Genomic DNA, 72089 nt, shown 5'->3' with positions numbered 1-72089 from the left:
TCGAACTCCTGACCTCAAGTGACCCACCCACCTTGGCCTACCAAAGTGCTGACATTACAGGCATGAGCCACTGTGCCTGGCCCCAGGAATATTACTTTTTATGGAGTATAGTTTAAAAACAAGCCTTTGGACATTATTAAATCTTTTTTTTTTAAAGCAGGATATAAAATGATTTTCTTTCCCACACAACTCATGTTAACTTGACAGCTTTCACAATTAGCATTAACATTGTAATTTACTTGTTAAGCCTAAAATGAGTCAGTATTTAAGATTTCTATCACTAAAGCACTTAGAGTAACCTAGAATGTAAAATAGCACATGTGATATTTCAAAATCTTCAGATATTTGACAAACAACTATTTAGTGAACATTTATCATGCAACTACTTTGTGCAATACATTGTTTGGACATGAGCTTATGAGATGGATAACACACAACCTCAAGCAACAAGTTATTGGGAGACAGTCATCAAATCATATTAGGGCTTACTATTTGCCTAACACTGTTCTAAAGATTTTCATTTATTAACTCATTTAATACTCACAGCCTGGTGAGTTAGCTACTATATAATTTTCCTCATTTTATTGTGCATTTTGTGAGCTAGACACTGATTGTCCTTTGTTCCAGTCTATCATTTCAAGACATCTGTGTAGCAAAACAGCCTTGAAAAATAGATTGTCTCCCTTTGGGGCAAACAGCAGTTCCTCTAAGCTCAGGATTTCTTTCCAGTAACCATACTGCATGTGTGGGTGCCATCTGGCCCTTTTTGCATTATCCTGTGGAAGTTAGGGTGCAGGGAACCACAGCAAAATGTATTGGTACTCTGGTTACTGCAGTTGTTGTCAGTAACAAACCGTTCTTTGCTTCTAACCCAGGAGTTTTGTGTCTTCTGCCAGCATCCATGAAACAGTGGCAGACTACCTTCTAGTTAGTAAGATAACATTGCAAACACTTTGCAGTGCTTGATGCTCACCAAAGAGGAAATTGAAACACAAAAAGTTTCCCAACTTTTTCACAGTCACTTGGCCTATAAGTGCTAGAGATGGGATCCAAACTGTGATAGCTTGGGGAAATCGATGAGTTCAATTTCAGGCATATGAAGTTTTAAGGGTCTTGGGCCATTGACTTGGTGATGTATCCAGTATGGGTTTGATCACATAGTGAGGAATCCAGGACAGAGATTTGATTTATATTTAGAAACCATTTAGATAGAGGTTGATGCTGAGATAATAAAGTGAGGATAGAAAGTATAGATTTTCCTTTCTGGAACTTGGCTATGGTGAGACACAGATAAGTTGGATGCTAGAGAAAGACTTAGGAAAGCAGCCATTTTTTTTGAGATGGGATCTCACTCTGTTGCCCAGTCTGGACTGCAATGGTGCAATCACTACAGCCTCAACCTCCTGGGCTCAAGTGAGCCTCCCACCTCGCAAGTAGCTGGGACTAGAGGTGCACTCCACCATGCCTAGCTAATTTTTAAATTTTTTTGTAGAGATGAGGTCTCACTACATTGTCATACAATCACTTGAGCCCAGTGGTCTCGAACTTCCAGGCTTAAGTGATCCTCCTCCCTTGGCCTCCCAAAGTGTTTGGATCACAGGCATGAGCCACCACGCCTAGCCACAGAAACCATTTATTTATGAGTTTCTAATTTGGGATAGACCTGAACATTTAAATATTGCTGGGAGAGAACAATTAACAAGAAAGGTTGAGGGTAGAGAAGAGAGAGGGGGGAAATTAATGGAGTGAAACTCCTGAGAAAATAAGTGATGGGACCCAAGTCATACCTTTTCCATGGAAGTGAGGCAAGAGGAATAAAGTGCTGATATGTGTGTAGGTGTGAGGATGGTATAAAAGATTGAGGGAGTCAGTGGGCACGGTGGCTCATGCCTGTAATCCTAGCAGTTTGGGAGGCTGAGGCAGGTGGATCGTGAGGTCAGGAGATCGAGACTATCCTGGCTAACATGGTGAAACCCCATCTCTACTAAAAATACAACACCAAAAAATTAGCCGGGTATGGTGGTGGGTGCCTGTAGTCCCAGGTACTCGGGAGGCTGAGGTGGGAGAATGGCGTGAACCCAGGAGGCAGAGCTTGCAGTGAGCCAAGCTCATGCCACTGCACCACTCCAGCCTGGGAAACAGAGTGAGACTCCGTCTCAAACAAACAAACAAAAAAAGGGGGTTGAAGGAGTCTTTCTCTAAAATAGGCTAGGTCATTGTTAAGAGAAATAAAGGAGGTGTTGGAGTTGGGGGCTTCAGAACAGCTGGGTTAGAAACAGGTGTAGGAGGAATAGGAGATAGAGCTATTTGCAGACCATGAACCCTCTATGTCTGACACAATGCCTTACATGGAGTAGCTGCTCAGTAAAATGAATTGAATTAATTAGTAGTGTATTAGTCCATTTATGAGAAATACCTGAGACTGGGTGATTTATAAGGAAAGAGAGGTTTAATGGAATCACAGTTTCACATGACTGGGGAGGCCTCACAATCATGGTGGAAGGTGAAGGAGGACCAAAAGCATGTCTTACATGGCAGCAGGCAAGAGAGCATGTGCAGGCTTTATAAAACCATCAGATCTCGTGAGACTTAGTTACTATCCCAAGAACAGCATGGGAAAAACCAACCCCCATGATTCAATTACCTCCCACTGGGTCCTTCCCATGACACCTGGGGATTATGGGAGCTACAGTTCAAGATGAGATTTGGGTGGGGACACAGCCAAACCATATCAAATAGGGACATGTGGAAGGATTCGTGGGTAGCACTAAGATGTCATTGAAGGTTGGAGACTACCTTTCTGCAAAGACCAGTTTCTGAGATGTTGAGTTAGATGGTGTCATGGGCAGGAAGCAGTATCACACTTGGTCATTACTTGTTATCCAGTCCAACTGCAGAGAGATGGCAGGACAATCTATCCTAGAAAACAGGTAGGGCCAAAGCAGCAATCAGCTGGGATGGCGGAAGGAGTAGTACAGCTTGAGAGCTCTACTTTGACCACTATGGAAACCAAGAGTTTGAAGCTTGGCCACACTTGAATTCTAATCATATCATAGAGTGAACAAGAATTGTTTCAATCGTGATGTAATCTAAGAATAAATTAACCAACATGACCTCATTGCAAATGGGGTCAGTTTTTATTTTTAACATGTTTATGAAATTGAGGTTCAGGCTTCCAACAGAATGAGATAAAGGGACAGAGGTCAATAAAGAGGGTGAGAAAAATAGCTCAAGACCATTCCATTTTAAAAGAAATGTGTTTGTGGCCAGCCAGAAAATGGTCATTTAAAATGTAAATAGGGAATAGTTATAAGAGAAAGGTTTAAATAACTTTCCATTACTTGGCAGTGTTTTTAATTTGGCTACATCTGACATAACAGGCGAGGGAGAAAGCCAGCCCATAATTCTAAAACCAAATTAAAACAGCTCTTGAGGCATCTGAAGATTTTGATCTTAGAAGTAATTGGTTTTTGTTTCAGCTTACCAAGTCAGCAGGCAGGGTAAAAAGAAAAAAAAAGAAATCACTGACAGCAGCAAAGCATTAGCCCTTCAAGTGGTGCGTCTTGGTTTCCGTAAGTGTGGTTTAGGAAAAAACTCTTCCAACCTTCTGCCTCTAAACTGAACGGCGCTGTACAATTTAAATGTACACAATCCCCCACCCATGTGCATTTGGCTGGTGTCCAGGGATACCATGGCTCATAGTCCTGACATACAGTGAAGGGCACAGCATGATAGGACATCCCAAGAGAGCTATGTATAGGACACTAGTGCATGCCATTTTCCTTAACTATCCTCTAATTGGTCTTGATGTTTTTGAACTCTGCCATTTATTTCAACATTAAATTATAGGCTTTTAAAATCAAACCATTATGTCTGGTGAACCAGCAGTTTCCTATTCCTCACCTGCCACTGCCTGGGAAAGTCATCTGAGGAAATGTAATGGGATCACTGGGGAAACCCCTTTTCAAGGCTAATTATTCAGGTACACTCTGTATTGCATTGTTATTTTTAACTTACTAATGTTAGCTTTTTTCTTTCCAAGGCGACTTTGTTCCACTCAATTTCCTTGACTGTCAAAAACGCAAATTGCAATTTACTTTTTTTTTTTTCCTTTTTTCCTTGGAAACTGTAACCCTTATGTCTAGCCCCATTTTCTCTTTTCGATTTTTTTATTTTCTTGTAGAGCAGGGATTAAATATGATCGCTGTGAGATGACATTGCAAGAGCAGGCTGGATACATTTTCAAGTGGCCCAACCTTTGGAGGTGAATGCTGTTGGGAGAGGTGGCTTCTACTCCTGGAGGGCAACAAAAGCTTCCTGACTCATCTTCCTGCCTGGCCCCTCTCCAGTCTATTCTCAGTCCAGTGGGTTAGATGGTTCTGCTAAGATACCAATGGATCATGTAAGTCCTTTACCCCAAACCCTCCATGGCTTCCGTCTCAGTACAATAACTTGCAGGCACCACCCAATCTGTCCTCCCCTACCTCTCTGACCTCATCTCTTAGCACGCCCTCCCCTCTTTCCACTTCCACTCAGGAATTCCTTATTACGTTCCTTAAACACACCAGGCTTGCTCCTGCCCCCGACATGGTCCTTGCTGATTCTGTAACAGTGAAACAGCCAAAGAACTAACTAACAAAGCCTTTTATTTTTTTCGTTTTTATTTTTGAGACAGTCCCACTCTATCACCCAGGATGGAGTGCAGTGGCACGATCTCGGCTCACTGCAGCCTTGCCTCCTGGGTTTAAGCGATTCTCCTGCCTCAGCCTCCTAAGTAGCTAGGATTACAGGTGCCCACCACCACGCCCAGCTAATTTTTGTAGTTTTAGTACAGATGGGGTTTCACCATGTTGGCCACGTTGGTCTTAAACTCCTGACCTCCAGGGATCTGCCTGCCTCGGCCTCCCAAAGTGCTGGGATTACATGCATGAGCCACCATGCCTGGCAACGAGGCCCTTTAGTTAGCTGCACGGTTTAGTTTGAGGAGCTATTCCTGCATATACGCTAGGATAATTTTAGAGCACTGAGGTAATATGCTAAAACAGTAATCATGTAGTTTTAAAAACTAATTCTGGGATGAAGGGGGAAGTATGTAAACAACTATGTTTTGTTAAAGATTTATAGGAGCATTGTGACCTGACCAAGGACAAGGAGGTTCTCAGACGCACGCTGGTGCCCAGATGTCTGCGGCTGTGGATCAGCCCTGCGGTCATTGATCCCAGCCTCTCTCTCTTCTCCCTGCCCTGAACATAAAAAGAACCTGAAATTTGTACTGACTTAAGATGGTACCTTAGGATGCTAATCTACCATCTTCTTTGTTTGTTATTATTTAAGAAACCTTAAGTTATTTGAGGGAAGAGATAGGATTTCCAAACTCTCATACAACTTAGTTCTGGTTACACAGTAGGCACTTAAAAATACATGAAATAATGATGTAAATTTATTTGAAAAATGTAAAAAAAACTGTAAGTGATAGGAATCCTATGGTGAACTACCTTATCAAGTGATAATTATTTTCTGTTTGGATTTTGGTCCAGGTCTAGGTGGTCTACACCGGTGGTTTGTAAACTTGGGTGTGGGTCAGAATCACTCCAGGAATTTGGTAAATAGACAGAGGCCAGGGCCCTATCCTACTTGAAAGAGCCCTGGGGTCTGTGTTCTTTATTGGTGCTCCAGGTGGTTCTGATACAGGGGCCCATACATTAGGCGTTCTTAAAATGTGTTCACCTGTAGGTAATTCTTTGCGTGTTCCAGAGATGAAGAGATACAGGCATGAAAACTGGGGAAGAGCCCCATGACTGTGAGGAAGGAAGGGATTTCTTGGGACCCTCTTAGTTGAGTTTGTTTTTCTCCCCATTTCTTTGGCTTGTATGTGGGAACTTCATCACATAGCTGCTTTCTCACTTTTTCTTCATTCTCCTTGCCCCACCCTACCCCAGGTGTTCTCACTGTTACCCTTTCCACAAATGGAAACAGAAATAGCCAGAACCACCCTAAAAGAGAAACAGAGAAGAGTAAAATGGGTTTTTAAACTATGCCTCCATTTTTGAACACTTGAAAAACAGGCCATTCATAGTCTTTCTTGTATGATTAAGAACTCCATTAGTACCATTAGCACGTTATAAGTAGTGACTTGGAACAAAGTAGGTGTATCATAATCCTTCCTCGAATAAAGGAAATAACTTTAACAGCCCCGAAAGATGCCTTCGATTGAATAGGATCAACTTGGTTTTATTCTTTGCAGAAGTGATTTCTCTATATTGGGAGGCACTTTGTTGATTCATTCAATATTTATTAAGCACTTTCTGTATTCCAAGCAACAATAAATAAAACAAATTATTTCATTTATTAAGTTCTATTATTAGCAGTCTATTAGCAATCTTGTGTTTGGGTACTTGGTTCTTATTGGCTCACACCTATGGTAAATGTGTTAATTATTTTCTCTTGTAAGAATTCCCTGTTTTTGTAGTGGGAAGTGAAAAAAATTCCCGGGAGGTTACACCCTTTGAAGGACACACAGTTTCCCCTCCTAGGGGCTGCCTGGCTCTTTGGTAAGTCCCAATCTTGGTCTTCAAGGTCTGTCTCGCTTCCTGTCTAACTCTCAAAGCAACCAGCAGACAGGAAGCTTCTGCTGTTCTGTGCCTTTGTGGGGAGTTAATGTATAGATAAATCTCCCTTCCCCTTCCCCTTTCCTCTTCCTCTTCCCTTCCCTTCCTTTCTTTTTGACAGAGTCTTGCCGTGTTACCCAGGCTGCAGTGCAGTGGCTTGATAACGGTTCACTGCAGCCTCCATATCCTGGATTCAAGTGATTCTTGAGCCTCAGCCTCTCGAGTAGCTGGTGCCACAGGAGTGCACCACCACACCCAGCCAATTTTTAAATTTTTTATAGAGATGGGGTTTCACCATGTTGCCCAGGCTAATCTCAAACTCCTGGCCTCAAGTGATCCACCTATCTCGGCCTCCCAAAGTGCTGAAATTACAGGCATGGATAAACAATTATTTTTTGCACAATTTACTCATAACTTTTTAGAGACTGGTGGGTTTCAGTTGTGGTTTGCACTCCCTTCTTAGACATGATCAACACATATTTTCTGATTCAACACTCATCCATTCATTCATTGTAGTACAGTGGTTAAGCATGTGGGTTTTAGTGTGCCAAATAAAACATTTAAAACGTTAAAAATATACTGCTCTCAGCTGGGCATGGTGGCTCATGCCTGTAACCCCAGCACTTTGGGTAGCTAAGGTGGATGTATCACTTGAGCTCAGGAGTTTGAGACCAGCTGGGCAACAAAGTGAGACTCTTGTCTCTACAAACAATAAAATAATTAGCCTGGCATGGTGACATGGGCCCATAGTCCCAGCTACTTGGGAGGCTGAGGCAGCAAGATCACTTGAGCCATGGAGATCGAGGCTGCAGTCAGCTGTGATTGTGCCACTGCACTCCAACCTGGACCACAGAGTGAGAACCTGTATCTAAAAAACAAAACAAAACAACAAAACAAAGCAAAACAAAAGATTGTTCTGGCAGCTGGTTAGTCTGGGAAGCCCACAGAAGTGTGGCAGTGGAGCTTATGAATACGTTAGGAGAGCTATAGGGATTGGTGAGTGTGACGGGTTGAATTGTGTCCCCCAAGAGATACGTTGAAGTCTTTTTTCTTTTTTCATTTATTTCATTTCATTTTATTTATTTATTTTTCTTTTTTCTTTTACAAACCCTTGTGTCAAGGGCTGACTTTCTATACATCTCAGCAGGGAGCTTCTCTGCTATATACGAACCCCCCACCCAGAAGCAGGTGGGCTACGAATGGTTTAGCGCCAGGTTCCCCATATGAGGGTCGAGGGTGCGGCTGCCTTTCCAGTGGCACCCAGTTTCCCAGGATGTGGGGCTCTCTGCGCCGCACCTCTGTCCCAGCCATGTGAGGACAGAATAACAGCATGTGAGGACAGAGGCAAACATTCTGCTGCCACAAGCCAAGGAAGGCCAGAGGCTGCCAGAAACTGGAAGAGGCTAGGAAGGGCTTTCCATGAGAGGCTCTGGAGGGAGCATGACCCTGCTGACGCCTTGGATGAGAGCTGGGAAAGAGCCTGGTGGCTGTAGCCAGACTTCTAGCCCCAAGAACTGGGGCAGAAGAAATTTCTGTTGTTCTAAGCCAAGTTTGTGGTACTTTGTTATGGTAGCCACAAGAAACTAGGGGATTTAGTTCTTTAGAACCTGAGATGTAAAGGTAGCTTTTCTTGAAAGGGATATTATTTATACTTATTTCAAAGTTTGCATTAAAAACATTTGCAGTCTGGGCACAGTGGCTCAAACCTGTAATTCCAGCACTTTGGGAGGCTGAGGCAGGCAGATTGCTTGAGTGCTGGAGTTCAAGACCAGCCTGGGCAACGTGGCGAAACCCCGTCTCTAAAAATTACAAAAATTCACAGGGTGTGGTGGCAGACACCTGTAGTCTCAGGTACTCAGGAGGTTTAGGTGGGAGGATCACCTGAGCCCAGGAGGTTGAGGCTGCAGTGAGCTGTGATTGTGCCACTGCGCTCTAGCCTTGGTGACAAAGTGGGATCCTGTCTCAAAAACCATTTTGCAGAATAGGGAAACACTGATAGAAGATTTACAAAGCAGAGTGGATAGTGGACATGGTTCAATTCTGGAATGGTCTGGTCAAAGAGGAAGACCTATGAGGCCACGTGAGGAAAGAACACTGGGTAACATTCACTGAAGGCTGAAGTGAATATTGAGGAGATGGTCTACACTATCCCAAGTGATTTATATGAAAGAATGTATTTAACCCTTTTAAACAATCCTTAGTTATGTATTATTATTCTCTCCATGTTACAGATGAAGAAACGAGCTATGGACAGGTTAAGCAACTTGCCCAAGGTTACTGTTAATAAGTAATAGGATGGGGATTTAAAATCAGGCAGTCTGGTTCCAGAGCTTCTGCTCCAAACCATGCCAGTGCTGGAGTCCTTTACCTGCACTTCAGCGTGGGGAGAGGGGCAGAACGTCTCCCGCAGCGTCCTCCCCTTCCACTGCACTTGTACCTGCAGTCGCTCTTTCCACAGCCACGGCCCCCAAACACTCTCTCTGCAAACATTCCCTGGTGCCATCTCTTTTTCTTTTTGCTCAACTGATTTTTAAAAAATTGAGATCAAATTCACAAAACCTAAAATTAACCATTTTAAAGTGAAAAATTCAGTGTCATTTAATACATTCTTAGTATTGTACAACCATCACCTTTATCTAGTTCTAAAACATTTTATTCTCCCCAAATACAACCCCATGCCCACTAAGCAGTTACACCTCATTCTCCCCTCCCCGAGCCCTTGGCAACCGCCAGTTTGCTGCCTGTCTCTTTGGATTTAACTGTTCTGGACATTTCCTATAAATGGAACCATACGATATGTGGCCTTTCACGTCTTGTTTCTTTCAAGCAGTTTAATGTTTTTGAGGCTCATCCAGCATGTATCAGTATTTCCTTCCTTTTGATGACTGAATAATATTCCACGGTATGTAAAATATCACAATTCGTTTATCCACTCATCTGTCGGTGGGCTTTTGGGTTGTTTCTTGTTTTTGGCTATCATGGATAGCGCTGCTATAAACATGTGTGTACAAGTGTTTGTTTGAGTCTCTGTTTCCTGTTCTTTTTGCTGTTTATGTGGGTATGGAATTGCTAAGTCACGCATTATTTTTCTGCTTAATTTTTGAGCTGGTGACTCTTGTGTTTCTCATCTTTCCACACTGATTCCTTATCACACATACAGAAAACCCTGCTTGCAGGGTGGGGAAGCTGAAGGGCTTGAAGTAGCCCTGATAGTAGGATCAGGGTCAAAAAAAGGCTGCAACACACCCACATTAATCATCATTAACTTCACCTGTCACACTTTGTATGCGTGACTGTTCTCGAGTCTGGGAATTAGGCCGTGTTTGCTCCTTAACACTGAATTGTAGAACTTTCAAGCTAGAAGATACTGCAGAGATTTCCCAGTTTGGTGAGTTTTCAAACTTTCCTTGGCAGACTTCTCTCAGGCCTCTGGGGGAGGGCCCTGGGGTCCTCTCATCTCCCATTCTTTCCACCCCTTAACCATACTCTGGTTTTTATGTTTTACATTTTGAGTTTCTGGGTAATATTTCACATGAAGAGCAGAGGAATGATACTTTAAAATCTCTTTTTCTCTTTTTTCTTTTCTTTTTCTAGGCAGGGTCTCACCCTGTTGCCTAGGCTGGAGTGCAGAGGTGTGATCGCAGCTCACTGCAGCCTCAACCTCCCCAGGCTCAGGTGATCCTCCTACATCAGCTCCTGAGTGACTGTCACTACTGGTGTGTGCCACCACGCCTGGCTAATTTTTGTATTTTTTTGTAGAGACGGGGTTTCACTATGTTGCCCAGGGTGGTCTTGAACTCCTGGGCTCAGGTGATCTGCTTGCCTCGGCCTCCCAAAGTGCTAGGATTACAGGTGAGAGCCATCAAGCTGCCACTGGCCTAAATCTAATTTGTTGTTGTTGTTGATCCTGTAACTTCCTTATACCTCTGGTTCCTTTATGTGTTCAGTGAGCATGGCATTCTGTGTTCATTGCCTTAGAGAAAGGTGACAGAGAAAACAGAGGGACAAAGAAAGAAGGGTATTCTTGGGTTCTATGTTTCAGAAGCTCAGACTTCAGAAAGCAGATTCCTGTGCGCAGACTAGAGGTTTGGGAAGTGAGGAAGGGCAAAGGACTCTCAGAGCTGGAGGAGAGGCCAAGATGGAGAGGAAGAGAATAGGGAGGGAGGTGAGAGGGGCTGGGATGAGGGACCAGACTCCAGCAGTGCAGAATTGGCACCTAGAGGGTGCAACGCTCCACTGGCTCAGCAGCCATTGATGAATGGCTCACCAATGCAGGCTGTCAAAGGAAGTCAAGACTCCCTTGCAGCGAGTGCTGCGTCCACCATAAGGAGGAGGTTGGTTAGCAGATTTCTTGTTGCTGTCTGGTGAGGACTTCCTCGTAGACAGCCATCTGCTGCATGCCCCAGCATGAGGACCTCCGAATCTGCGTCCTAATACTTTTCTCCTTCTTTTGACATATGCAGCCAGTGGCCTTGTCAATTTCCATTCGCCTCGTTTCCCTTGCTTGTTATAGCTCCAATTTGCTTCAGGATGGCGTTGGGCCCATCAGCAATTCAAGGTCATGTGGATAGTCTGGCCAATGACATGTGAATGAAAGATGTATCTTCCACTTCATGAGGCTCCAGGAAAGCTACTGTTTTCCTAGGAAAATTGGGCAGACTCAGCTGGCGTGAACCCTTTGCCTTCCCCTTTCTCCTCCTTCCTGCCTGAAATGGTGACATGATGCCTAAAGATGCCCCAGCCGTCTTGTGACCACTTGCAAAGATGACAGGAGATAGCAGGAGCCTGTTCCGTGAGCAGTCCCATTAGGGCTGGCTTATCCAGTACTTGGTTTCCTGGTTACATGAGAGAAATAAACTCCTCACTTAATCCAATATTTTTGCTTCTGAAACATGTACCTGAGCACAATTATGTAGGCCCCATGTCTCCTTTATTTTTTTGGTACAGGGTCTTGCTCTTGTCTCCCAGGCTGGAGGGCAGTGGCACGATCTTGACTCGCTGCAACCTCTGCCTCCTGGGTTCAAGCGATTCTCCTGCCTCAGCCTCTCAGGTAGCCAGGATTACAGGTGCCCACCACCATACCCAGCTAATTTTTGTATATATATATATATTTTTTTTAAAATAAAAATAAAAATAAAAAAATATATTTTTAGAAGAGACAGGGTTTCACCCCATTGCCCAGGTGGTCTTCAACTCTTGACCTCAGGTGATCCGCCTGCCTTGACCTCCCAAAGTGCTGGGATTATAGGCGTGAACCACCACGCCCAACTCCATGACTCTTACTTTGTGTAGACAACCCGCATTGGGATGTCTGTCCTGCACTTATGAGCCCTGTCCATGTGATTTTGGGAGCTAGCCTCTAGAGACCTGGAGAGGTGGTGTAGAATGAAAGGCAAAACATTAGAAACTTGAGTGAAGCCAAATGTAACCTGTTTACTATCTCTTTAGAGCCAGGACATTGGTGGAATATACCCCTTCCATTACAGAAGAAGGGGTTCACTTGAAAAGGTAAAAGCCTCTGCTCTAGTCCAACCCTCTCTCTGAGGTCGAGAAGTACAGAGTACCTGTGACCTCACGGTCCCACAGGTAATTGGTGGCTAACGTGATGGGAGAGCAGGTATCTCTCCACCCACGCCCCCTTCGCTTTCTTCATGACCACATTGATTCAAGTGTTGAGCTTATGCGTATTTTGTTTTCTGCTAAGATGATTAGCTGAGTATCTGGTATGTCAAATTAGTGAAATCTGAGGGCTTTTCAATGAGAATAAACAAGGCTTAAACAAATCAAATAATCGACAAGAAATCCAGATGGCATTTAAGAGGATGAATCCTGGTGTTCCTAAATGACAAATAGGTCTCTTAATCTTAGTTATTAATTATGAAATTAAATGTAACAGTCTCATAGGTTCTCATATTGTCCTGATTTATTAATCACCAGTGTACTTAAGGGAAGTGGCAGACATGAATTAACCATATGTAAATTACTATATTCATGAGCAGATGCAAGAATAGAAAAGGGACTGTTAGTGTAAGGGTTGTAGGTGATAGAGCTGGGTTGTAGGTGATAGAGCTCTCCCAGTGAGGGCAGTGTTGGTCCCATGTGACTCTGCTTCTAAGAAGGGGTGTTCTGCTCTGGAAGTCTAGAGCAGAAGTCAGGGTGCTTTTCCAGGAAGCACAGTTTATGGAGAACTGATTGGGAAAACACCAGGAAAGCCTTGAGACTGGCCCATGGTAGGTCTTTAACATGCGAGCACTCTGTAAGGAATTTGCAGGAATTCCATTGGATTTTGGTACAGCACCCTCTGGTGGCCAATTTTTTTCATGCATGTTTTTCCCAAGGAAAACTGAACTAAGCCCTTCAGAATGAAGCAATTTTGGAACCGCAGTATGTGCCATTTTTGTAGTGATTCCATACCTCTTAGGAAAGCATTTTCCTGCTTCATATATTTTATGTTCAACACAGTTTTCCCGAGGCTTAACCTGGATTCCTTTCAATGCTGTTTAACTTCTCTACTTCTTGGTTTTCCTACAGTTGAAGAAGGTAGTCATGTTTCTCCTGGCATTTGAAATGCATATTTTCAAATCTTGCCATTAAAGGATTTGAATGAAGGAAGAACCCATTGAAAGGAAAAAGACAACTCCTCCTAACTTCATTCAGTGTAAAAGGGATACTTGCTACCACTCCCATGGTCGAGGCATATTTTCTAGGTTAATTTATTTTTAAATTATTAAAAAATGTATGTGAAAAGCTCTTAGAAAATTTTGAAGTCCTGCACACAAGAAAGCATCATCCTCATCTCTGTCATCTGTCTCAAGAGAACAGGAAACAGTCACTAAGCTCAGTTTTAAAGGCAGGGAGTCCTCAACCAGAAGGTTGAAAGATCATTCTTTTATTCCCTCATGGAACATTTATTAAGTGCCTGCAGTTAGCAAACACAAAGTTCTTAAGGAGTTATAGTCTATTTATTGGAGGAGAGAAACATAAACAAATATAACAATGGATGGCTGCTTTTATAAGATGTAAATTCCCTTTACATTAGTAACGTACAAAACAACTTTAAGCCATACCACTTGGGAAAAGATACCATTCAAAGACATATACTACTTGCTAACAGTTACATATGTGTGCCATGTAAAGGAAAGTCAACTCACATAATTAATCATGGAATAATTGAATGGTTTAGATGATACCTTAAAAGCTTTCTTCTATCCCACTGTTTTCTGAAATGACAACAACAACAAAAAGACACATCAAAAGAAAAAAAAAAAAGAAAAAGAAAAAAAGAAAGAGAGGGTTGCAGTGGCAAGCACAGTGTCTGGAACACAGGAGAGGCTCACAAATATTTGAAAAATGAACAAAAACATTAATAGTGAGACAGGGAAGAGGTTTTCCATTTTTTTCTGGTGAGCCTTGTTCACAATGTTCATTTTGGAACTCAATTAGAGGATCTCATATCCTAGCTATGAGCATGCTAGCATCTATACGCGCTTCTGTGGTTCTGTGGGAAAAAAATGGGAAGGGTTTATGAGCAGGGTGCTGTGGAAGACTAAATCTCCATTTTCCCCGTAGGTAGAGGTGGCCAATGAGTTGCAAATGGAGGTTTTAGAGTGGGAGTTCCAGGTCATGTTCTTAAAGGGAATTGACTTGGATAAAAGGTAGATTTTTTTTTGCTTCCTTTTTCACTGTTTATCTGGAACACAGATGTAATTACGGGAGCTCCAGCAGCTATACTGGGCCATGAGACAAACTGGAGGAAGGAAAACTCCTGCTAAGAATGACAGGGAGCAGAAAGATAAAAGGAATTTTGGTCCCTGGTGACCATGAAGCCACCAAACCCAAACTTAGGCTGTCCACCTCTTGACGTCTTTCACGTAGGAGACATAAAACCTTTATTTTGTTTAAGCCTAGAATTGAGTTTTCTGTTATGCACAGCTGAGCCAAATGCCAACTTATACACTGTCATTTTATCGTTCTTCTTGGGGGCTCGACTGTCAGGGATTTCTTTCCTTTTACCTTCTTTCATAGCTTTCCCTGCCACCAGCCCTCTACCTATCCTTAAGTCTGGAAGTCGACGAACTTTTTCCATACAGGAACTATTTTAGGCTTTGGGAGCTGTATGATCTCTATTGTGTACTCAGAGCAAACCCGACTCGCTACTGTAGTGCAAAAGCAGCTACATATTGTAGTGCAAAAGCAGCTACAGACAATACATAAACAAATGTGTGTGGTTATGTTCCAGCAAAACCTTATTTATAAGAACATGCAGCCAGGCACGGTGACTCACGCCTGTAATTCCAGCACTTTGGGAGCCCGAAGTGGGCAGATCACGAGGTCAGGAGTTCAAGACTATCCTGGCCAACATAGTGAAACCCCATCTCTACTAAAAATACAAAAATTAGCCCCGTGTGGTGGCGCATACCTATAATCCCAGACACTCAGTTGGCTGAGGCGGGAGAATCACTTGAACCTGGGAGGCAGAGGTTGCAGTGAGCCAAGACCATGCCATGCCACTGGACTCCAACCTGGGTGACAGAGTGAGACTCTGTCCCAAAAAAAAAAAGAACATCCAGCTGGCTTGCAGGCCCGTTTGCTGACCTTTGTTTTTTTTTTTTTTTTTTGACAGAGTCTTGCTCTGTTGTCCAGGCTGGAGTGTGGTGACATGATCTCCATTCACTGCAACCTCCGCCTCTTGGGTTCAAGTGATTCTCCTGCCTCAGCCTCCCAAGTAGCTGGGATTACAGGCACGAGCCACCACACCTGGCTAATTTTTTTGAAGTTTTAGTAGAGACGGGGTTTCGTCATGTTGGCCAGGCCAGTCTTGAACTCCTGGACTCAAGTAATCCACCTGCCTCGGTGTTCCAAAATGCTGCGATTACAGGTGTGAGCCACTGCACCCTGCCCTGACCTCTGCTTTTAGCCACAAACTTAGTGTAAAAGAAAAGTAGCTTTTGCTCATAAAGTGATTGGAGACAGCCTGTTGTCCAACAGTGTCTCCCTTATTGGACCATGACTTTTCCCAGGCAGGGGCCATGTCTTATTCGTGTGTATATTTCCATCACCCAGCAAAGCATTTGGCATGTGATACAGGTTCAGTATATACTTTCAAACAAATAAACTGAAGTGAAGAATTGAGTCAGGGAGACAACAAGATCTTTAAAGGCCAAAAGATTGAAGTTGGTGGTAATGAGAGATTGAGCTCTGGTTTGAGCTAAAATCCTTTGAAGTGAAAACCTCTTGAGTGGTTGTGAAACTCGAACTTACCATAAATATCTCTTCTTATTTTTTTGGGCCGATTAATCCATGGCTCCCGTAAAATCTTCTGCATATTAAACAACAGGGCAAGAGCACCACCCCTTCCTCTCCCTCCACCGCCAACTTGGCGGAGACCTAGACCCAAGGATGCAGGAGCTGTTCCTCTCCGTCTGAGCCTGCTGGGCTGAATGGGCATTAAGAAAGTTGGAGAACAGAACAGGCAAACTGGGTGAGCTGAAGTGGGTCCCTGCTCGCTGGAACTGGAGAGAAGTGTCATTTCCAGCAGGAGGGCTGCTTCTGGTACCTGGGGCTACAGAGGGGGACTGGGCCACGTCTGTGATTAAGTTTTGCTCCTTTCCTTTCTGGGAGATGGATGTGAACAGTAACTGGTTTCTTTGGACAGAGGCTACCTGTGCTGTTGAAGGACAAAATCCACATGCCCTACATGCAAACTCACACTCCCATCTTTCCCTATTTACCTCGTGAGCTCACGGTTTGCTGGGCACGGTACAAGATGCAAATGAGGAATAATGAATACTTATAGTGTGAAGGTGTTAGCTCCAGTTTTGCTCAGTTCCCTGAGATTTTACATATTCTGGTCCACGATACCTTATCCAAAACCCTCAGGGCCATATATGTTTTGGAATTCAGATTATTTTGGGTTTCAGAAAGGCAAAACAGGGCACATGTTATATATTATGTAACACCCCCAGCACAGTCTGAGCAAGCACCCTTTGACCAAACACATTCATATTTGTTAGAAAAGCAGGAATATTCACACTCAGCAGGACCAATGAAGTAATGAAGACTGTCAGTGGTGTCATTCACTTCAGGTCAGGTTTTGCCACCAAATAAATTTTGATGGCAAATACATTAAAAGAAAAAAGGTTTTCAGAATTTTTTGGATTTCAGAAATGTGAATGAGAGGTTCTGGGCCTGTATTCACTCTTCCTTTCTGTTTTTTTGAAGACAGAGTTTTGTTCCGTCACCCAGGCTGGAGTGCAGTGGCCCTCATAGCTCACTGCAACCTTGACCTTCTGGGCTCAAGTGGTCCTTTCACCTCAGCCTCCCAAAGTGCTGGGATTACCGGTGTGAGCCACTGTACCTGGTCAATATTGTCTTTCTTAAAGTGCTATCTCCCAATGATTCATTATTAATTTTCCTACAGAAGCACGTCTGTATAGTGCATCAGGCTCTGCATAGTAATATTTTCAAACTTGAAACTGTTCCTCATGGAATCATCAGCACACTGCCTTACACATAGTAGGTGCTTAGTAAGTATTTGTTAACTAAACACAGAACAGTCTTTCAAAATAAAAGTAATGATATATATATATAGGTATACATATTTGAAGTTGATGAAACCAAGGCCAGGAGGCTCCGGGATGTGGCACAGGGAAACACAGGGTCTTTAACTTCTTTTTTTGGGGGGGAGATGGAGTTTCGTTCTTGTCACTCAGGCTGGAGTGCAATGGTGCCATCTCGGCTCACTGCAACCTTTGCCTCCTGGGTTCAAGCGATTCTCTTTCCTCAGCCTCCCAAGTAGCTGGGATTATAGGCGTGCACCACCATGCCCGTCTAATTTTTGTATATTTAGTAGAGACTGGGTTTCACCATGTTGGTCAGGCTGGTCTCGAACTCCTGACCTCAGGTGATCTGCCCACCTCGGTCTCCTAAAGTGCTGGGATTACAGGTGTGAGCCACCATGCCCGGTCAGGGTCTTTAACGTCTAGTTATTTGTCCTTGTCATTGCTGCTTGTTTACATACAATGAGAGTGATAGTTTGTATATATGCCAGGGCTTAAAAGGAAAAGAAGCTGGATCTCAAGAAGTGATTCTCAGCGGGGGGCCATTCCCCCTACCCAGCTTTCCCCATCCTCCCTCCAGGTAGGAAGGAGGGGAAGTTGACAATGTCTCGAGATATTTTTGGTTGTCACAACCGAGGGCAGGGTGCCATGGCATGTAGTGGGTAGAAGCCAGGGATGCTGCCAAACATCCTCTAATGCACAGGACAGCCCCCACTGTCCTCTATGTAATAACCAAGAATGAGCCTGTCCTGAAAGTCAATAGTGTTGAGGCTGAGAATGTAGCCCAATTCAGAAAAAACCCCACTCAAAGGTGTTGAGTTAGGAGAAACAGCTGATTCCTTTCTGCATCGTGACTGTCCGTGTCACTTTAGGCAGACCCTCCAGCCAACCCCAAGCACTGGGGTACTGAGCCCAACCCCTGCCCCCTACCCCCTACCCCCTACAAACCAGAGAATACCTGCCCTCTGCCAACTGAAACCATATGCCTCTGACTCAGATGGTGGTCTGGAGTCCCAGACGAGGGTGGGCTGTGCTACCGGCCTTCGAGGGAAAGAGAACAAAGGGCTTTCCTCTCTGATGTGGGAGTATGCTTATAGAAATGGGAAACCTGGTCCAAGTAATAAAACGAATGCCTTCAAGATCAGTATGGTGATTTTACCTTTCTTGTCTCTTGATCACTTTGTCTTGCCACATGGGAAAGGCAAAGTGTTGTCTTTGGTAAATTTTAAATGCCCAGCAGAGGGCAGACATTGCTTACCTAAAGGAAAACATCCAAGTTCTACTCTGCCTTCAAGTGGAGGCTAAAATGCCTGTATCTGCAGGAACCAGCTGATTGATCAGCTAGTTCTCATGGCCGTTTCCTTCCTCTGTGTCATAATGGACATGATGATAGTTGTCTCACTCAGTAAACATTCTGTGTCTGGAAAGATTCAATTTGTCCTTTTTTTGAGTCAAAAATTTTGAGATGATTTGAAAAATCTGTCTTGAAAAATTAAAAAAAAAATTTCTAATTAAAAATAAAGCAAGCTCATTAGAAAAAATTTGAAAAATAAATAAAAGCACAATTTTTCTTAACCACTCAAAGATGACCATTGTTAGTTTTTTTTGTTTTTTGTTTTTTGTTTTTTTTTGGTGCTTTTTTTCCCCTTCCAATCTCTTTTCTATTAAAACTTCTGAAATGAAATGTGTTTGTAGCAATGACGCATAAGGGGCCCTTGACACATTGAGAAATTTATAAATACACTGGTTTCTCATCTCTATGCTTTTGCTCCCAGCTTAACTGGGAACTCTTTTTCTATATCTCTGAAACTCCAAATCCTAGATAATTCTTCAAGGTCAAGCTCCAATGTCTTGCTGGATTCTTCTCAGCAGGAATTGATCTATTTCTCTGTATTTTTGTGCCACCATATCTGGGACTCTCTTATGCCAACTACCACCTTCTGCCTTATATTATGACTTTTGAATCTTCTAACAAAGTCTCTCTTTTTTTTTTTTTTTTTCCTGGGATGAGGTCTCTCTCTGTTGCCCAGGTTGGAGTGGCTATTCACAGGTACCTTCATAGCACATTGCAGCTTCAAACTCCCGGGCTCAAGCGATCTTCCTGCCTCCACCTCCCAAGTAGCTGGGACTAGGGCTACTGTCACCGCACCCAGCCCTAATTCTGAATTTTCAATGTGGGACTGTCACTTCATCTTTCTATCATCCAAAGCAGAAATACTGGGTTATCTCATAGTAAATACAAGTATTTGTGAAAAGGAAGGAAAGAAAGGAAGAAGAAAGGAAGGAAAAGAAGAAGGAGAGAGGAAAATGAGGAAATAAAGGAAGGAAAGAGTGAAGGAAAGAAGGAGGAAGGAAGGAAATTGTTTCATTATAACTTGTGACAAACTTTTGAAGAAGATGAGAAGGATTATGCCAGTTTCTCAGAGAAGGCCCAGAGAGTCCAAGTGCTACGTCATGTTTATAATGCTATTTGGTGGAATTTTCTCAGATTAGAAGGCTCACAGTTTGGGCATTGTCGTGAGTTGAACTGTGTCCTCCTAAATAAGCTGAAGTCCTAAGCCCTGGTACCTGTGAATGTGACCTTATTTGGAAACAGGTTCTTTGCAGACGTAATCCAGTTAAGATGAGGTCGTACTGGATTAAAATGGGTCCTAAAGCCAGTGACTGATGTCTGTATAAGAAGAGGGAGATTTGGACAGAAAGATACACACAGGGCGGGGTGTGGTGGCTGATGCCTGTAATCCCAGCACTTCGGGAGGCCGAGGTGGGCAGATCACTTGAGCCCGAGTTTGAGACCAGCCTGGGGCAACATGGTGAAACCCCATCTCTTCAAAAAATACAAAAATTAGCGGGGTGTGGTGGTGCACTGGAGTCTCAGCTACTCGGTGGGGCTGAGGCAGGAGGATCGCTTGCGTCCAGGAAGTCAAGGCTGCAGTGATCTGTGGTTGTGCCACTTGCACTCCAGTCTGGGTGACAGAGCGAGACCCTGTTTCAAAAGAAAAAGCAAATAAAGACACACATAGGGGGAGGATGGCCATGTAAAGACAGATGCAGAAATTGAAGTGATGCAGTTACAAACCAGGAAATGCCAGAGATTGCTCTGACAACCTGGAATAGAAGAAGCTGTAAAAGGCAAGGAAGATTTTTTTTCCTGGAGCCTTCAGAGAGAGGATGGCCCTGCTGACACCTTGATTTCATACTCCTAGACTTTGGAACTGTAAGAGAATAAATTTCTGCTTGTTTAAGCCACCCAGTTTGGGGTAATTTGTTACAGCAGCCCGAGGAGGTTAATGCATCTTGTTAAAAACTCTTAGTGACAACAGGCCCACCTGGGGAATGCAGAGAAGTCCTATCTATATTGGAAGGAAGTCAATATTCCAAGGAGATAAAGAGAGCTCTTGGTAAGGGTCAGACAGAAGAGGATTGTTTGATGGGTTCGAAGATAGGTTTCTGTTGTTTCTTTGCCAAAATTTTAGGACAGGCAAATCTTTCTCTCCCCTAATTCATATTTCAAGGTATTAAGCCTTACTGGAGGTCTTTGAAACATGTTGCAGAAGTTTAACCATCTGATTTCTCTTCTGGTCAACTGACCATTTCTAAATGCATGCGACAGCAGTTAGCATCTTACTTGCTTCTAAATAGTTTCTGTTGTATCATGATATGTTGCAATAGATGATTGAAGAGCTGAAAAACTGGTAACCACCAAGATCAAGCTCTTAGGATGAAAATAAGGATTTAATGTACTGCAGTCATTCATTTATTCATTACCATCCTAAGGGTCTTACAGGATTCTGAGGATTAAATTACTACTGGGAAAATACCATCAAAGTAGGGGAACGGAATTTCGCTTCTGAAATAAGATCAAACGCTTCTCCTCATCCTTATGACTCAGGTAACTTAGATAATATGGTCCCAAGATAGAGACATAAGTTCTTAGGATACAACAACTTGTCGGTGAGACTGCTTGATAAATGTCATCATCACTCCCCATGGTAGGCAAAATAAGTAAAGGACACCGAGATGCCTTTCTTTAGTTTCCCATGGTAACTTTTATATGCCTCCAGCTGTGCATGAATAAGATGATGGTGACAGAGATAAGACTGCAACAAGAACAATAGCAAACACTATTCCAGATAGGATTTTAGTCTTTGCACTTAGATGTGTTACACACATAGTATCCACTCAATGAAAGTTTGCTGAATGAATAGAATAAATGAATATATAAGTTAGTGGAATTGGATCCTTCAGAGCAGTGTCCTTTATTGCTTTGTAACTGAGTTTGTTTCTATAATTTCCTGGCAGGATGTCTAGAAGTGAGAAAGGCTCAGTGGATATTGACAATATATGGCCAAAGTCATTAATTTAGGGTAGTAGTAAGTTTTGATTTTGCCATATTACCTCCTGTCGTATCAGTGTCACTTGCTTCTGAGCATATTAATAGGCTGGTATTTGATCCTAGACACAGATTTCAGAGGTACTGTGACTATCATTGTCTTTTAAAATTTATTTTAGATGGAATCTCACTCTGTCACCCAGGCTGGCATGCAGTGGCACGATCTTGGCTTACTGCAACCGCCACCTCCTGGGTTCAAACAATTCTCTGCCTCAGCCTCCCAAGTAGCTGGGATTACAGGCGTGTGCCATTATGCCCAGGTGATTTTTGTATTTTTAGTAAAGACCGGGTTTCACTATGTTGGCCAGGCTGGTCTTGAACCCCTGACCTCAATTGGTCCACTTGCCTCGGCCTCCCAAAGTGCTGGGATTACAGGTGTGAGCCACTACGCCCGGCCTCATTGTTTTTAAAATCAAAGGCAACTACGTGGCCTATAGCAATGACTGTGACATTTCTGCTTTCAGTTTCTGGTAAGTCCCTACATTAAGTTCCCATTTAACTAAAAATAATATTGCCATAAGTGTTTCCTGACCACAGGATTTAATACTAATGGATTCATTCAACATATATTTTTTGGGCGCCTACTATGTGCCAGCCACTTTTAAAGCAGTGAAGAGTTTTCTCCGAACAAAATGGCACCATGGAGCTTACATTTCAGTGGGAAAGGAGCAATAAATAAGCAGATAAAAATCTAAAACAACATCAGATATTGGTAAATGCTATGATGGTGAGGGAGAGAGCCATCAAGAAAGGTTTCTGGGTGTAGGTGAGTGTACCCTTTATAGTTATAGGGGAGGTGAGGAGAGATCTATTTTCAGGAACAACATCAAGAGATCTGTTTTAGCTATGTTAAACTGGAGATGCCTATTAAACTACTGAACATCAGTTTCTCCTGATATTAGATTTATACCTGTGTGTGTGTGTGTGTGTGTGTGTGTGTGTGTGTAAAATCATGTGAAGAAATGTGAATGAGTTAAAAGAGTTCTGGACAAGAAGCAGTGAGTCAGAAAGCCAGGACCCAATCATAGCAAAAAAAAAAAAAAAAATGACCTTGAGCAAATAGTTTAATATTACTGGGTCTTCTTTTATCTTTAAGAAGATTCATCAAGATTATCTCTTCTTATGATTTTTGAATCCTGTGATTATCGGTTTGGGACTTCCTGACCTAGAACCTAGAACCATAGAGTAGCTACTAAGCAATATGCCCTGAGAAGTTCATCAATAACCTAAGCTTTTCATGAAGGCAAAGTTGTTTGCTTGGGAAGAAGAAATGGTTCTTTCTCTGACCCATTCATGCTCCATCCGCAATAGACAGCGCATAATAGACCCATGATAAAAAGAGTTTTCCATTGCTGTATGGACTAGTTCTTACATCATGGGTGGGCTGTGGTTGTTCTGTACTCAAGGTGTTATACTGTGGGCCTGTTTTGAGGGAAGCCACCTCTATTGCATGAAAGGAAGAGTTTAATCTCAACGGTGAAATTATGAATTTAGGTGAGAAATACCATCCCACCTCCACTGAGATACTTACATATGGCCACCCACTGTATCTCTGAAATACAATGGGCTTGTCTCAGTTTTCACATTGCTTGACTGCTTTATGTCATGTGACATTGCTGCTGAAACTCACATAACTGTCCACCATAGTCTCCCGATCCAGACAATACCCATCTTCTGATTACTTCCCTGAGTCCTGCTGCCCTGTGCCATTTACTGACTTTTCCTCTTTCCCTCTTTCCTTAAAAATATACGAATCTCTTCATAAGGATCCATTCCTGGTGTTTTGTTTCGTTTCTTCCCTCTTTTTTCTGGACACACTTCCTGGGCCATATTATTTTCTGCCTTTGCTCCTCCCACCACTTAGATAATATTCAGTCCTAAGTTATCAGCCCTCTCTTAGGAGCTGCTTATTTAACAATTAGGCATCTCTGTTTGCATGTCTTCAAGGCTCCTCCCCATGGCAGTTCCAAAATAGAACTAATGATCTGCTGTCTCCCTTCCCAAACTGGTCCTCCCACCCCCTTTCTGTATCTTGCTTAATTTCACCATTGAATCGTTTAAGCTAGAAGTCTCAGAGTCAGCTTCTTTATTTCCACCTTGCGCATTGTGGTAGTCAGGCTTCAAGCTGGCCCTTCATGATCCTCACCTCGTATATTCACCTCTTTTTAGGGACCCTTCGTACAGTGCATCATGTTTGGTCAGTGTGGCCAAAGAATACGCAAGCAGTCATGTTATGTGACTTCTAAGGCTAGGCCATAAGAGAAATTGCCACTGCACCATATTCTCTTTTGGGTCACTCACTCTGGGGAAAGCCAGCTGCCACATCATGAGGACATTCAAGCAACCTTATGGAAAGATCCATATGATAAGAAACAGAAGCCTCTTGCCAACAGTTAGCATCAACTTCCCAGCTATAGAAGTGAACCATTTTGGAAATGGATCCTCCAGCCCCAGTCAAACCTTCAGATGACTGCAGCCCTGGCCAACATCTTGACTGCAACCTCATGAGAAATCCTGAGCCAGGACCACCAGCTAAGCTGTTCTTGAACTTTCTGACCCACAGAAACTGTGAGATAATATATATTTATCATTGTTTTAAGTTGATAAGTTTTGGGGTAATTTGTTACATAGGAATAGATGACAAAAAACATCTATAAAGCACATTTAGATAATCACTATAGTCTTTGATATTGCAATGTAATATTGTTGATATTGCAATGTAAATATTTCTTAAGTATAACTCATTTTCTTCACCTCCATTGTCATGGCTCTCATTTTAGGCCTCTATTATCTCTTTCCTGGACTATTGCAATATCTCTGTATTGGTTTTGTGCCTGTAATTAACTTCCTCTCCTACTTCTAATCCATCCTCCATGTTGTTGTCAATTATGTTTTAAAAATATAAACCTCATCATGCTGCTCTCCTGCTCTATCAATCAAGATAGCCTGCAGTTTTTGTGCAGTAATAAGAAAGCTCCTGCAAATCAAAGTGGCTAAGACAACAAAGTCTTAATTCTTACTCCCACTACAAATCCACTGTCATTCGGCAGGAAGGCTGTGCTCACTGCAGTGCAGGGCCAGTGAGCCCTAACACTGGGGCTTAGCCCAGGACAGTTCTTGGCTTTGCTCAGGAAAGAATTCAAGAGCAAGCTGGTGGTAGAAGAAAACAGCTTTATTGAGGAGGTGGTGTTACAGCTTGGTCACTGCTCCTGCAGAGCAGGGCTACCTCATAGGCAGTGTGCTGTGAGTAGCAACTCAGGGAAGTTCTGCAGTCATATTTATACCAACTTTTAATTACATGCAAATTAAGCAGTAGGTTATTCAGAAATTTCCAGAGAAAGGGTGACAACTTCCTGCTAGTTGCCATGGGAAGAGGTGGTAACTTCTGGGTGTGGCCATGGTGATTGTAAACTGTCACGGTGCTGGTGCGCACATCTTATGGAGAGGTGCTTTCAGTGCCACTTCCCTGTTTCAGTCCATCTTCAATCTGGTCTGGAGTTGAGTCCTGCCTCCTACCTCAATTGTAATCACTTTGGAACCCAGGCAGACAGAAAAGTCACTATCTTAAAATTGTTGGTCACTGGCTAGAAAAAAAAAGAATGTGGCATGACTTTTTTTTTTTTTTCCTGAGACAGAGTTTTGCTCTTGTTGCCCAGGCTGCAGTGTAATGGCACGATCTCAGCTCACTGCAACTTCTGCCTCATGGGTTCAAGCACTTCTCCTGCCTCAGCCTCCTGAGTAGCTGGGAATACAGGTGTGCACCACCACGCCTGGCTAATTTTGTATTTTTAGTAGAGATGGGGTTTCACTATGTTGGCCAGGCTGGTCTTGAACTCCTGAACTCAGGTGATCCACCCACGTTGGCCTCCCAAAGTGCTGAAATTACAGGTGTGAGCCACTGTGCCCAGCCAGAATGTGGCATCATGTCTATTCACATTTCATTGGCCCAAATAAGTCACATGATCACTTCTGGCTTCCTGTGGGCAAAGAAATTCTCTCCTATCATGTATCTGCTTAGAACTTTGGGATGGATCCACCTTGACTTTAGGCTAAAGTCCAAATCCCTGTGCAGAGCATTGTAAGGTCCTTTGTGATTTGGACTTTGTCTGCTTTTTCAATATCATCTCCTGCTACTCTCCACTTTTCATGCAGTGCTATGCTCCACTTACACTGCATTACTCTCCTTTCTAGAACATTCTATATGTATTTTCTTTCCTCTGTCTTTGCACATGTTGTTAAACCTACTGATCTGTCAAGGTCTTATTTTCTCTTCCTTTATGAAGCTATCCTGAAACTTCCTAAACTGTCCCTCCTTCCTCTTTGAACTCATTCCTCTTTGCAAATATCTCCCTTATAGCATAGCTTTCATCACATCATAAGGTAGGAAGCTGTTTATTTTTCATGCCTGTTTGTTCTCAAGTCTAGAACTCTTTTAGGATAGGAACGATGTCTTACATTTGTGTGGCTTCTGCCAAGCACAGAGCCTGGCACATAGCAGTTTAAGAAATATTTGTTGAACGAGTGTGTAAATATCCTCCCCCACAATCCCTGAAGATTAGTCATAAATGCTCTGCTCTCTGATCCATGGACTTTAAGGGACTTTTGCCATTTTATTTCTTTCCCATTATGTCATTTTGTTTTTTCCACTTTCTAATAAAATACTGACTCTTTGATTTAAAAACCCAAGAACTCCATTAGTCATTCCTCATGAATATCTTTTCCTTGCTGGGTAACCTTAACTAGCTCTGATGGAACTCTCACTTGTGTTTCTCAACTAGCTTTAATGACATATAATACCAAAATTTATTGTGCTCTCTTCATGCCAGACACAGTGCTTGGCACTGGGGACATGAAGACAGATGATAATTTCTGTATTCAGTGAGTCCTGGACCAAAATACTATATTTCACCCACATCTTTGGGTGTGCCAGGGACATTCTGAAGTGCCTTCATTGAAGTTCTTAGTCACATTTTTTTTCCAATATAGGATATGTATAAAGCCTTTAATGGGAAGAAAGTGTCTTCCTTCCTAAAACATGTTAAAAACCAGACTGTTACTTGGGAATATTAGCTACTTAAACTGATTGGCACTTAATAACACCAAACTAAGTGGCATTTTAGGGCAGGAATCTGGGAGATGGGATGCTACATTTTGTAAGTCAGAGTGAATTAGGAGTGTTTTTAACCTGGATAGTTAAGTGGCTAGTCGGGAAGAGCTGGACACCTTTAAGTAGGTGGAGCTCCAGTTGGGGAAGGCAGGGCTTCTGAAATGGAAAAGACACTGAGAAGGTATGTAGAGTCTAGAGCTGCACTGTTCAGTATGGAAGCCTCTGGCCCCATGTGGCTGTCAAATACTTAAAGTATGTTCAGTCCAAATTGAGATGTTCAATGAGTGTAAAATATACAGCAGATTTGGAAGACTTAATACAAAAATTTTAAAATCTCACAATAATTTTTTATATTGATTACACATTGATATGATAATATTTTGGATACATTTTGCAAGGTAAAATATATTATTAAATATTAATCTAATTAGTTTATTTTTACTTTTTAATATGGCTATTAGAAAATATAAAATTACACACATGGTTCACACTTAGGGTTTGCATTACATTTATACCAGACAGCAATGGTCTAGAAGCTAAGCATTGCCTATTCTGTTGTTTGTTGCCTCCATCTTCCTTGTTTCCATTCCTTTCTCCCTTCCTTGCTGAGCATCTTCTATGTTCAGGTTCTGTGTGAGGCTCTTGGTTACAGAAAGGAATTCCCTCTAGCAATTTCCAGTCTAGTAGTAAAGAACGTCATATAAATGTCTACACTATCGTGTTGTTATGGGATCTTTGGGGTGTCAATTTTCTTCCTGGAAACCTCTGTAGCTGGTGGTGTCTTTGCTGAGTTCTTGTCCTGTGTCCAGGAAGGACGAAGTATGCAGGCAAGTAAAAGGTGAAGAAGAGGAAGATAAACTTTATTTAGCGTTAGAACAGCTCAGAGGAGACCCGCAATGGGTAACTCCTCTCTGTGGGCAGGTCATCCTGTCAAGTGTGCAGCTCTCAGCAGAGAGGGTAGCTCCTCTCTGCAGCTGGTCCACCTGTCGTCTCTCTGTCCTCTGCCCTCTGCCCTGCTCTGGCTGAGCCTGGGGCTTTTATGGACCTCAGAGGGGAGGAAGTGCCTGCTGAATGGTCGATGGGCAGCTATTGGTGGGCCCAGAGGAGACCCAGAAGTCCTCACTCCCCTTGACAGGACTGACAGCCTGGCCCCCAGCCTTCAGGCCTTCCCTGGCCTGAAGGTGGGGCCTTTCTGGGGGACCCACTGTTTATGCCCAGGGCTCTGCCTCCCACTGTCATTCAAGGTCCTGGGCTTGGCCCCAGCCCTATTCTGAGGCCAGGCAGCGGGAGCAGACACCCCCAAGCCAGCAGGGACTGTGGGGAGGGGCTTCCTGGCCCCCCTAGGATGCAGGCTGCAGAGATGCCCAGCTGCTAGGCCTGGGAGTATGGGCTGTAGCTGTACCCAGGGAGCTCCTGCCCTGCCAACTTGGAAGGGGTGGGGTTCCTGCTTGTCCCCGGCTCCTGCCTGCTCCATGGAGCTAGAGGCCAAGGTCTGCAGCCATGGATCCTGCAGCTGTAGCTGCACCCAGGAGGTCAGATTTTGCCTGCTCCTGTTCCCCTCCATGAGTACAGGCTTGGATCCACAGCCGCAGTTTGGGTGGCTGTAGACCCACCCAGAAGGGCTGGGACTCCCACCGGCTCCGTGGAGCGTGCAGCCCGTCACGCCTCCCTCCTGTAGCCAGTTTGATGGAATAAGTACTTTATTAGGCCATACAATGGTAATTCTTTGGGGGAACACTTGACTTGACTCTGAGTCAAATGAGCTGGTGAGACTGGAGCTGAATTGCAATTCTGCCTACGGTCATCTGTGGGAAGTGGCTGAGTCCAGGAGGCAGCCCCAAATCAAATAGCTCTCTATCCTTATGCCTGTAATTACTCATTAGAAGGCAGACTTCACATATACTCCAAGGGAGCAATGACCCTTTCAGTTGTGTCAGGAGTGGGAGGACAAAGGAAAGGGAACTTAAATATTTGAGACCTTACAGTGTGCAAAACACTTGCTCAGTGCTTCACATATATCATCTTTTTCATTCTCTTCACAGACCTTTGAATTAGGTATTGTCTCTAATTACAGGTAAGGTACCTGAAACTTAGAGACAATAAAAAACTTGCACATCTCTCTTTGGTCAACTATCTTCAAAGAGGCACTGGATAATTAGGTGAAGCTGGCTCAGTGCCAATCCTCTGCCATACTGAAAGAGTAGCTTGAAAAATCATCTTGATGATTATGATGCAATAATATCATCTCATACACAAAGGACAGCTCATGGCTTTTAATATCCATGATCAGTGAATGCTTATAGTAATTTTTGTCCAATTTTCTTATTTGTACAATTCTACCATTTGGTCAAATGTTAATGACAGCTACATGTGCTATTCTTTGGATTTCAGTTGGTTCTATCATGTCTGCTATCCATCTTTCTTATGCAAGTTTACTTCTGTTCCACCACTAGGGTTTTTCCATTGTAGTGTATGTTTCCAATGACAGAATTCTCCTACTAATGAGAGAGAAGAACTCTCAAAGTGCTTTACTTGTTGTACTTCTCCTTTTCACTTTTAGCTCCTATTTTCCTTTTGTCTTTATCAATGATATTATTACTTCCTTTCCCATTTTTCCTTTTAAATATCTTATTACTACCAATAATGAATATTGTCTAAGAATATCAGAATAAACCATGACTTTAGCTGCTGCAAATTAGTGAAAATAATTTTCGGATTAGTACTAAATTAGTTAAGTGGAATTAGTTCCAAGAAATAAGTCTAGGGCATTTCCTCACTACCTGCAACACCCAAAACTCATCCTTCAGGAAAGTGTCTAGGAGGAGTATTGTAGGATAAAAGCCCTCATCAGAAGCTTATGATCTGCTATCTGGTTCTTTCTGCCTCTGTTCTGTCATCCTCAGTGTTGGCTACATCTGGCTGGCAGCAACATGCCTGCAACAATTTCAGGCAGGGTTAACATCTATAAAGACAACCCATCTGGTCTTCCAGTGGCTTTTCATTAAGAAGGAGAGAAGCTCCAGCCTCTTGCATCTCATTGGCCATCCCTGGGTTATATCCCTGTGCCTGACCCGATCACTCCACAGGAGTAGTATCACCCTTAGAAGGGTTGCCTTTAGCTGGAATGAGTCATCTTCCCTTGAGGCACTTGGCTGTGTGGCACCTGAACAATACTGTGGTTCTGTTAGGGAAGAAGAAGGGGGAATAGGATTTTGCAGGCAACCAACAATGTCCCCTATGCAAAGTTAGCACAGTTTAGTGTGGTGCAAATGATGGGGAAATATTTTGGAATCTGGTGACACAAAGAAACACAAGTGGAAGTTCCTTGGTTATCAGGGTAGTCAAGGAAGCTATAGTGAGTAGAAGACCTTGACATACACATTGAAGTATCATAGCCAAGAATACTGTTATATATAGGACTGCTATGTTGTTCTGCTGATGAACTCTTGCTTCCACAGGGGAAAACAGATGTTTACAGTGCAGAGTTAGAAAAGAAGAGAGACAAAATGAATCCAAGTTCTGCTGCATAACAGTCAGGTGTTTCATCAACTTAGCTGCTTGAGTCCCTGGAGAGAAGGCGAGATGCTCTGAGTCAGATGTTTCTACATCAGTGGTAGATCAAAAATAAATTAGCCCTTTGCTATATCAAGCAGCCCATGGTGGTGTTTGGTCACATCAGATTGCTTATTTATTCACATTAACAGTAGGAATGAACAGGATGAGTGTGATAGATAGGACCGGATCCAGACCACACTTACCCTTGGGAATAGTGGGAAGTTCTGCAAATTTCTGATTATTTCCAGCAAAGGATGAGAGTCAGAGCACAGCTCATCTAAACTGGCATTCAAAAGGGTTTCTTTTCAGCAACTATTACTTGTACATTAACACAAGTGTATCTGCTATTTTGTTACCGAAACATGTGTCTTCAAAATTAGAAATCTCTTGATTTCCTCTCTTCAGCCCTCCTGATGTTCTTTGGACTTCTGTTTCACTCTGTCAGAATAACCTCCATACCTTTGCAGATGCTGTTCCTTCTTAGAGTGCCATTTCCGGCTTGTTCACTGCCAGATTTATGTAAATTTATGTGAGGCTCTGGAAATTCTCCTTCATAATAATTTCCTGCCATTGAGGTGACTGAAGTGTCCCATTATTTCCAGAGTTTATCCAGCTGGAAAAGAAGCTGTTTACCAGAAAGGTGACGAACCTTTCCAGTTTGCCAGGATTGGGCTGGGGAGGAAAAGTATCCAGGGATGTGGATTTTCAATGCTAAAACCACAAACATTCTGGAAAGTTAGGAAGAGCTGGTAATTCTAGAACGCCAGCCACTTAAGAATGAGGAGGAAGGGGAGTCAGAGGGGGCTGAGGAGCAAGAGGCAATGGATGAAGAAAAGAGTAAAATGGTGGCAAGGCTCTCATCACACATTCCAGGCTTTGAAAACCAAGCGATGAGGACAGTTAGGAGATGGAGACAATTAGTAAAGTGTTTATCTTTTCTCTTAAAACACATATGTTAAAAGCATCACTTTTTTTGTTCTGTTTTAAGAGATGGGATCTCTCTCTGTCACCCAGGCCAGAGTGCAGTGGCATGATCATAGCTCACTGCAGCCTCCAACTCCTGGGCTCAAGTAATTCTCCCACCTCAGCCTCTTGACTAACTGGGACTATAGGTGTGTGCCACCATGTCTAGCTAATTTTTAAATGTTTTGTAGAGACAGGGTCTCCCCATGTTGCCCAAGCTTTTCTCAAAACTCCTGGGCTCAAGCTTGTCTCAAAACTCCTGTCTTGGCCTCCCAAAGTGCTGAGATTACAGGTGTGAGCCACTGTGCCTAGCCAAAGTGTCACTCTGAAATGGAAGCAGTGACTGTTGAATTGTCGTGATCACTGAGTCAAGTATTTGTGAGGCACTCACTGAGAGCATCATCTTAAAAACTGTCACTGTCACTTATTACCATTCATTCCTCCATTCATGTATTCATTCAACAGATTTTCACTGAGTGCTTGTGGTGCTAGGCTCCACGCTGGAGCCATCAGCCTGGCGAGGCCCTGTCCCCCTGGAGCCAACTGTCAGCCCCGCGCTGCATATCTTCTTCATAGCTGTTGGGTTTACCATGCAGGGGGATCTTAGCAGACCTCCAGAGCAGTCGTGGGAGTCAAATGCTCAGCAGAACCTTGGCAAGCTTGAATATAGCTTGCGACCACAAGTACTCTAAGATACCCAGGAATGAAAATAGCCAACTACAGTTCATTCTCAGCTTAGATGCAACTGTGAGATGGAAAAAGCAGTTCATTCTTCGGCTTAACACCACAGCTTCTTTCTCATCACTTCGCTCTGTCCACCCCCAAGGAACTCCTTGTAGCTCCCTGAACTTGCCTGCTTCTCTTTGGCTTCTAGGCCTTTCTGTAGGCTGTTTACTGTGCTTGTACCTTCCCCATACCACACCTGTCCCCACCCCTAGTAATGTGGCTTATGTAGGCTTGCCCCTGAAGTTTCATGTTTCCCGTCGCTTCCTCCTGTAAACCTGCATAAGGCCTCTCCTCTGAGCTATCATAGCACACTATACCTGCTTCTTTGTAGCCTTCTCACACAGGATTGACATTTACTTAGTTACCTCTCTTTGTTACTAGATTGTAAGCATCCAGGACTGTGGCCTGCTCACCACCGAGCAGGTGCCTAATAAATATTTGTTGAAAAATTGAAGGTGAGAATAAAATAACACTCCACTAAAACTATAGTAAACACATATTCCATGATTTTTTTGAGGCTAGCTGACACAAGAGTCACATTCAAGAAGATATTCAAAATATTTATTACTCCTCAACTAGATCGTCAATCAAAATGGACCCTGACCCAGTGCTGCTAGATTAAGGAGCTAGAGGCTCCTTCTGTGCCAGATGCTAACTCTTTACCAGTTGCTGGATCATGGGGAGGTAGGGGTCTAGGGAGGGGTCTAGGGAGGGGCCTGATGTCTGGGGCCAGGTATGCTGGAAACAGTTATTGGTACTGTAAGCAGACAGTACCAATTAGAAAATATTTCAATATTTTAACAACAACCATGGTTATCCAGGTACATTTGGGCCAAATTTTAGCCCTGGTCAGGTTCATTTTCTCAATAAAATGAATGCTGTGGAGTTTACAGCAGGATGAGAAAGGCTGCATTTTAAATAGCTTCAATTTCCCCCAGTGGAATGATCTATGTAATCTTATCAGATATGTTTATTCATGGGGGAAGTCTCTTTATGCAGGTTTCATAGCAGGGCAGAGAAACATTGATTTTGTCTAAAACTCTGCTGAATGCCAGGCTGATGGGACTGATTGGGGACCACGCTGGACCTCTGTCCCTGTAGTGGCATTTACTAAGGCCCTCTTGCAGAATGGATGGGGAAGCTGTGATGGAAATGGTGGCAGCCATGTAGTGTTGGGGGCTGAATGCCCCCTGGAGCTTTCTAACGAACACTGACCCTTAAATCACAGCGTTTTAAAACAAACAAACAACCTTTGAACTTTTTTTTTTCAGATCCTGAAAATGCCAAAGTGTGAAAGAAATGAAATCCCTTGGATATGTTTGAAATCTTTTTGTGTTTTCAAACACTTTAAAATTTGGCTTCATTTAATGTAGCCATAGGGAGATAGCTGGTATGATCTGTGGGCCTGTTTTGCTCAAGCACTGAATATAGAAAGGTGTTTAACTACAACTTGGATGCGAATAAGTGCACATTTCAGTAACTCTGCTATGTTTCCTAGTGAAACTCTGATCTAAAAGAATTATACAAGGTTGTATTTTCTCTCTAAGCATAAGGTATTTCCCATGGACAAAGACTTCAGAAAGTGCAGGTTTGTGTTATAAAGGCTGTTTTCTACCCATTTTAATATATGCTTTAAAAAGGCAAGGGTATTAGAAGAAGAGGAAAATGTAAGATCCAAGTTATGTACTGAAAGATCCTGGGGAATGACTTGTAAAGTATAATAGGATATAAGATAATAAGAGATTGCATCAGCTCCAAGAGAATGCTGTTCTCGACTAAGAGCTCAAATCAAATGGCCAGGACAACTGAAATGACTCAGTGAAAATAGAATCCCCAGAAGAATCTTTCAAAATAAGGTAAGACAGAAGCCCAAAAACATATCGAGAAATTGCTAAAGTCACCCAGTAAAAAAAGGTCACAAAGAATGAAAGGACATGGAATGTCAAAAAAAAGGGGGAGAATAGAAAGGGGTATCTCATTAAAACATGGTGTGAAAAACTGTATTATTGTACTTTTTCTTATTTATCCAAATAAAATAATCTCATGGGCAGGCCAAGATTTATGCTCAAAAGTGTTCATCACATTGTTATTTATCATAACTCAAATGTGGAAACAATCTTTTTTTAAAATTATATTTTAAGTTCTGGGATACATGTGCAGAATGTGCAGGTTTGTTACATAGGTATACATGTGCCATGGTGGTTTGCTGCACCCATCAACCTGTCATCTACATTAGGTATTTCTCCCAATGCTACCTGTCCCCTTTCCCTCTACTCCCCAACGGGCTCTGGTGTGTGATGTTCCCCTCCCTGTGCCCTTATGTTCTCATTGTTCAACTCCCACTTGTGAGTGAGAACATGTAGTGTCTGGTTTTCTGTTCCTGTGTTAGTTTGCTGAGAATGATGGTTTCCAGCTTCATCCATATCCCTGCAAAGGACATGGACTCATTGTTTTTTATGGCTGCATAGTTTTCCATGGTGTATATTTGCCACATTTTCTTTATCCAGTCTAACATTCATGGGCATTTGGGTTGGTTCCAAGTCTTTGCTATTGTGAATAGTGCTGCAATAAACATACGTGTGCAAGTGTCTTTATAATAGAATGATTTATAATCCTTTGGGCATATACCCAGTAATGCGATTGCTGGGTCAAATGGTATTTCTAGTTCTAGATCTTTGAGGAATCGCCACACTGTCTTGCACAATGGTTAAACTAATTTACACTCCCACCAACAGTGTAAAAGCACTCCTATTTCTCCACATCCTCTCCAGTATCTGTGGCTTCCTGACTTTTTAATAATTGCCATTGTAACTGGCATGAGGTGGTATCTCATTGTGGTTTTGGTTTGCATTTCTCTAACGACCAGTGGTGATGAGCTTTTCTTCATATGTTTGTTGACCACATAAATGTCTTCTTTTAAGAAGTGTTTGTTTATATCCTTTGCCCACTTTTTGATAGGGTTGTTTGTTTTCTTCTCATAAATTTTTTAAAGTTCTTTGTAGATTCTGGATATTAGCCCTTTGTCAGATGGAAAGATTGCAAAAATTTTCTCCCATTCTGTAGGTTGCCTGTTCACTTTGATGATAGTTTCTTTTGCTGTGCAGAAGCTCTTTAGTTTAATTAGATCCCATTTGTCAATTTTGGCTTTTGTTGCAATGGCTTTTGGTGTTTTAGTCATGAAGTCTTTGCCCATGCCTATGTCCTGAATGGTATTGCCTAGGTTTTCTTCTAGGATTTTTATGGTTTTAGGTCTTACGTTTAAATCTTTAATCCATCTTAAGTTAACTTTTGTATAAGGTGTAAGGAAGGGGTCCAGTTTAAGTTTTCTGCATGTGGCTAGCCAGTTTTCCCAACACCATTTATTAAATAGGGAATCCCTTCCCCATTTCTTGTTTTTGTTGGGTTTGTCCAAGATCAGGTGGTTGTAGATGTGTGGTATTATTTCTGAGGCCTGTGTTCTGTTCCATTGGTCTATATCTCTGTTTTGGTACCAGTACCAGGGTGTTTTGGTTACTGTAGCCTTGTAGTATAGTTTGAAGTCAGGTAGTGTGATGCCTCTAGCTTTGTTCTTTTTGCTTAGGATTGTCTTGGCTATACGGGCTCTTTTTTTGGTTCCATATGAAATCTAAAGTAGTTTTTTCTAATTCTGTGAAGAAAGTCAGTGGTATCTTGATGGGGATAGCATTGAATCTATAAATTACTTTGGGCAATATGGCCATTTTCACTATATTGATGCTTCATATCCATGAGCATGGTATGTTCTTCCATTTGTTCGTGTCGTCTCTTATTTCCTTGAGCAGTGGCTTGTAGTTCTGCCTGAAGAGGTCCTTCACATGCCTTGTAAGTTGTATTCCTAGGTATTTTATTCTTTTTGTAGCAATTGTGAATGGGTTTGCTCATGATTTGGCTCTCTCTTTGTCTATTATTGATGTATGGAATGCTTATGATTTTTGCACATTGATTTTGTATCCTGAGACTTTGCTGAAGTTGCTTGTCAGCTTAAGGAGTTTTTGGGCTGAGATGATGGGGTTTTCTTTTCTTTTCTTTCTTTTTTTTTGAGACAGAATCTTGCACTGTCACTTGGGCTGGAGTGCAATGGTGCGATCTCGGCTCACTGCGACCTCTGCTTCCTGGGTTCAAGAATTCTCCTGCCTCAGCCTCCCAGGTAGCTGGGACTACTGGTGTCTGCCACCACACCCAGCTAAATTTTTTGTGTTCTTAGTAGAGATAGGGTTTCACTATGTTGGCCAGGCTGGTCTCGAATTCTTGACCTCGTGATCCGCCCACCTTGGCCTCCCAAAGTACTGGGGTTACAGGCGTAAGCCACTGTGCCCAGTCTGACGATGGGGTTTTCTACATATGTAACAAACCTGCATGTTGTGCACATGTACCCTAGAACTTAAAGTATAATTTTAAAAAAAGATAAAAAAAAAAAAAGATTATGGCCTGTTGCCTCATCCATGTTGCTGCAAAGGCCATAATCTCATTTCTTAAAACAGCTGCATAGTATTCCATAGTGTATATGTACCACAGTTTCTTTCTCCAGTCCACTATTTATAGGCATCTAGGTTGATTCCATGTCTTTGCTATTGTGAATAGTACAGTGATGAACATATGTGTGCATGTGTCTTTATGATAGAATGAGTGATATTCCTTTGGGTGTACACCCAATCATTGAATTGCTGGGTCAAATGGTAGTTCTATTTTAAGTTCTGTGAGAAATCTCCAGATGACTTTCCAAAATGGTTGAACTAATTTACACTCCCAGCAGCAGTGTATGAGCATTCCCTTTTCTCTGCAACTTTGCCAGCATCTGTTGGTTTTTGTTTTTTTTAAATAATAGCCATTGTGACTGGCGTGAGATGGTATCTCATTGTGGTTTTGATTTGCATTTCCCTAATGATTAGTGATATTGAACATTTTTTCATATGCTTGTTGGCCATGTGTATGTCTTCTTTGGAGAAGTGTCTATTCATGTTCTTTGCCTATTTTTTAAATGGGGTTGTTTGTTTTTGGCTTGTTGATTTGTTGAGTTTCTTAAAGATTCTGGATATTAGACCTTTTAACCAATTAAAAAAAATTATTTTTTTGTAGAAGCAGAGTCTCACTATGCTGCCCAGGCTGGTCTGGAACTCTTGGGCTCAAGCGATCCTCCCCACTCAGCCTCTCAACCTCCCAAAGTGGTGCAATTATAGGCATGAGCCACTGTACCCCAGCCTCTCCTTGTTTTTTTTTTTTTTTTGAGACAGGGTCTCACTCCCGTTGCCCAGGCTGGAGTGCAGTGGTGTGATCTTGGCTTGCAGCCTTGACCTCCCAGACCTAGGTGATTCTCCCACTTCAGTCTCCAGAGTAGCTGGAACTACAGGCACACACCATCACACCCAGCTAATTTTTTGTATTGTTAGTAGAGACAGGGTTTGGCTGTGTTGCCCAGGTTCATCTTGACCTCCTGGACTCAAGTAATCGGCCTGCCCGGGCCTACCAGAGTGCTGGAATTATAGGCGTGAGCCACTGTGCCTGGCCTCCCTATTTTAAATAAGAAGGCAGGCCTTATAATTCTTGGCCTCAGAGATCTGAGCAGCAAGCAGAAGAGAATGAAGGCAGTTACCTATCACAATATTACTTTTGTAATCAGAAAATGACAGAAACGTTATTATTACTTTTTATCTTTTATTTTAGGTTGGAGGGTACATGTGCAGGTTGTTACATAGGTAAACTTGTGTCATGGGGATTGTTGTACAGATTATTTTGTCACCCAGGTACTAAGCTGCTTACCCAGTAACTTTTTTCTGCTGCTCTTTCTCCTCCCACTCTCCACCCTCAGGTAGGTCCCAGTGTCTGTTGTTTCCTTCTTTATGTTCATGAATTCTCATAATTTAGCTCCCACTTATAAGTGAGAATGTGCAGTATTTGGTTTTCTGTTCCTGTGTTAGTTTGCTAAGGATGATAGCCTCCAGTTCCATTCATGTTCCTGCAAAAGACATGGTCTTGTTCTTTTTTTATGGCTGTACAGTATTCCATGGTGCATATGTACCTTTTCTTTATCCAACCTGTCATTGATGGGCATTTAGGTTGATTCCATGTCTTTGCTATTGTGAATAGTGCTGCAATGAACATACATGTGCATATGTCTTTATGGTAGAATAATTTGTTTTCCTCTGGGTATATACCCAGTAATGGGATTGCTAGGTTGATGGTAGTTCTATTTTTAGCTCTTTGAGGAATCTCTATACTACTTTCCACAACACAATGGTTGAACTAATTGAACTCCCACCAACATTGTATAAGTGTTCCCTTTTGTCTACAACCTCGCCAACATCTGTTATTTTTTGACTTTAAAAATGATAGCCATTCTGACTGGTGCGAGATGGTATCTCTTTGTGGTTTTGATTTGCGTTTCTCTGATGATCAGTGATATTGAGCTTTTTCTCACATGCTTGTTAGCTGTATGTATGTCTTCTTTAGAAAAGGGTCTGTTCATGTCTTTTGCCCACTTTTTAATGGGGTTGTTTGATTTTTGCTTGTAAATTTGTTTAAGTTTATTATAGATGCTGGATATTAGACCTTTGTCACATGCATGGTTTGCAAATATTTTCTCACATTCTGTAGGCTGTCTGTTTACCCTGTTGATAGTTTCTTTTGCTGGGCAGAAGCTCTTAAGTTTAATTAGATCCCATTTGTAAATTTTTGCTTTTGTTCAATTGCTTTTGGCATCTTTGTGATGAAATCTTTGCCCGTTCCTATGTCCAGGATGGTATTGCCTAGGTTGTCTTCCAGGGTTTTTATAGTTTTGGGTTTTACATTTAAAAATACAATTAAAATCCCCACTTTAAACGTCATTGAAAAAAATTCTGCAATGCCATTTGGCAAAACCATGCTACTGACTCCAAAGAGCTGTGGCTTGTGCTGCTGCTGCTGCTGCTACTGCTGCTGCTTCTGTAGAGGATGGGGAGGCTGGACAAGATTTCTGCACACTGTGGAGAGATTAGGAGACATCCATCCTTTCCGACGGGTCTGTAAGCTGCTCCTTAACATCCACTAAGAGCAATTTTGAGGGTTTATTTTGTGTACATATGATATATTGGGAGAGCCAAACATGGCATGTGCTGTTACCATCATTCTACTAATCAGAACATCTTATTAACCACTACTTTTATAGTAAGATCTTGAGGTGCTTTCTGAATCATCCGGATTGGCTCAGTACAAGTTAAGGATTAAGAGCTTTTTATTGTGATTCTATTCTTTGAAAATTAGTAATTCATGTAGGGTCTGAATCACAACTTACTAACTAGAACTGTGGTTTCCAAACATTTGCTTTTCACCAGAGGAGCAGCACATTCTTACAACTGAAACTTACGTGATGTTTACGAGGTCAAGGGAACGAATAAAAGCTGAGTGGCTCTGGGGTAGCGTGGTCGCCTCCAGCAGCCCAACTCAGTCCAACTTCCTCTCCTCCACCGGGGACACCCCTGGAACCCTCAGGGCTCTGCCAGCACCATTAGAAAACCGCAGAACTTACCCGTTTTCATGAGAATAAGCTCTGTTCTAAATAAACACAGAAGGCAGAGATTCTATTGCTTGTGGATGGTCTAAGCTTATTACACATTACATATTGCTGTGACTTGCAGGAAGGTGGAGAAGGGGGAAAGAAACGGGTGTCTCTCTTAGCTGGGAAAGATTTGGAAGTCCCCAGTCCCTTTCCCTCCACTAAACCTCATCATTTATGCTTTCATGTGGACTATGAAATCTGAGAGCGAGATAACACTGCTTTATGGAATGCAATATAAAATTGAATTTAACATCAAATTTTAATATATTCCAGGGTCAGTCAGACATTTGAAATATAAGAGAGAAAAATGCTCTAACCATGCTGGCTCAGAAGGCTTTTGAGTTTTAAGATTCATTTTGCATGACAAATTTCTTCACCTTCCCTCTTTTTCTCAATTACAATCAGATTTCTCAGTGTTCCTCCATATTCATTTACCGGTGATGTGGCTTCAAGTGTCCTGGTTGGACACAGTCGAGTCCAAATCCTTACCCCATCATTTAGTAGCTGTGTGTCAGGAAGTAAGGTATCTAAGCTCTGTGAACATCAGTTTCTCTCTGCAAAGGGGGAGAAAAAAGGCACTTAGTTCAATGGGTGGCTGTGAGGATCAAATAATGTATTTAAATATTTATCATAGTGCCTGGTACATTGTAAATGTCCCAGAAAAATTTATTATTATTGCGATTTTAGTTTGTAAGCTTCAAAACAGTGATTTTTTTTTTTTTTTTTGGGATGGAGGCTTGCTCTGTTGTCCAGGATGGAGTGCAATGACGTGATCTCAGCTCACTGCAATCTCTGCTGCCCAGGTTCAAGCAATTCTGCTATCTTGGCCTCCTGAGTAGCTGGGACTGCAGGTGCACGCCACCATGCCCGGCTAATTTTTGTATTGAAAACTGTGATATTTAAAAAAAAAAAAAAAAAACCAGCCACTCATGGCCCACATGAATCACTAGGAGTGCTTTAAAAATTGTGAATTACTGATAGCCCAGACCAATTGAATGAAATATTTTGGGCTGGGGCCCAGGCACTCATAATTTAAAAAATTACCTCTAATGGCCAGGTGCGGTGGCTCACGCCTGTAATCCCAGCACTTTGGGAGGCCAAGGCGGGCGGATCACCTGAGATCAGGAGTTCGAAACCAGCCTGACCAACATGGTAAAACCCCGTCTCTACCGAAAATACAAAAATCAGTTAGGTGTGGTGGTGCATGCCTGTAATCTCAGCCACGAGGGAGGCTGAGGCAGGAGAATCACTTGAATCTGGGAAGTGGAGGTTGCGGTGAACCGAGATTGCACCACTGCACTCCAGCCTGGGCAACAAGAGCGAAACTCTGTCTCAAAAAAAAAAAAAAAAAAAAAGAAATTGCCTGTAACATACAGCCAGGTTGACAGCCACTGGGATGAAATATGCAGCTGTGGGCAAGAATGCCCGAGAGGGAGTGGGGGGCACCCACAGGGATGCTTTGCCTATGACTGGGCAACTAGAGGAGCACAGAGTGATGGTGACAGTGAGGAGTGAGGACAGAGAGGAACTGATTTTAGAGAGAGGCTTGGAGATAAGGGAATTGATCATCAGACTTCTAATATTCTTTTTTTTTTTTTTTAATTCTAGAGACAGGGTCTCACTCTGTTGCCCAGGCTGGAGTGCAGGTGTGATCATGGCTCACTGTAACCTCAAACTCCTCGGTTCAAGGGATCCTCCCACCTTGGCCTCCTACAGTGCTAAGATTACAGACATGAGCCACCGCACCTGGGCTCATGGCCCTTTATCGTTTTCAAAGTGTTTTCCCATAATTAACTCATTCAGTCCTCTCGATGACCCTGTGAGGTACATGGGGCACATGGTATGCCCAATTAAAGAAAGGGGCAGTGAGCTGCAAACAAATAATTTGCTCCAGCCAAATAGTACCTTGTAGGCAGGATCACACTGAAATCCACATCTGATTCCAGATGGTTTTCCAGGATACCACTAAGCCTCTTACTTAGCTCCTCTACCTGGTAGCTGTTCCCTACTGGCTTCTTAACTAGTGAGGGGCAGTTCTGGAGAAACTTTCTGCTTAGTATGCAAGGAGCCAGAAGTGGCTTTTTGCCTTTTTCACAAATGATACGAGTAGAATAAGAGAAGGTTCGAGTGGAAGTAAATGGCATAATGTGACTCTGTGTATTGCATTAGCCAGGCTTGCTCTGAGAACTTTGAACTACAAGCAAGCTGACAGAGTCAGGAGGAATTTGGTTTTGAATTTTCGTATCAGCAACAGGCCTTGATGTTGCTGCTTTGGTGCCCAGGTTCATGGATGTTGAATAAAGTTTGTGAATGGCAGACAAATATATTACATGATGAATTTCAAGCTACTTGTGTTGTATGCCAGGAAAAGCTGACCTGAGAATACGTGATGTTCTCAGTGTCCCATGTAACTTCTTAGAAGAACCTGTTCCAAAGTAAACTGTGGTTTGGATAACAGCAAAATGTGTACACACATACGCACCCACCTCACTCTCCCAAGGGACAGTAGCCAAAAATTGGATCCAACTCTTAGGTACTCTGTGGTCCACTGTTTCTTTGACACTAGCACTGTTGGGTTAGTCCAGCATGAAGTATCTCGTTTCCCTACCCTGTGGGATCTGTTGCAACTTTAAATGTTGGAAGCAGATGAAGGGTTTACAAGAATTGTCTAACTAGGCATTGCATCTTGATTTGTGGTCTCACAACTGGTTATGGTGTTGATCTGAATTCAAAGAAGCAAATGACCACAGCATCAGGATGTGGGTTGGTTTTGAAAACAAGGGTGGATGCTCATTCAGATGCAACCTTCTGGGAACTAAACTTGTTTTGTACCATGAAAGACACCATCAAGGTGTTTTTCTTTGTTTTTGTTTTTTTTTTGTTTTTTGTTTTTTGTTTTTTTGTTTTGTTTTGTTTTGTTTTTTTTTTTTTGAGACAGAGTCTCGCTCTGTAGCCCAGGCTAGAGTGCAGTGGCCGGATCTCAGCTCACTGCAAGCTCCGCCTCCCGGGTTCACGCCATTCTCCGGCCTCAGCCTCCCGAGTAGCTGGGACTACAGACGCCCGCCACCTCGCCCGGCTAGTTTTTTGTATTTCTTAGTAGAGACAGGGTTTCACCGTGTTCGCCAGGATGGTCTCGATCTCCTGACCTCATGATCCACCCGTCTCGGCCTCCCAAAGTGCTGGGATTACAGGCTTGAGCCACCGCGCCCGGCCTGTTTTTGTTTTTAATGAGGCTTGGTTTGTAATTTATTCAGAGACTTCAGACTACATGCCAAATCCCCCAGGATCTGAAGGAGTGAAGGACAAACTATTTTAAATCATATTGCAGTCATGGTTACTAAGAGACATAGTGTCCAGGAAAGCTCTATGTTCCATCTTTAGGGATTTACCCATGAGGATGTCAGAAACAGAGTCAGAGAAATGGTAGGCTCATGGCATTCTTTCTGATTCTGATCAAGGTAACTATATGAAGATAGTTTTGGCTGGGTGTGGTGGCTCACGTCTGTAATCCTAGCACTTTGGGAGGCTGAAATGGGCAGATCACTTGATGTCAGTAGTTGGAGACTAGCCTGGCGAACATGGTGAAACACCTCTCTACTAAAAATACAAAAATTAGCTGGGCATGGTGGTGCATGCCTGTAATCCCAGCTACTTGGGAGGCTGAGGCATGAGAATCGCTTGAACCCAGAAGGCAGAGGTTGCAATGAGCCGAGATCATGCCATTGCATTCCAGCCTGGAGGACAAGAGTGAAATTCTGTCTTTAAAAAAAAAAAAAAAAGATAGTTTTGATAAATTGTCATGAGGAAAGATAAGCACAACAGGATAAACTGAGAAGAAGCAAGATCACAGATTGCCAGTCACCCTGCCTTGCCTCTGTTCCTCAAATGTGCCATGCTCCTGCCTACCACAGGGCCTTGCTGGGGCCTTCCCTCTGCCCCACCTGTCTTTTCCAGATTAGCTCCTAACCCTCTGTTATGGTTTGAATTGTGCCCCCCTAAAATATATGTTGAAGTCCTGATCCCTAGTACCTCAGAATATCACCTTGTTTGGAAATAGGGTTGGTGCAGATGTTATTAGTTAAGATGAAGCCATTCTGGAGTAGGGTGAGCCCTTAATCTAACATGACTGGTGTCCCTATAAGAAGGCCATGAACGACTCCCAGGGAGAATACTATCTGGCAGGAGTCAGACCTTGGAGGGATGTAGCTGCAAGCCAAGGAAGGCCTAGGATTGACGACCACCACCAGAAGCAAGGAAGAGGCAAGGAAAGAGTCTATTCAGGGTCTCAGGGGGAACATCACCCTGCTGACAGCTTAATTTTGGACTTCCAGCCTCCAGAATGGTGAGAGAATGAACGTTGGCTTTAAGTCACCTAGTTTGTGATAGTTTCTTATGACAGCCCTTGGAAACTCATGTACCATTCCTCTGCTCTGAGTTCAGATGTCATCTTTTGGAGAAGCCTTCCAGATCCTCCCACAGCCTAGGGTATATCCTCCTGTTATATAATCACCTACCACCTCAATGTTTCCTTCATCGCCCTTATGACATTTAGCACTTACTGCTGAGTTCCCTATTAGATTGGAAACTCTCTGAAATGAGAGACTATGTTTCTAGGACTCATCATTGCATTCCCAGCAATCAGGGCGGTTTCTGCCAACAGCATCCACTCTTTAAATATTTGTTCAAAGTATCAATGAATAATAAGTAAATAATATTTTAAAACTTTATTTCTAGCGTTTCACAATTATCTGGGGGCTAACAATTCATGAACAGAAATTTTCTCATTAAAACTCATTTTACTTGAAAGAAGGGATTACTTTCTTGGAAGCTTAAAATCCAGCATTTTCATACTTAGTCATAATATTTTTCTTCAAAGTAATGAAAAAATATTTAGGCTTTCTTTTATAGAAATAGATTTCAAGATGGAAACAGTAAGAAAAGAAATATTGCTTAAATTGTTTGAAGTCTCCCTCTCCTCTTTCCTCCCTAAAATGCAATTTAGAATATATTTTGAATATCATTTTTTTGATAGAGTCATCACTTAAGGGAATAACAGGACTATTCATTGAATATGAAATGAGTCAACAAGTTGTTGAAAGTATCTTCTTGACCTTTTACTTGGTGCCTTGAGCCTTTCTTTGAAGCTGCTGGTGTGGATTGTGAAGTGTCTTTCCAGAGCTTCCTATTCCCTTTTGGCCAGGCATAATAGTTAAAGGGAACACTCAGAAGATGGGAAATGTACCAAGTAATGCACTGAAATAAGTATTTATCTTCACCTTTAGGTATTTATTCCAAAGTTATTAGAAACATTGTTGTACCTCTTATTTTGGAAGAATTTCTAAAGCTTGGGAGAAAATCAGTTTTATTACTATATTCTCATGCCTGGTTTTGGAGAAAACAAATAGATGTGTTCTTTGTTCATCTGTATGATCTCCATATGATTTCTGACCTTTCTGAAGGATGAAAATTTGTTCATGATGGGGATATTTGAAGGGTTGGGCTCTGAAAGAGGGGGACAAGAGGGCTCAGCAATGTCTGCTGTAGTGCAATAGGAAATGCTGTGCATGTGGGTGAATTTCAGCCCCACTAGTGATGTTGAGCTAGTCTTTAACTTACCTGAGTCTCAGTTTCTTCACTTGTAAAATGAAAATAATATTTCCTAATGTTGCTAAGAGGATGACTTTTGACAGTATGTCAGATGCTTATGAAAATGCTTTACCACACGTTAAGTGCTCTGTGGCTATGAATCAAATTTGAAGTTAATTAGCTATAATTATACTGTATGCTTCAGAAACACATTACCACTTACAAAATACTTTGTATACATTCTATTGTTTGAGATTTAAAATAACTAAGCAAACTGGGCTAGGCACTAATCTGTTCAGATGAACAAGGTATGGTTCCTATTATCAAGGCACTTATGGTCTAGTGGAAGAGACAGGCACATAAACAGATAATTTCAATGGTAAGTACAGTAATAAAGGCATATCTGAAGAATAATCAAAGCAGACAGACATTCAGTGACTGTGTCATGTACTCTGCGTTGTACTTTATGTGTGTTATCCCATTAAATGCTTATAAACAACCACGAAACAGTAATAATTACCTGGCGGACTTGTCTGCAGTCATACAGCTGGTAAAGGATGAAATTAAGACTGAAATCTAGATGTGTCTCCAGAGTCTGAGGTTTGAGTTCTGCCCTTGACAGATACTTCATAGGTGTTCAGTTTTTATAACTGAGTAATAAGCCACCTCAAGCTTAGTGACATAATACAATAATAATTTTATTATACTCATGGGTTTTGGTGGGCTATGTATCCATAAAATGGAACATCTTGTTCCATGATGTCTGGATCTCAGCTCGGCACACTGAAAGGCTGGGGTGACTCAACAGCTGAGGACTGGAGGGCTAACTTACTCACATATCTGATGGTGATAATGGCTGTCAGCTGGGACCTTAGTTTGGGCCATTAAACAAAACACCCACATGTGGCCTCTCCATGTGACTTATTGAATTTCCTTACTGCATGGTGTCGGAGTTTTTTTTTTTTTCTTTTGACTGAGTTTTAAGAGTGAGAATCCCAAAATGAACCAGGCAGAAGCTGTATAGCTTTTGAAAATCTAATCACACAGGTTGGAAGTCAAACAGTGTCATTCCTGCCAGAATTCCAAGCCAGACTTCCACCCCAGACTCAAGGGGAGGGGATGTAAACCCTACTTCTCATGTGATGAGTCCCAAAGTCATATTATAAGAAGATCGTATGGGATTAGAAAATACAATCTGCTACAGTCTACCCTTTGGCCACAATAATTCACATACCTCTCACATGCAAAATACACACATCCCCTTCTCCAAGAGCCCCAAGACTCATCTCAAAATGGCATCAGTTTGAAATCCAGGATCTTATCACTTACATCAAGTTCAATGTGATGAAACTCTTTTCACGTAGCTCCTCTGATGCAGTTTCTTTAAAGACCAGTGAACTAAAGAGACAAGTTATCTGCCTTCCCCCTTACCCATCAAATATACAACTGTGGGACAAGCATTGACTAACTGTAATAGTGCTTCCATTTAGAAAGAGAAAAAATAGGAAACACACTGATTTCCCAGCTATTATCACTGGTCCATAGCAATTTTGAAATTGAGCTGGACATATGTTGTCAGTTCCTTAATTAGGGCTCAGTCCTACTTCCTGGGAGTTTTCTCTTGGCTTTTGCTTCTATTCTCTGAGTTATCTTTCTTTTTCTATAAGAAGATGCTAGTATTTGCCACTGAGTAGTTTTCTCAGCCTGTTTCTTTACTTGTAGTACTTTGAAGATCAAAGAACTCCTGTCTCTGTTCTGCTCTTTGTCTTTTAAAATCAAGGCTGATACAATTTAAACAAATCTTTGCAGATTTCCTATGTATCTATTTATAAACCCCTCCATTGCTTAAAACCCATGCCACAAAACTCTTGGCAGTAAGTCTTTTCTACCTCAGGCTCTCTGTGAGACTACTGTGGGACAATGCCTTTATAGTTGTTAGGAACCACATTGTTTAATGGAGAATGTCTGTGAAGTATGCCCTTCAGATCTTCAGAACTTTTGCTCATTGGAAAGGTGCTATAAGGTTTAAACAAAGGTTATTAGTGTCCCAGCCTAGATTTGACTTTTGGCCTGAAATCCTTTGTTAATTTAGTAGTTGTTTGCCACTCAAGAGTCTGAGAATGGAAAACAGTTTCATGTTTGAACCCACTAAGTGCTGTCTTCTTTATATTCAGCATTCCATTCCTTAATTTCTTTCCTCACTTTTTTATAGGATACAAGAAGAAGCCAGCTGTCATTTTAAATATTGTGACTAGAAATCTCCTAATCTAGCTTATCGAATTTATGAGATACAACCCTACTTTCTACGTTACTGCAAGTGACAGTGTTGCTAAACTTTCTGCCTCTACTAGCAAGGGTGTCCTCTTCTCCAGCTTTCAACAACATTGAAAAAAAAATATTCCTTTAATCCTTCACCAACAGCCTTCTCAAAGCCTTATAGGTTTCCACCAATCAACCAATACCAAGTCAATGCTAAATGTTTTAGGTTTTATTTTGACAGCTCACTTCCAGGTATCAAAACTTATTTCAGATACTATTGATGTACCACAAACCACCCCAAACTTAGTGGCATATGAGAGCAAATATTTTGTTAGCTTATGGATTCTGTGCATCAGGAATTCCAGACATGCCAGTAGAGATGTCTTGTTTTGGTTCCATGATGTCTGGGACCTCAGGTGGGGATGCTTGAAGACTGAGGATGAATTGATGGCTCAGGTATAGACTCATCTGAAGACATGTTTACTTGTATGTCTGGGAGTTGATGCTGGCGGCTGTCTGGGACCTTAGCTGGGAATGTCAGTCTGACCACTTACATGCAACCTCTTCCTTTGGCTGCCTGGGCTTTGTGGCTGGGTTCCAAGAATAAACTCCAAAGAGAATCAGGGAGAAATTATAACACCTGTTAAGATATAACTCTACAAATAATGGAGCCATAACATATCTCTGATATGGTCACAAACTTGCCCATATTTAAGGAGAGGGAATATAGACCTTCTCTTGTTGGAAGAAGTATCAAAGTTATTGAAGAATAGCCTGTGGATGGGAGATGCTGTTGTAGCCATTTTGGAAAAGATAATCTGCCATGATCAGAAACTATTGGATCATAAAGAATGAATATCTGAAGATTTCAGAAAGGCTGTCAGAGGGAGAGGATCCCTAATCTGAGTCTTAAAGGATGAACTTGGCAAGAGTAAGTGTTAGCATGTTTTTCAGTTAATGGCAAGAAAACAGTTATGATTCCCCTAAATTGTTAGGAGAATAACATCCTGAAGTGACTACTTTGGAATGAAAACACTCATTTATATATGCAAGTTATATTGTATTAGAAATGTTCACTTTATTTTGTAGTCAAACCTCACACTAAATAAATACTTAACAATGATCTGTAAATGGTAAAAACAGTCACTGATTCAAGAGATATAATTCAAATGGAATTGGTAACAGGGAACCTATAAATAGTAGAAACTGATAAATAATAATGAAGACAATTCAAGCAGTGACATCCAGTAAAAAGAATTTCATGGTAGGGAGAAAAGGATTTTAGGATCTGTCACATTGAGATACAAAGGGATTGCAGGCAGCAAATCACATAGTAGCACAACATGGGACTAAATGCAGCCAGGACTGATTAACATCTAGTACAGAGGAATAACTGTTTTTCCCATTAATAGCTCTGAGTCACTGTCCTGGTAGCACTATTCTGGATGAGACCGTCTATGCCAATACCTTTTCCTGTTCAGATAATAGCCTGGTAGTGTATAGATGGACACTGGATCTCTAAATCCCACCTTCCCCTACAAATCGCTGCTCTTTTTAATGGAGTGTTGTAGATACTAAACTCCTCAAAGCCTTAGCTCATTTCTCTGTCCTACCCTAGTTTGGTCCAGTATTAATTTATTTATCTTTACATTTAATTCTATGGATAGCCCTATCATTCACATTGTTAAAAAACCAGGAAGTATCAATAGATACGCCATGATATTCTCCCTCCTATCCTTGTCCTCATTCCACTTCCTCATATGTAATCACGGTCCTTAGTTTCTTATGTACTGTTCTAGAGTTTCTTCATGCATAGACAAGCAAAGACAAACACAAATTTTAATTTTCTTCCTGCCTATCCTTGCCCCTGGCTTTTTAAACCCCAAAGATAGTATATTATACTAAATGTTCTTTATCTTGCTTTTGTTATTTTACTACATCTCTTGCATATTTTGTGTGTGTATGTACATATTACAGGCATCAAGAAGATTCTTAAACCTTATTTCATGGGAGGTATTGGAGAGAATATAGATACTGTGATTAGGACAAACATGGGTTTGAAACTTACCTTTTGCATTTAAAAATCATGTAATATTGGGCAGGTGTCTTAATCTTTTAGAGCCTATTTCCTCCTTTGAAAGTAGTGATAATAATACCTTGCAGGTTTGTAGTGAGATTATCAATAAAAGAGTATATATCAGTGGCCTAGAACATATTAGATACTCAGTAAAAACTGCCTATCATTATTACTTCATCACCTGAGTTTAAAATGACACTAGTTACTTTTTAGTGCTTCCACCGTCATCCTGATCTGGTTCTGGAGGGGTTTAAAGCTTCTTTCTTAAACAGGCTCTATCTCTATTCTGCTAGGGAAATCGGGTTCTAGAAGCCCTTCAAGGACTCACAATCTCTGGTGAGCATCAGCAATACTGCTAAAAATACCAATAATGTAGCTATGGTACTTAAAGAGAACAATGAAAAATACCATGTCTTAGAAAGATGCTTGTGTGATGGTTCACATGCATTGGCTACTATGGTAGATTGCATTTCTAGCCCCAGCTCTTCACTATGTCCTGTATCCATGCCACTTGCCATGTGACTTTGTAGTTCCCCCTATGAAAGGGATGGAAGTATACTTCCCTGTCCCTTGATTTGGGTTGGGTCATGTGATTTGAATTGGCCAATAGAAAGAGTTGGAAGTAATAGTGCATCATTTTTGAGCCTCATTTTTAAGAGGGCTGTATGTTTCCATTTTCCTTTTTATATTCTGCCATTGCTATGAGGAGAACACATCTAGGCCTCTGATGCTAGGAGGGGGACAAGAGGTACATAGAACAGACCCAGCCCAGTTGAACCCTCCCAGTCAGACCACCCTACCTGAGCCCAGCCTAGATCAGCTGACTCCCAGCCAACCCACAGATATAAATGTTAAAGGCTTACCTTTAAACACTAAGATATTGTGGTTATTTGTTACACAGAAATAGCAAACCAATACAAGTACATTTCACCAAGTGCTAGGAAACTGTTGAAAAATACTAGAATATTTAGGAAAAGCCACAACTAGTTATGTCTAATGTATCAGGGGAAGAGCAGGAGTCAGGACAAATAAGAAATGAGATGGTTAGATGTGTTTAACAATACAGCCAACCAGGGTTGAGGAGGGAGTATCCAAATCATCTGCAAGTACCTGAAGCATGAATGTTAGGGATGGAGTAAATAGCTTACTGGGCTCCAAGAGGAAACACATAGGAAAAAAAATGCATCAATGCTGAAGGCAAAAAAAAACTTCTTAAGTTGGTACAAGAAAATGTCTTCATGAAAAGATATGCCTCATTCTTGCTCCTGAGGAAGCAATGGGGGTCCCTCGCTCCAATACTTTTAAATTTGACTGAACAAGAAAATAGAAACACACTGTGGAAGTAACCTCTGGCCAACTGGATGGCAGCTAGAATCAACAGGCCAGTAAAATAGAGCATCCAAATCTCATTAGACAGATGGGCATCTATTCTATCCCCGGTGATCTTCCTGGTGTCTAACTATATCAGCCTGTGAATTTTAGACAATTTAAAAGAGGATTGGAAATAATCTCTTGACCCAGAACACACTCCTTTAAAATTAGACATAAAGCACGAATGGGCTTCACCGGGAGTCTAGTTTAATGGGCTTTGGGTCAGAAAGCAATTGGGGTAAAGTTGGGTTGGTCTTTTTAAAGATGGCTCACAGCCTGAGACTATCGTCGGATTATGGATGGCCATTCTGGGGAGAGGCCTCATTACTGTCATCACTAAATGCTCAGGAAGGCTGGCAAATACTGGTCTGGCTGAGAGCTGTTGTTTTTCATGTAATAGCAAGACAACATTTCAGGGCAAAGTAACTCCAAAAGAAGTTCCTGTTCCCTGGATAAATACAGGCTTTCAGTGCTCCAAACAGCCATTCCAATTTCTTCTTCAGGAAACACATTTTATTCTAAAAGACCCATTTAGAAGTCTTTCTTGCAATTTGGAGAGTTGAATAGCCTGTTGGTTATAAAGGAATGAATTTTATGGTAGCATTGCCGGGGTTCTCTTGGTGGGAAGGAGTTCACAAGGGGACAGAGCAACACAATGTACCTTCTTGCTCTTAGCAGAGAAGGAAATGTTCTGCCTTTGGTTTTAACAGGGGCTTGGGCTGTGCGAGTAGCTTTTCCTGGTATTAGTAATAATCTACCTCACCTCATAATGCTTTAAAAATAATTTGAATTGGCTTTTGCTGATTTCTTACAGATGAATTTCTTCCAGTGTCTGGAAATAGACACCTATGAAGCTTGCCACAGACTCTTTCCTAAGGTTGATTTAATCAGAGCAGGTGATTTCTGCTTTGTGTGATCTTGTTCTGGCTCATAATGTCTTGACTTCCATGGGTTAATACAAACAAATAGAACTCATAGAAAGTAGATAGGGCACTATCATTCTTAGGGGTAAATATTTCAGTAACAGCATGGAAAGATCAGGTTCTAGGCCAATTGGTGATGATTCTGGAATGTAGATTTACATGCATGTGAAAGCTTTTCCTATTTAAGTGATAGAACTCTCTCCTATATTTGTATATAGAGGAAATACTTTAACCTTCCATTTACATTTTTAATAAATAGTTGGATACACTCTCTAATTTTTTTAAATGACTAATTCACAGTCACATAGTAGCTAGAAGAATTGGAAAGTTCTGGGATTAGGTAAAATATTCTTATCACAAAAGGGGTATGCTTTCATGATACAAATTGTAGAATCCGAGAAGCAAAAGAAAATTAAAATTGTCTATAATCTCCCCATCCAATGAATGATGAAAAGCTCCAGAAATCTACACGTGGCAGGTCAGCCCTCTCTCCCTGCATCTTCATCTGCTGGCAGGAGAGCAGAGGGATTCCCAGAACCCTGCAAACTTGTCTTCTACTGCCCCCCTCTGCAACATTGATGGCGTTAAAACCATTGCTGACTTGAAACAGTAAGCATGAATCATCCAGGAGTCAGTGTACTTCCATCTTCCTGGTCACCCTTATTCCCCAGGATGCTAGTGCCCATAAGGCTCTGTGCATCCCCTTTTCTGACCTATTCTCCCTGCTCCTCACACCCAGAATTCTTAAATTTGTTATACTGTGCCCTCTTGAACCACAGTCAGCTATTGACCTTGTATCTCCAGCCTCTTCTCAGAAATTCTTCTTCACCTTCTTGCTCTAACAACTGAACCCTGGGCCCCCTCTGCCTTCCTTTGATACAGTGGCTGCTTTCTCTCCTATATTCCTTCATGAAGCCTAGAGATGGGTTTGGTGTCCTCCTTATTCTTCATTGCCACTTTCAGATCATTCTCCTTGTCTTCTTCCTGAAAACCCTAGCTTTGAACTTCAATTAGATGGTAGCTCCTACGATTTCTTCTGTTGCAAATGTCTTCCAACCTCTACCTTCCCCTACCTCTCATTCCTCGAAGGGTGGTGCTCTGTGTCATGCTTTCTATAGGGATAAAACCTCTCTTGATGTGAGTCTGGGAGGTTTTTAATATCCACATACATGACTGTGCTAGCACCCTTGCTTCTCAGTTCTTTTACTTTCTCTCTTCCAATGTTCTTTTGCTCCACCATATCTCAGCCTCCACTTCAAGGTCATACCCTAGACCTCACCATCACTGATAACCATGACATGTCCACAATATCAGCTAGAAGCATACCACTCTTTGCAGCTTACTCCCTCTAGTCTCCTAATGATGAAACTTTAGCACCACTGACAGGTACAATCCATCAAGCCCTTCCTCTTTTGCTTTACTTGGATTCCATGGTCCAAATTCTATCACTCCCTCGTGTATACTCTTAATTTCCTTTCTTTTTTCTCCCTTTATTATATTCTCTTGGCAAATTCCTGTTTAAATCCAACTGTGCTGATTCTGTGTCTGTTCAATGAGTACAGCTGGAGAAAAACTCTCATGGTCATGCTGACTGGAGCCCTTTTAAATTCATGGCCATTAACCTCAAGTGGGCCTTTATTGCTGCCAGGCAACCTCATTACGTTTTCCTAGTCCACTTACACTCCCGCCACTCTGGTTAACTATGCCACATCTTTTTCTCTCTTCTCAAGCCCCCTCCACAATCCTTACTATGAGATAGGCTTGCTGCCTATGTCACTGAGAAAATAGAAGCCATTAGAAAACATCCACATGGCTGAGTGCAGTGGCTCACGCTAGTGTAATCCTAGCACTTTGGGAGGCCGAGGTGGGCGGATCACGAGGTCAGGAGATGGAGACCATCCTGGCTAACGCAGTGAAACCCTGTCTCTACTAAAAATACAAAAAATTAGCTGGGTGTGGTGGTGGGTGACTGTAGTCCCAGCTACTTGGGAGGCTGAGGCAGGAGAATGGTGTAAACCTGGGAGGGGGAGCTTGCAGTGAGCTGAGATAGCACCACTGCGCTGCAGCCTGGGAGACAGAGTGAGACTGTGTCTAAATAAAAACAAAACAAAACAAAACAAAACAAAACAGAAAACATCCACATGTGACCATCACCACATCTACCCAACTAACTGCATCTGGGTCTTTATACTCAGCCTGCTGTCCTTTATAGATGAATTGTCTATGCTCTGTTTATGGGCAGCACCTCCAGGTTTTCACAAGTTCCCCTTCTCTCTCATCTACTCAGGAACATTACAAATTTTGCATGTATGTGTGTGGGTCCTGTCCATATACAGTTTTTGATTAAAAGATGTATTGCAAAATTCATGTGAAGTCTAATGATTTACTGATGAAGACTTAATAATGGAAGGAGAGGAAGTTCTATGTATTTAGTTATTATCCCATCAGTGGAAGTGAAGATTCATCATTGTGTCCAGGCAACAACTCTCTTTTCCTGTTCAGATCCAGGGACAATGCCTTTGTGTTCTTTATTGCCCAATGTGACGTTTCCAACTAATTTCACATTTCCGATCACAAGAAAAGGTAGTGAGGCTACAATTACTTTGCAGTGGTGCTTCAGAACCTGTTTGTATTTAAACAATATTGATCTTCTTGCCTCTGCGTTTCCCTGATATCATTATTTAATGCTGGTTATCTTATCATTCATTGTGCTGCATCATTTATTATGCTGCTTGTGAATGCCAGCTTCCAATGACTCTCTCAAATAAACTTTGAGCTTCATTGCTCACTACCACAAATGGAGTTCTCACCTAGAGCATGCAGGAAAATGTGAAAAATGCTTAATTTTCTGGTTGTGTTAGATGAACCATTCAGAAGTTTATTGTATGAGTGTAGAACAACAGTGTCTAGGCTGTAATCTCTGCATTCCTAGTTCTAACTTGCACACACTGCCACCAAGAAGGAAGAATAAGACAGGGAACCATGAATGGAATGAAGAGAGTGGTTCCATTCACCCCAGGAACACTCACTGTCCTTTGAACATGATTTAAGATCAACTTGGGAGAGCATGACATCACCACATCAAGTGGACACAAGAGAGGACATCAGTTGGAAGGGCCCAGGGTATTGCAGAACGATGGTCTTAAAAAGTTCTTAGAGGAGATAGGCATGCCCCTTCTGGAGTACTACCTGACACATGGAATGGAGCCTGTAGAGGGGGTGGGTGACTGCCTTGGGTGCTAGGAGCAGGGGCACACAGGATAAAGGATTCTTGGCACCACCTTCTACTGTGGACCAGAGGTGGTATTGTAGTCAAAATACAGCTGAGTGAGAATTGTCGTACGGGTGCATTCACACCTAAGAGATGGTGGCAGACTATTGGTCACCCCAATCCCTGAATTCATCCAATGTCCTACGAATCACCAAAAATCAGTAGGTCAGCACCATTCCAGTGGCCTGGTCTTGTACAGTCCTACAAAAGAAATACTGTTTTGGTGGTGAGCGGGAAGGATACATTGACTAGGATGCCCTCTTGGAACTCCAACCATGCAGCCTCAAAATTCCTCCATACACATGGGTTCTGGAGCATCTTGGGGCAGCTGGTTGACCCCACATATGGGATAGAGTGATGGAGAGTGTCTTGGAGGGCAGAAATGGATCCCAGAGTCTATGCTTGTAACTGTCTAGGCTTGTGACTTCCCACTCAGATGGTATTGCTGTTCCCAGTCAGTCCCAGGCATTGAAAGGAGACTTAGACAATTTCAAGGGAGGTACTTCTGGTGACTACTAGGGTACCAGGAACAGACTTGAGTAACCTTTCCTAGATGGCCTTAATGGCTGTGTCTGGACTCAAGCACTGGAAGGGGGTTTAGAAAAAGTTGAGGAAAGCACTCCAAAGCGAGGGGTCTGGGGCGGGGACTATACTTACTTGCATCTAATAGAAGTAATTGCAAGGAACAATTTCTGCCTTCACCTTCTTTGACTTTTCAGAAGAATTTGCCAAAATTGATTAGTTCCTTTTTCCGGAAACATTTTCTTCATGTACCTTCTGGGACCCCACAGTCTGCTGGTTCCCCTTCTACCTTAATAACTACTTTCTCTTAGACTTTGCTAATTCCAACTTACCTCTTTGGTTTCTAAATACTGGAGACTCTTAAAGCTTAGTCACTTTCTAGGTGATTTTATCTAGGGCCATCACTTAAGGAATCATTGTATGTTCACCATGTATGCTTACTGTCTCATTCCAGGGGACAGTATTCGTAAAAACTACAATACAGGCCAAACTGTATCCTGTGAAACCTGAGCAATTGAATGCAGTGGTTCTGATCTAATCTTGCAGCTTTAAATATTTTTCATACTTCATGGCAATGGACTCCTCTGAACTTCAGACTCATATTCAACGGCCTTTTCAACATCTCCACTTGGATGTTAAATCTAACATCTAACACCACATTCTTCCAATCAGATTCTCCCCTAGATCTGTTCCTCTTCTAATCTCCTCACCTCACTCAATGGCCACTCTCTCATTCTAGTCCAGTCTAAAAACCTGTGATTTATCCTTGACTCTTCTTTTCTTCTTACCCCTATTCCCATTTGTCAGCAAATCCTATTAGTTCTACCTTCAAAATATACCTAGAATCTGACTATTTCTCACTACTCTATTACCACCACGTTCTAACTTACTATGATCTCTGTCTTGTAGTACTGCAATATTTTTCTAACTGGTATCAATACGTCTATCTTTTTACTTCATTCAGGCTATTCTTAACACAGAAACCAGTATGAATGAGTTTAAATATGTCAGCTCATACCACTACTCCGCCCAGAACATCCAGTGGCTTATGATATCACCTGGAGTTAAATCCAAAGCTATCAATATGGCTCCCAAGGCCCTACGTGATCTGGCCTCTGCTACCTCTCCCACCCCTTCTCCCACTTCTCACCCTTTGTTCATGCCACTTCATCCATAATTATTTGGTTGCTGGTCCTTGAACATGGCAAGCCTGCTCCCAGCCCACAGCCTTAGCACTTGTTCTCTTAATCTGGCCTGCTCTTCTCTCAAGGGTCTTCTGGCTTGCCCTCTCCCCATCTTGGTGTCATCAATCAGCTGCCATCTTGTCACTGAAGACTTCCCTGATCACCTTAATTGAAGTAGTAAACATCTTCCCTCCAACAACTGATACTCTTTACCCTCCTGTTTCTTGCTTATTTTACCCACAGCACCATTACCTTCAGATACGCTATATACAATCACATGTTTCATAATGACTGTTTGGTCAATGACAATGGTCCCAAAAGATTATAGTGGAGCTGAAAAATTTCTGTCAACTGGTTACCATAATGTCATAGCACAACAGATTACTCATGTATTTGTGGTGATGCTGGTGTAAACACACCCACCACACTGTTAGTCATATAAAAGTATAGCATATACAACTGTGTATAGAACATAATACTTGATAATGATAATAACAACTATGTTACTGGTTTATGTATTTACTATATCATATTTTTATCATTATTTTAGAGTATACTTCTCCTTATTAAAAAAAGTTAACTATAACAAAGATAAATAGATGGGACTTAATTAAACTAAAAAGCTTCTGTACAGCAAAAGAAATAATCAGCAGAGTAAACAGAAAACCCAAAGAGTGGGGGAAAATCTTTGCAATGTATACTTCCAACAAAGGACTAATCTCCAGAATCTACAGTGAACTCAAACAAATCAGCAAGAACAAAACAAATAATCCCATCAAAAAGTGGGCTAAGGACATGAAGAGACAATTCTCAAAAGAAGATACACAAATAGCCAACAAACATGAAAAAATGCTCAACATCGCTAATGATCAGGGAAATGCAGATCAAAACCACAATGTGATATCACCTCACTTCTGCACGAATGGCCATAATCAAAAAAGTTTTAAAAAATAGATGTTGGCATGGATGTGGTGAAAAGGGAACACTTTTACTCTGTTGGTGGGAATGTAAACTAGTACAACCACTATAAAAAACATATGATATGTGGAGAGTCCTTAAAGAAATAAATCAAAGAGTAAAACTAAAAGTAGACCTACTGTTTTGTCCTGCAACCCCACTACTAGGTATCTACCCAGAGGAAAAGGAGTCATTATACAAAAAAGATACCAGCACACACATGTTTACAGCAGCACAACTTGGAATTGCAAAAATATAGAACCAGCCCACATGCCCGTCAATAAATGAGTGAATAACAGAAATGTGGTATATGTATATATATACACACACACACCCCATGGAATGCTACTCAGCCATAAAAAGGAATAAAATAATGGCATTTGCAGAAACCTGGATGGAATTGGAGACCATTATTCTAGATGAAGTAACTCAGGAATGGAAAAACAAACATTGTATGTTATTCATAAGTGGGAGCTAAGCTATGAAGACACAAAGGCATAAGAATGATACAATGGACTTTGGGGACTCGGGGGGGAGGATGGGGGTGGCAAAGGATGAAAGACTGCGCATTGGGTACAGTGCACACTGCTCAGGTGATGGGTGCACCAAAATCTCAGAAATCACCACTAAAGAACTTATTCATGTAACCAAATACCACGTGTTCCCCCAAAACCTATTGAAACAAACAAACCAAAACATTTAAAAAAGAGAGATAAAAAAGTTAACCATAAAACAGCCTCGGGCAGTCCTTCAGGAGGTGTTCCAGAGCATTGTTATCAGAGGAGGTGACAGCTCCATGTGTGTCACTGCCTCTGAAGACCTTCTGCTGGGACAAGATGTGGAGGTGGAAGACAGTGACATTGATGATCCTGATCCTTTATAACCCTAGGCTGATGTGTGTGTTTGTGTCTTAGTTTTTAACAAAAAAGTTTTAAAAGCAAGAAATAATAATAAATTTTAAAAATAGGAAAAAACTTACAGAATAAGGACATAAAGAAAATATTTTTCTGCTGGGTGCAGTAGCTCATGCCTGTAATCCCAGCACTTTGGGAGGCTGAGGTGGGCGGATCACGAGGTCAAGAGATCGAGACCAGCCTGGCCAACATGGCGAAACCCCGTTTCTACTAAAAATTCAAAAATTAGCTGGGCGTGGTGGTGCGAGCCTGTAATCCCAGGACTTGGGAAGCTGAGGCAGGAGAATTACTTGAGGCCGAGGTTGCAGTGAGCTGAGATCACGCCACTGCACTCCAGCCCAGGGACAATGCGAGACTCTGACTCAAAAAAAAAAAAAAAAAAAAAAAAAAAAAAATTTTCTATAGTTGTACAACGCATTTGTGTTTTAAGCTAAGTGTTATTACAAAAGAATCAAAAAGTTAAAAAATTAAAGTTTATAGAGTAAAAAAGTTACAGTAGCTAAGTTTAATTTATTGAAAAAAGAAAACTTTTTTTGAAGAAAGAAACTTAAAAAATATATTTAGTGTAGGCTTAGGGTACAGTGCTTATAAGGTCTACAGTTGTGCACAGTAATGGCCTCAGTCTTCACATTCACCCACTGCTCACTCACTGACTCACCCAGAGCAACTTCCAGCTCTGCAAGCTCCATTCACGGTAAGTGCCCTATAGAAGTGTATCATTTTAGGCTGGGCATGGTAGCTCACGCTTGTAATCCCAGCACTTTGGGAGGCCGAGGCGGGCGGATCACGAGGTCAGGAGATGGAGACCATCCTGGCTAAAACCCCATCTCTACTGAAAAATACAAAAAATTAGCCAGGCGTGGTGGCGGGCGCCTCTAGTCCCAGCTACTTGGGAGGCTGAGGCAGGAGAATGGTGTGAACCCGGGAGGCGGAGCTTGCAGTGAGCCGAGATCGCGCCACTGCACTCCAGCCTGGGCGACAGAGCCAGACTCCGTCTCAAAAAAAAAAAAAAAAAAAAAAAAAAAAAGTGTGACATTTTAAATCTTTTATATCCTATTTTTACTGTACCTTTTCTGTGTTTAGATATACAAATACCACTGTGTTACAATTGCCTGCAGTATTCAGGACCGTAACATGTTGTACAGGTTTGTAGCTTAGGAGCAATAGGCTATACCATCTACCCTAGGTGTGTAGTAGGCTGTACCATCTAGGTTTGTGTAAGTTCACTCTGTGATGTTTGAGTAATGAAGAAACTGCCTAACACCACATTTCTCAGAATGTATCCCCATCATTAAGTGAAACATAATTGTATTTTCTTTAGTGTAAGTTGTGGGCAAAGAACTTTACATATGTTACCTCAATCTTCTTAACAGGCCAATGGGGTAGGTATTGGAGGCAGGAATTAGTAGAAACAACGTTAAGTAATTTGCTTAGGGTCACACAGGTAGAATATGGCAGAGCTAGGTTTTAAACCCAGGTCTCATTCTAGAACCCACATTCCATATGGATATGCTTTACTACCTCTGCAGAATAATTTTCTAGAAATGGAATTGCTGCTTGATGCCCAATTCTTCTTCTTTTTTTTTAATAGGGAGCAATGGGAATGTTATGAACGGAGGAGTGACATAGACATTAGTGTTTATTATCAGGGTGAAAGATCACCTTAGTTATATAATTACGGTGAAGTGAAGTGGGAGCAGGGATGGAAATAGAAGGCAAGGTTTGGTCAGGAGGCTGGTACAGTCTTGATGCTCAATTCTTAAATAGTCATGGGTTTTTGAAGGATTTGATTCATATATTTTTAGCTTAGGAGAAAATGCTAGTGATAGTACATTCTGTCATAGGACCACAGAAAGAAGAACACATAAAAATTTGTTAATATTATTTGTGATATAAAAATAGTACACATATATGATAAAAATTCAAAGCATATCAGGATATTTAAGGAAAAATGGGTCTTTTTTCTACCTTGTATCTTTCAATTCCACTACCATTAATAGTTACTTACATCTTACCATCAATTAGAGAATTTCTTAACTCAAATATGTTTGATAGAAATTGTGTTGTGATATGGAAGAGTCCACTGGAGGCTACTGAAATAAAGTTAAAAAAGGGAAGATCTTTGAGCTCCCTAAGGAGACAAGCAAGCATCGTATTTGAAGAAAAGGCAAACCACCCCCCAAATTTGTCTTCTTCTCTCCAGGACCTCTTGCTGCTCAAGGTGTCTACCTTGAGCCATGATTCCATTGGTTTTTCTCTTTTAAAATTAAATTATTATTATCACTATTCATTAGGGCAGGAATTTTGTCTGTTTTGTCATTGTTTCTCTGATTGCTGGCATACAGTCAGCACTCAATAAATGTCTAGCCAAATATCTAAAATTATGCTAAGAACAGCATTGATTGCTCAGCCTCCAGACACTCCTCTTTGAGGGAACTGAGAAGCCCAGGGAACTGTGAAGACACTGTGTTTACCTCAATGAAGCCAGGGAGGAAGGTCTCCCCTTGACCTTGCAGGTGCTGGAAGAAAGGAGGCTAGATCCTGGGAGTGGAGATGGGACACAAGAGAAGAGATTTCCAGGAATCCATTCAACATGGGCCCCATAGGGCCCAAAAGGTGACTCAGTGGGATACATCATACTGTGTGTTTTCTCATCCTCTGACCTCTAGGTGCGTATATCATTGATTTCTGTTATTTTTGCAAAACTCTCAGATAACCAACTTTCCCAGCCTTTCCCGAGAATCAATGGGTGGGAATATTTCATAGTTTGTTTAATCATTTAGTAAAAAACATTTTGTTTCCAGGTTGAGGCTATTATAAACAGACCATTATAAATATTTGCAACTAAGTTCTTGGGTGAACATAAGTTTTAATTTCTCTTGGGTAAATACCTAGAAGCAGGATCCTTGAGTCATATAGTATGTAATTTATCAGAAACTGCCAACTGTTTTCCCAAATCACTATCATTTTGTATTCCCACCAGCAATGCATGAGAGATGCAGCTGCCTCACATTCTCAAACCAGCACTTGGTATTGCTAGTTTTTTTTTTTTTTTTTTTTTTTTTTTTAATTTTAACTATTCTAATAGGTATGTAGTGGTATCTCATTGTGGTTTTAATGTTTATTTCCTTAATGATTGATCATGTTAAATATCTTTTCATTGGCTTCTTTTGACACATCTTCAATGAGTATCTGTTCAAATATTTGGCTCACATTTTTAATTGAATTTCTCTTTTTAAAGCCCTTTTTCAAACTAATTTTAGGGTTACAGAAGCATTGCAAAAATAATATAGAGGATTCCCATATACCTCTCACTTTAATTTTAATCTAGTATTAATTTTATATAACCATACTGCAATTATCAAAACCAAAAAATTAACATTGGTATAATATTATGAACTAACCGTAGCTCTTATAATAATTTCCCTAGTTTTTTCAATAAGGTCCTTTTTCTGTTCCTGGATCTTTTCTTAACTTTTTAAAAAATTTTTGTGGATACATAGTAGGTGTGTATATTTATGGGGTGCATAAGATACTTTGATACAGGCATGCAGTGTGTAATACTCACATAATGGTAAACGGGGAATCCATCCTCTCAAACATTGTGTTACAAACATTCCAATTATACTATTTTAGTTATTTTAAAATGTACAATTAAATTATTATTGACTACAGTCCCCTGTTGTGTTATCAAATACTAGGTCTTATTCATTCTTTCTAACTACTTTTGTACTCACTAACCATCTCCACTTCTCCCCCATACCCTCTACCCCTGCACTGTACTTCTCAGCCTCTGCTAACTGTCCTTCTACTATCCATCTCCATGAGTTCAATTGTTTTAGTTTTTACTTACCACAAATAAGTGATAACATGAAAAGTTTGTTGTTTTGTGCCCAACTTATTTCACTGAACCTAGTGACCTCCAGTTCCATCCATGTTGTTGCAAATGACAGGATCCCATTTTTTTTTATGACTGTATAGTATACCATTATGTATATGTACCACATTTTCTTTACCCATTCATCTGCTGATAGACACTTAGTTTGCTTCCAAGTCTTGGCTATTGTGAACAGTTCTGCAATGAACATGGGAGTTCAGATATCTCTTCAATATCTTGCTTTTCTTTCTTTTAGGTATATAATCAGCAGTGGAATTGCTGAATCATATGGTAGCTCTACTTTTAGTTTTTTGAGGAACCTCCAAATTGCTCTCATAGTGGTTGTACTAATTTACATTCCCACCAGCAGCATACGAGGGTTCCCTTTTTGCCACATCCTTGCCAGCATTTGTTATTGCCTGTCTTTTGGATAAAAGCCATTTTAACTGGGATGAGAGTATATCTCATTGTAGTTTTGATTTTTATTTCTCTGATGGTTAATGATGTTGAGTACCTTTTCAAATGCCTGCCTTTTGTGTGTCTTGTTTTTGAGAAATGTCTATTCAAATCTTTTGCCCATTTTTGAATTGGGTTATTTAATTTTTTTTCTATAGAATTGTTTGAGCTCCTTATATATTCTGGTTATTCATCCGTTGTCAGACAGGTAATTTACAAATATTTTCTCCCATTTTATGGGTTGTCTCTTTGTTGATTGTTTCCTTTACTGTGCAGCAGCTTTTTAACTTGATGTGTCCATTTTTGCTTTGGTTGCCTGTGCTTGTGGGGTATCACTCAAGAAATCTGCCCAATCCAATATCCTGGAGAGTTTTCCCAGTGTTTTTTCCTTTTTCCTCAATGTTTTCTTTTAATAGTTTCATATTTGAGGTCTTAGATTTAAGTATTTAATCAATTTTCCCTAGTGTATGTTCTTGGCACCTTTGCCAAAAATGAGTTCACTATAGGTATATAGGTGTATGGATTTGTTTTTGGGTTCTCCATTGTGTATGTGTGTGTTTTTTTTTTTTTTTTTGAGACAGCATCTGACTCTGCCACCCAGGCTGGAGTGCAGTGGCATGATCTTGTCTCACTGCAACCTCCACCCTCCCGGGTCAAGCCATCTTCCCACCTCAGCCTCCTGAGTAGCTAGGACTACAGGTGTGTGCCACCATGCCCAGACAATTTTTGTACTTTTTGTAGAGATAGAGTTTTACTATGTTGCCCAGGCTGGTCTTGAACTCCTGAGCTCAAGCAGTCAACTTGTGTTGGCCTCCCAAAGTGCTAGGATTATAGGTGTGAGCCACCACCCCAGCCCCTATGTGTCTGTTTTCATGCCAGTACCATACTGTTTTGGTTACTATAGCTCTGTAGTATAATTTGAAGTCAGATAATGTGATTCCTCCAGTTTTGTCCTTTTTTTGCTCAGGATAGCTTTGGCATTTTGGGTCTTTTGGGGTTCCATGTAAATTTTAGGATTTTTAAAATTTCTGTGAAGAATGTCATTGGAATTTTGATATGAATTGCATTGAATTTGTAGATTGCTTCGGGCAGTATGGACATTTTAATAATATTGATTTTTCCAATCCATTAACATGGAATATCTTTCCATTTTTTGATTTCCTTTTCAATTTCTTTCATCAGTGTTTTATAGTTTTCATTATAGAGATCTTTCACTTCTTTGGTTAATTCCTAGGCATTTAATTTTATTTGTGGCTATTGTAAATGGAATTCCTTTCTTGATTTCTTTTTCAGATGTTCCTGGATCTTAATTAGAATCCCGCTTTTCATCTTATTTATTGTCATATTTCCTTCATCTCCTCTAATCCATGACAATTCCTCAGTCTGTCCTTTTAAGACTTTGACTTATTTTGAAGAGTATTAATCAGCTATTTTGTAGGATATTCTTCAATTTGGCTTGCCTGATCATTTCTCACAATTAGAATGAAGTTGTATGTTTTTGTTAATAGCAAAACAAAAATGATCCTCAGGGCATCATATTAAGAGGTTCATTATGTCAGTAGGTCTTACTACTGGTGATATTAACCTTGATTACTTCTTTCAGGTGGTACCTGATGAGTCTTCCCACTGTAGAGTTATTGTTCCCTTTGTAGTTCATAAATATCTTGGGTAGGTGTATTGAGAATATAAAAATATTTATTTCCCCTTCAAATTTTTCCAGTAATTTTAAGATTCATAAGTTGATCTTGTCTGCAACAATTTTTACTGTGGTGTTTACCAAATAGTGATTTTCTGTTTTTCTCTTCTCTTGTATATTGCTTGGAATTGTTCTTTAGGGAAGAGATGTCCTTTCTCCCCATTTATTTATGTATTTCATTACTTATTTATATCAGTATAGACTCATGGACATTTAGCTTATTTTACTGATTAAAATATAATGCTATCATTATTTATTTTGTTGCTTAACCTTTTCCGTCTTTAGTTGTTAGGAGCTCTTTCAGGTTAGCTCGTGTTCTCTGGCAAGCTCACAGTCTTTTTTGAGTGCTTCCATTTTTCTGCCACCACAAGACACCCATCTTGTATTTTTCCCAACCCAGCCTTAGAATCATGTACTTGTCTAAGGAATTGGAGAAAAGTGAGTAGAAATAAAAATCTGGGCAATTAGGCATGCTCATTACTACTGGAGTGTCGTTGCTTTTAGGCCCATCCAGCAGACAGAGCTAGAAAATACACGTATGTATAGCAACACCCTCACATTTATATTTCTGCACATATCTGTCTGTATAGATATTAAAAACAATGAGTTTATCCTAATACTTCTGATTCCAACTCAAGATCAGAGGTTTTTTTTTTTTTTTTTTTTTTTTTTTTTCAGATGAGTCTCGCTCTGTCACCCAAGCTGGAGTGCAGTGGTGTGATCAAGGCTCACTGCAACCTCCGCCTCCCAGGTTCAAGCAATTCTCCTGCCTCAGCCTCCCGAGTAGCTGGAACTACAGGGTCCCACCACTGTGCCTAGCTAATTTTGTATTTTTAGTAGAGATGGAGATTCATCATGTTGGCCAGGCTGATCTCGAACTCCTGACCTCAGGTGATCCCCCTGCCTCAGTCTCCCAAAGTGCTGGGATTACAAGCAAGAGCCACCGTGCCAGGTCCATTTTAGTCTTTCTTTGTAAACTTTTCTCTAATAGTCTAGCTTTCTTTATCTACAATATACACTATTTAATTATTTGATTCTAGTACACATGTAAAGTGCTTCAGAATAGCTAATCCAGGGCCAGGCGTGGTGGCTCATGCCTGTAATCCCAGCACTTTGGGAGGTGGAGATGGGCAGATCACAAGGTCAGGAGGTCGAGACCATCCTGGCCAACATGGTGAAACCCCACCTCTACTAAAAATACAAAAATTAACTGTGTGTGGTGGCATGTGCCTGTAATCCCAGCTACTCAGGAGGCTTAGGCAGGAGAATCGCTAGAATCTGGGAGGTAGAGATTGCAGTGAGCCCAGATTGTGCCACTGCACTCCAGCCTGGCGACAGAGAGAGACTCTGTCTTAAAAAAAAAGGAAAAAAAAAGAATAGCTAACCCATACCTTTGGGTTTGGTGGGAGAAACACTTCAATAACTATATTATAGCATTTGTATACTATTAATTTTTTCTTTAGCCTTGTGTACTATTAATTTTTTCTTTAGTCTTACATTTTATTTTTATTTATTTATTTTTTGAGACAGAATCTTGCTCTGTTACCCAGGCTGGAGTGCAGTGGCACAATCTTGGCTCACTGCAACCTCCGCCTCCTGGGCTCAAGAAATTCTGCTTCAGCCTCTCGAGTAACTGGAATTACAGGCGCCCACCACCACATATTCAGTCAGGATACTGTTTCCCAAAGTTATTTAGGCTAGTTTTTTTCTTCTTCATCCTCTTCAGTGTGGTTATTTATTTGTAATACAGTGAGGTCCATTTTTACTTTTTGTATTCTATTTTGGGTTTCCCAGTTTCCTTGTTAGTTTTAATTATTTGTTTATTTTGGGGGGATATGTGAAGGATATGTAAAACTTTCGCCACCAGAGAAATCCCTAAGATTCAGAGCGAAAGTTTTGGTCTCTAGGGAGGCTCTCTACGAAAAGCAATCTCAGTTTAGTGTGGTAAGGACCACTGGTCATTATGATGCATTCTTGGGGTGATACAATAGTAACTGGCCCCTTTGAAGAGAGATTAAAATGGCTCCCCAGAAACTCCAAATACTGCCCATCCACTCAGTGGATCAGACAGCCTTACCTCTTAAATCTCTACCTGCTGGGACTGGAATGAGCAGAGCCTTTTAAAGTGATCTGCCAAATAGGCACTAGCTTTTGCATGCTAAAGAATGAGCAGGGAATTCATCAGAGATGCGTCTCGCCTCTTCTCCCCCACCCACCGCGCCACTATCTCATATCCCAATATGTTTTTTTCCTCCCCATAAAAATAAATTTACTACAGTCTAATTTCTCTCTTTCTTTTTCTGGATTCTTCCTTTTGATTTATTCCTTCACTGACTTGCTCTTTGATTTCCTTTCTTTTCCCTCTCATTGCTTTCTGAATGGTCTTAGGCTTATATCCACAAGAGGCTGCTGGACCGACCTGACACCACACATCTGTGCTTGGTCTTACCAGGCTTGCTCTGGATAAGAAGGGTCTTTCTAACAGGAATCATAATTCTCCCACCACAAACTGCAGAGACCACAACTCCTGATTCGACTTCTTTTTTGTGTTAAATCAGGTCAGAGGGGCCCTGTATATGTGGATAATTCACATCAGGGAGCCCTTAGAACCAGAAGAGATTCAGAGACATCCACTCCACAAGGTGGGCAGGCAGCAATTATTGATAGAAAGTGGAAGTGAGGTATAGAAACATTTTGATTGGTTACAACTTGGCATTTGCCTAATTTGGACGTGGTCTGATCAGTTGGCTGCCTGTGATTGACTGAGGCTCAGCTACTGTGATTGGATGAGACTCAATTTGTTACAAAACTATACTCCTAAATTAGACTTTCAGTTAATTTGCATCCTAAGATAGGTTGCAGTTTGTTACTAGGGACTCAAAGTATGGAGGCATCCTCAGGCCAAATTTAGTTTAACAGCAACTTCCTTGATATATTAATGTCCATTTTAGGCTAGACTAATAGAGGTAGGGCTAAGTGGGGTCAATAGGAGCTGGAACTTATTGTAAAGACCAGAATAAGGAATTGCTTGTATTATAGATTGATTGCAGAAATGTCCCCTTTTTCCATATACTAGAGATTTTTGCAGTTTGGCCATGCAGCTCCTCCCATAAGAGATGAAGAATACTTCTCCACCCCTTGAATCAAGCCTTATGATTTACTTTGGCCTGTATAGGAAATGCCAAAAATGGCAGGATAGCAGTTCTGAGTTAGGCTTCATGAGTCCTTGCATGTTTCCACACTTTCTCTTGTAATTGTGCCTCTGCCATGTGACCAAGCCCAGGCTTGCTTGCTGAATGATGAGAAATGCATAACCTAGTTACACCTGTCACCCAAGTCAAGTCAGCCCTCTGCCACAGATGGAGAGGAATATCTTAGACCAGTCAGCTGACCTGACACTGGAGGCTGCAAATGCATATATAAGTCCAGCTGAGATCAGCTAAGCCTGGCCTAGATAAGCATAACCATCCAGGTGACCTATAGACTCACGAGCTATAGTAATGGTTCTTCAAACCACTAAGTTTGGATTGGTTTGTTACACAGCAATAGCTAGCTAATACAGCCTCAAAAGCACATCATATAAAGAACCGGTAAAGCATCTAATAATATGGCTCTTGTAGAAGAGAAGACTCGGGAGGCCTGTGATAACTCTGGAGACTGTGGGGTTTAGAGGCTCTAGAAAAGCCTAAAAGCCAGAGGACTGTGATGGCCAGAGGACAGAGCAAAGAAAAGTGGTTGCCTACAGAATAGTCTGCACTCCTAGTTTGGGAGAGAAAATATGTGAATTTCCATTCGATCTAGTGTGGACCATGATCTGGAGTGATTTTACATAGTCTCAACAGGGTAACCTGCAGTGGGTGTTAAGATCCTAAAAGAGGATCTATGGGGTGGCATTTCGAAACAAGGGGCTAAAGGATGGGTAATAAGTGGCTGGCTGGTGGGAGTATCAGATGTGTTAAGGGAATTTTGTGAGAGATCACTAAGCAGGTCTCTGGTGAATACACTAATACAATGCAGCAAGAGTCCAAAGAGCACCAAGGCCAAAATACTACAATACCTCTCAAGTAAGACCTGTCCCTGCCCTTTGCAGTTCTTCCTCTGCTCCTCAACTCTGCAGGGGCAGAGTCTACCTAGTATATAAAAGATGAGGGGTGGATATATATATATACACACACACACACACACACATATATCCTGCACCTTTTATTATAATTATTTTTAAACATACATTATTGTTTTAGAGCAGTTTTAGGTCCTCAACAAAATTGAGTGGAAAGTATAGAGATTTCTCACTTCCCCTTCCTTCATATATGCATAGCCACCCCCATTATCAATGTCCCCCACCAGAGTGGTGCACTTGTTACAATAGATGAACATCCATTGACACATCATAATCACATGAAGTCTGTAGTTTACATTAGGGTTCAGTCTTGATGTTGTATGTTCTGTGGACAAGTACACAATGACAAATATTCACTATTGTAGTATTGAATTAGTCAGTTTTCACACTGCTGATAAAAACATACCCAAGACTGGGTAATTTATAAAGGAAAGAGTTTTAACGGACTCACAGTTCCACATGGCTGGGGAGGCCTCACAAATGATGGAAGACAAAGAGCAAAGGGACGTCTTGCATGGTGGTAGGTGAGAGAGAATGAGACCCAAGTGAAAAAGGAAAGCCCTTATAAAGCCATCAGATTTCATGAGGCTTACTCACTACCACAATAACAGTATGGGGGAAACCGCCCCCATGATTCAATTATCTCCCACTGGGTCCCTCCCACAATATGTGGGAATTATGGGAACTACAGTTCAAGATGGGATTTGGGTGGGGACACAGCCAAACCATATCAAGTATCATACAGAATAGTTTTACTGCCCTAAAAACCCTCTGTGCTCCTCCTATTCATCCCTTCTTCCCCCAACCTGGAAAACACTGATTTATTTTTCACTAAGGACACAGTCTTGCTATGTTACCCAGGCTAGACTTCTACTCTTAGGTTCAAGCAATTCTCTTGCCTCAGCCTCCTGAGTAATCTTTTTTCTGACTCCATAGTTCTGCCTTTTCCAGGTGTCATACAGTTGGGATAATATAGTATGTAGCCTTTTCTGATTGGCTTCTTTCACTTAGTAACATGCATGTAAGATTCTTCCATGTCTTTCATGGCTTGACAGCTCATTTCTCTTTAATGCTGAATAATATTCCATTGTCCAGATGGAATGGAGATTATTATTTATTTGTTCACTTACCAAAAGATATCTTGGCTGCTTCCAAGTTTTGGCAATTATGAATAAAGATGTTTTGCAGGGACACAAGTTATCAACTCCTTTGGGGAAATACCAAGGAGTATGATTGCTGATGAGTATGTTTAAATTTGCAAGAAACTACCAAATGGTCTTCCAAAGTGGTCATATCATTTTGCATTTCCACCAGCAAAGAGTGAGAGTTCCTGTTGCTCTATATCTTTGATAGCATTTACGTTGTCAGTGTTCTGGATTTTGGCCATTCTAGTAGGTGTGTAGCTATCTCATTGTTGTTTTAATTTGCATTTCCCTCATGACATAGGATGTGGGGCATCTTTTCGTACACTTATTTGCCACCTGTATATCTTCTTTGGTAAGGTGTCTATTAAGGCCTTTGGTCCATTTATAAATCAGGTTGGTTGTTTTCTTATTGTATAGTTTTAAGAGTTCTTTGTATATTATGGAAAACTCTCCTTTAGGAGGCATGTATTTTGCAAATATTTTCTAGCCCTGTATTTTTTTAACTAAGTAGAAAATGACTTTATTGTTTCTAGGGCTCTCATTATAGAGAGAACAAAAAGAAAACAGATTTCACAGAGATAATATAAGAACCAGTGCTGAACTCAGACAAAAATTTTAATTTATGTATATACAATTTTTACCATATATATTTTGTATTCAAAAATGCAAACACCAAATAAATTACAAAAAAAGATTCTATTCAAAGTTTCCAGTTTTGAGTCAAAATTTCCTCTAGACTATTTAGATGAGTATCAGAGCAATGGAATGATCTGTGAATCAAATTAGAAAAGAAATGCAAAATACTAGGAGAAATATTTAGCACTATTGATTTATACAAGCTGTCATTTTGAAGAAATATAAATATAGATTAGTCATTAATCTTTCCCTTTTTCTGTTTTACTCTAAGTATTGTATATTAAATATTTAAATCTTTCTTTACTAGGCCAGGTGCAGTGGCTCATGCCTGTAATCCCAGCACTGTGGGAGGCCAAGGTGGGTGGATCACTTGAGGCCAGGAGTTCAAGACCAGCCTGGCCAACATGGTGAAACCCAATCTTTACTAAAAATACAAAAATTAGCCAGGTGTGGTGGGGCATGCCTGTAATCCCAGGTACTCAGGAGGCTGAGGCATGAGAATCACTTGAATCCAGGAGGCAGAGGTTGCAGTGAGCCAAGATTATGCCACTGCACTCCAGCCTGGAAGACACAGCAAGACTCTGTCTTAAAAAAAATATTTCTGGGCCAGGTGCGGTGGTTCACGCCTGTAATCCCGGCACTTTGGGAGGCTGAGGTGGGCAGACCACAAGGTCAGGAGATCGAGACCATCCTGGCTAACATGGTGAAACCCCATCTCTACTAAAAATACAAAAAATTAGCTGGACCTGGTGGCAGGCGCCTGTAGTCCTAGCTACTTGGGAGGCTGAGGCAGGAGAACAGTGTGAACCTGGGAGGCGGAGCTTGCAGTGAGCTGAGATCATGCCACTGCACTCCAGCCTGGGCAACAGAGTGAGACTCTGTCTCAAAAAAAAAAGAAAAAAAATTTCCGGATGGTTGGCAAGATAGCAGAATAGGAACAGTTCCAGTATGCAGCCTGTGGCAAGATTGACGCAGAAGATGGGTGATTTCTGCACTTCCAACTAAGGTACATGGTTCATCTCATTGGGACTGGTTGGACAGTGGGTGCAGCCCATGGAGGGTGAGCTGAAGCAAGGCAGGACATCGCCTCACCTGGGAAGTACAAGGGGTCACGGGATTTCCCTTTCCTAGCCAAGGGAAGCCATAACAGACTGTACTGGGAAAATCGGGACACTGCCAGACAAATACTGTGCTTGTCCAATGGTCTGAGCAAATGGCACACTAGGAGATTATATCCTGCGCCTGGCTCAGTGGGTCCCATGCCCACGGAACCTTGCTCACTGCAAGCGCAGCAGTCCGAGATCGAACTGCGAGGCAGCAGCCTGGCTGGGGGAGGGGCGTCCGCCATTGCTGATGCTTGAGTAGGTAAACAAAGTGACTGGAAAGTTCAAACTGGGTGGAGCCCACCACAGCTCAGCGAGGCCTGCCTGCCTCTGTAGACTCCACCTTGAATCCAGGAGAATCAATGGCGGGGCATAGCTGAACAAAAGGCAGCAGAAACTTCTGCAGACTTAAACGCCCCATCTGACAGCTCTGAAGAGAGCAGTGGTTCTCCCAGCACGGTGTTTGAGCTCTGAGAATGGACAGACTGCCTCTTCAAATGGGCCCTTGACCCCTGTGTAGCCCAACTGGGAG

This window comes from Papio anubis, chromosome 8 (genome assembly GCF_008728515.1).
Source record: "Papio anubis isolate 15944 chromosome 8, Panubis1.0, whole genome shotgun sequence".
Lineage (NCBI taxonomy): Eukaryota > Metazoa > Chordata > Mammalia > Primates > Cercopithecidae > Papio > Papio anubis.
The sequence above is the reverse complement of the archived record's forward strand: the minus strand, read 5'-3'. Positions refer to the sequence as shown.